General features: G+C 37.1%; 2 protein-coding genes and 1 long non-coding RNA gene across 4 annotated transcripts in view; 1 reads left to right on the top strand and 2 right to left on the bottom strand.

The window, feature by feature from the left end:
* Positions 1–22216, top strand: part of calml4b (calmodulin-like 4b) — a 31014-nt gene extending 8798 nt beyond the window's left edge. The window contains exons 4-5 of one of the 2 annotated variants that reach the window (XM_030136682.1): positions 8192–8377; positions 21983–22216. In XM_030136682.1, coding sequence (XP_029992542.1) covers positions 8192–8377; positions 21983–22080 — 284 coding nt within the window. In that variant the 3' untranslated portion in view covers positions 22081–22216. Of the gene's footprint in view, positions 1–8185; positions 8378–21982 lie in introns of both variants that reach the window. The other variant, XM_030136683.1, reaches the window with a different exon arrangement.
* Positions 22217–34830: 12614 nt separating this feature from the next.
* Positions 34831–56513, bottom strand: LOC115421239 (uncharacterized). The gene is made up of 3 exons (XR_003935652.1): positions 56501–56513; positions 44028–44029; positions 34831–34934 (listed from the first exon to the last, which is right to left on the bottom strand). It is a non-coding gene; the product is annotated as an uncharacterized LOC115421239 (long non-coding RNA).
* Positions 56514–67570: 11057 nt separating this feature from the next.
* On the bottom strand, positions 67571–69693 carry rxfp3.3b (relaxin family peptide receptor 3.3b). Its single transcript, XM_030137665.1, has one exon. It carries the CDS (start codon positions 69449–69451, stop codon positions 68300–68302), a length of 1152 nt encoding a protein of 383 aa, XP_029993525.1. The 5' UTR covers positions 69452–69693; the 3' UTR covers positions 67571–68299.
* Positions 69694–72089: the final 2396 nt, after the last annotated feature.

The following is a 72089-nucleotide window of genomic DNA, read 5'->3' as shown; positions in this document are numbered from 1 at the left end:
TTGTCCGACATCGTTGTGGGGCTAAACCCACTACCTGCCTGGCATCTGGCTCATCCTGGGCCCCGCCCCTCTCCAATGACAGGCAGCAAATCAGCGCTAAAGTTTGATTGACAGCTAGTTGACCGTTTCATCTCGGGAGGGGGACACTTGTAATTTTGATTGGGTGGAAATTTAGACCTGTTCTACAAAATGACGAATCAACTTTGTTTTCTTATATTAGTGACCCTTGGCGAACCACTGGTAGATCCCGAGCAACGTGTTGGAGAACCCTGAACTAGTTCTATTTTTAGAACAGACCTGTGGGCGACTCACGTGGTCCCTGCGGGCGACCTGGTACCCGCGGGCACCGTGTTGGTGAGCCCTGCTCTAGTGGTTTCATAATGCCTGAATTGTAATTTCCTTTGGTTTATGACCAATTTCCAACAAAATTAATGGCATTCTGACAAGACCTGTGTGTTCTCTGAGTGAAGACCTGATGTCAGCAGCACGCTAATTCATTTCAGTAGGTAAGGTCAATCTTTCAACTGCTGTACATCAAGAGCATTAATGTCAAGCATTGTTATTCAGTCCCAACCAGAGGAAGAACAAAGCATCCATCCATCCATCCATCCATTCATCCATCCAATAACATAAATAATAATAAAATAGTAACGTAATAAACAATAAATAATAACTTCATGCAATTTTTTCACTTTGTTTTAGTGTGAAATTAAAATTACATTATGAAATTGTAAATAACATGAACAACCTGAAATGTGCTCAGAAAACTAAGTGCAATTTCAACAATATTCTGTCTCAGTTTATCAGTTACACTTGCACATTTCAACGTACAGATCACAGTGGATCTACAAATACACAAAACATTTAGTAACAGGCAGAATATTGTTAAAATCACACTTATTAATTATTCCAAGTATTGTATCCTTAAGGCATTTCAGGTTGTTCATATTTGTTCAAGTTATTCACATTTTATTGTGAAAGGATAGTTTTTTGTTTTTTTTTTATGTATTATGCAATTTTACTTTTTTCATATTAAACTAAGAAGAAAATTTGTTGTTGTCATTATTTATGTTATCATGTTATTATTTTACTTTACATCATGTTGGTCTGTATGTGGACCCTGAACTAAAATGATTTTGACACCCTTGACTGTTAATATTTTCAGTGTAATATTCGCACTTTGCAAATTAATCCCACGGGCCGGGTTGGAACCTTTAGTGGGCTGGTTTTGGCCCATGTTGACACCCCTGATCTAGAGCTTCTGGTTGACTTTGTTCGTTCCTAGAGGGAAAGTCACATGTATAAAATCTGAAAGGGGTCATATTTTGCTAAACCCACTTTTATTAGTCTGTGGTACATTTATTTGTGTATTTGGACCCTAATAGTTCATAAAGTTTGAATTTGAACCCTCCAGGTGCTGCAAAGCTATCTTTATCGAGTGGATTTCTGCAACCCATTTTAATTCCTGCTTTATTTGTTACGTCTATAATTAGTTACGTCACGACATTTGCACATATAAGGTCAAGACTTCTGACAAACATATCTCAGAGTACGCCATAGCAGCAGCAGCAGTTGTAGTCCATACTGAAAATATGTCCAAACTTTGAGCCGATTACCTAAAATGTTCAGCTGTAGGTTGAACAGTACAGAGCAGCACAGCCAACAACCTGGAGGGGGTGGGGCATGAAGTGGTTCATTTGCATTTAAAAGAGCCAGCGCTAAAAACAACCTTTCTAGTGTCATTACTCAGAAATAGTATTGAAGATGGACCTGTGGAGTTGAATTAATGAAGAATTCAGACCCAAGCATAGCTTTTACAGTTTATGTAGACCACAGGGAAATGTTTGAAAATGTATAATTCCATTTAAAAAACCAAAATATCACTCCTTTAAAAAAAACAGTAAAAAAAAACAAAACAAAACACCCTTTATTGTTTGTTCCCTTGTCTATCAGATAACTCATCTTTTCAGTTCAAATATGGACACTTAAACACTCACCACTGTTCTCCATGGTTCTCCAGACGTTCAGTGAAAGCATTAAAATGCCGTCTATGTGTTCATTACAGTACATTTCATCACCTTGCATGACATTAAATCTGCTGAAACAAATGATCCCTGTGGGTTCCTGCATGGCTGCACTACAAATGAGAATTATAAATAAAACGGACAGGAAATGAGATATAACTCGATTTGACATTTGGAAGTGACCGTGGAAGAGCAAACACACAGTAAACACAGGGGCCTGACACTGACTGTGGCTGTTGTCATGTTTTCACCCTCCAAAGTCTGATCACAGCTTTGCTCTGATCTCATGTCAGCTCCTTTCTGTCACCATCATCATCACTGTCTTCCTACACAACATGTTGACATCCATCCTTATTGTAGGATCAGAGGAATATTTTGCAGGAGCTTAAATAAAAGGAAAGAAACCATAACTGCATTGGATCTACACTAAAATATACAGCAGTCAACAACTGACACTGATGGGTGCTAAATGATAGCATAAATAGGATTGGTCGATGATGGCTGGATGTGATGATTTAATTGTTTTTAACCCATAAAAACCCAAACATCCACAGCCTACCAAACACATCTGCTGATCTAAACTGTTTAATACCTGTTGATCCACTAATCCTATCAGTACATATAGATAATTGGTGTAAAATATAGTTACCTCCGCCAAGGAGGTTATGTTTTTGCCAGGGTTTGTTTGTTTGTTTGTTTGTTTGTCTGTCTGTTTGTCTGTCCGTTAGTGTGCAACATAACTCAAAAAGTTATGGACAGATTTTGATGAAATTTTCAGGGTTTGTTGGAAATGGGATAAGGAAGAAATGATTAAATTTTGGTGGTGATCGGGGCTGGGGGGGCCCACGGGGGGGCCCATTTCCAACAAACCCTGAAAATTTCATCAAAATCTGTCCTTAACTTTTTGAGTTATGTTGCACACTAATGGACAGACAGACAGACAGACAAACAAACCCTGGCAAAAACATAACCTCCTTGGTGTGGGGGGGCCCATGGGGGGGGGGCACTGATCAGCCTTGGCGGAGGTCTGCGCTCTCCAAGTGCTTCTAGTTTGTCATCTTTTCATGGTCATCAGATCAGAGGCTCTGTAGTTACCGTGGAAACACCGTCATCTTCTACAACATTGATTTACCAGTAAAACCCATGGAGTTGGATCAATGACAGTGGATGGAGATGCTTGTTTTATGTTCAAATAATGATATATTTTCACTTTTTCTTCAGTTTTCTGTGTTTCTAACATTATAAAACACAAGTTTAATCTGAGCTTTTATGAACATCTACATCACAGGTGTCAAACATGCAGCCCGGGGGCCAAAACCAAAGGGTCCAATCTGGCCCGCGGGATGAATTTGCAGAGTGCAAATTAGGGCATCAAACTCAAAAATAATATCATAATAACCAATAAATAATGACAACACCAATTTTTTGTCTTTGATTTAGTGCAAAAAATATTAAATTATGAAAATGTTTGCATTAACTAACTATCCTTTAACACTAAAATGTGAATAACCTGAACAAATATGAACAACCTGAAAGGTCTAAAGAAAATTAAGTGCAATTTTAACAATGTTCTGCCTGTTACTAAAAAAAATTGTGCCTTTGTAGATCTGATCTGTAATACATGTGTATAAATGATAAGATGAGGCATAATATTGATAAAATTGTACTTATTTTTCTTAACAAATTTCATTATTTTCAGGTTATTCACATCCTTTTTGTTTGGATAGTTTGTAAACATAAATTTTGGCATAATTGAATGTCATTTTTTTGCACTAAAACAATTTGGAGTTTTCATTATTTATTGGCTGTTAAGCTATTATTTTACTGGTCCGGCCCACTTCAGATTAAATTGGGCTGAATGTGGCCCCTGGAAGAAAATGAGTTTGACACCCCTGATCTACATGATCAGTAAATTAAATGTAGGAAAATACATGATTTACACTGAAAAAGCACAAAATACAGAGGATAATATTATAATAAATGATGATACATTAATTAAGAATGATTAAACAGACTATGTGAACCTCAAGTAACTACATCTAATTCCAGAAATTGGAAAATATTTTGTTGGAAAAACATAATGAGATTTTTTTTACCCTAACCCTAACACCAAAGATCATAAAGGCTTCACAATCAATTCCTCAGCCCTGTTGGAGGTTGGGCGGTAAGCAGGATGTGGGTCATTTGTGCACATTTTTTGGCAGTGCACAAAATTATCCCCATATTGGAGTAATATCAGCGAAGAATGTGGAAAAATATTGGGATACGAACTACCAAGGACATGTTCTGTGCTATATTTGGATCATTTAACAGGAAAAGACATACAAAGTAAGGATAAATATTTGGTTAAAATCCTCTTGGTAGTGTCTAAAAAAGCCATCACGCGAAAATTGTGTAAAGAGGACCCCCCTTCCTTTACCCTTTCATGCGCGAATTATGAGAACCTTAACCAAGATTTTTCCCTGTGTGTTTTCGTTTCTCTTTAATCATGAAAAAAAAAAACTATGTGACTGAAAAATTTCTTATGAAAAATAAATATATATATTTTTTAAAAGTGTCAAAAAAATATATTTAAAAACAAAAAAGTAATAATAATAAAAAAAAAAAAAATTCTCATGAACCTTTTTTTCATGAAGTTGCAAAAATGTCCACTCAGCTGGACACCATACATTTCATTTTTGAAGCAAAGAAACATATATTTACTGATAAACTGCGTGAAAACTATAACTATTACGCTCAGGGGAGATCTACACAACGTTACCAATTCATGTTAGAAAAGACATGTAATGTGTTAAAACTTTAATAAATATATGTGCAAAAAAACAAAACAACAAAATCCATGAACATACAAGAGAACAGCTGTAGAATAGGTGTCCACTGTAGTGACCAGTATGTATGAAAGGGTTAAATAATTGGAAAGACATTGTGGAAGAAATTCACAACATGAAGAGATTTACTTATAAGACTACAGCAAGCAACATGTGAAAATGGATGTGAAAAGTGGACAATATAAAGGAGGACAACTGACACTATGTTCTAAATGTGTTGTAAAATTTCAAAAATGAAACAATAAAATATAAGTTAAAAAAAAAAAAAAAGAATGATTAAATAGGTAGGAAAATTAATTTGGGAGCTGCCACAGAAGAAGCAGTGGGTCTTTATGGGATAATAACCCTCAACTTTAATCTGAGCTTTTATGAACATCTGCATGATCAGTAAATTGAATATGGGAAAATACCTGATTTTCATTGAAAAATACAAAATACAGAAGATAATATTACAAGAAATGGTGAGAAATCAATTGAGAAAGGTTAAAAATGGAGAAAAATTCATTTAGGAACTGACACAAAAGTAGTACAATGTCTTTATGGGTTAATCATTATTGATACCCTTATCACTTCACATGAAAATACCCTAAACCAACTGGTTTTGTTGTTCTCATTTGGTCTTTGACTATCAGCTTCAAAGCTGAATAAAACAGCTCATTAATCATTTTATTGTTGAAAAAGACACAGTGCTTTTTTTTGAAGCTGCTGGCACCCAGCCCAGATATAAACACAAACTGGAGGAAAAATTGCATTTTCCTGGGACTGTTTTTAGCAGGGGATTAACACACATTTGGTGCTGTATTGACTTTTTGAAGCATAGAATGATGCATATAGGACAGAGCCAAACTACAATAATATAACTGTTTGTCGACTGTTCTGCTGCCCCAGATGGCCAACACAAAGACAAGCCCTGTTCATTTGAGAAAGATGTTTTCAAATAAAGATGTTTAACACAGTAAAAATACAAAAACCAAGGCACTCTGTTATACTTTTAAAATGCCTTTATTAATTATGACATGTCTCATTGGACCTCACTGAGCCCCAACATGTTTCAGCCTGCTGGCCTTCATTGTCGCCCTGATTAAGGCCAGCAGGCTGAAACGTACTGGGGCTCACTGAGGTCCAATGAGACATGTCATAATTAATAAAGGCATTTTAACAGTATAACAGAGGGCTTTGTTTTTTTTCTTTTTTTAATCAATTTTTTAATTTATTTTCATTATGCATCTCCGAAAGCACAATACAAAAAAGGAAAAAAAAAAAAAGAAAGAAGTTCACATTTTATGATACAAGGTTTTGTGACGCAAAGAGTATAATCCCTAGGGAAGGGAATCGTTAAGAATTTAACAATGCAGTGAAAACGAAACTTCAGACGCTTTACTAATTCCTCTATTGCCGCATTTCTACTACGTGGAACCGGTTCGACTCGGCTCGGCTTGTCTCCCATTGTTGTGCACCTCATTTCCTTTCCCCCACCTTCAGAAACTTGTATTTGGATACGACGTTTGTTGCCCGCGCTGGAATCAGAACTGGGCCCAACGTTCACTCTGCCACTACATTCACAAGCGCTGCTAAGTAGTGTACCAAATATGTGACATTCCTGTAAATGATTCACATGTGGACAAATGTTTGAACATATTGGAGGGATTCCACCCTTTTGAAGACATGGAAGCTTTGGCAGTGTTCCTGTGGACCTGGTGTCGTCTTTTTAGACCGTTTCTGCTTCAACACCATGACGGATACTTTCTGACCAAAACAATGAAGCGTATGCGTGACGTCATCGCACATGCGCAACGAAGGTGGAATCGATAAGCAGAATCGTTAAGCAGGAAGGCAAACGATTCCAAGGAATCGAGCTACTGGGAACCGGTTCTCAACAAGAACCGGTTCTCGATTCCCATCCCTAATAAAAACCCCCGCAGGAGCTGATGGTGACCCCCATGCCAACCCAACCTGGATCTCAATGATGGATGGATGGATGGATGTGAAAGTCACTAATAAAAACAAATATAATTTTAAGACAAACAGACTCAAGCACAGTTTTTACCCACAAGCGGTTAAATGTGCCCCCCCCCCCCCACACACACACACACACAACACATGCACCTTATTTCTACCTGTATAAATCCTATTTGTTGTACTCATCTGTCATCTGTAGTGTAGAGTTAGCTTTTGTATATTTGTATGTTTTGTATATTTTGTTCATCTCAGGAGTTCTAGCATTACTTTAGTAGCACATGTGTATTCATATTTTATTCTGAAGCCCTTGCACAGTTCACTTTTCCTAACACTGTGACATTTGTATTTTATTTTATTTTATTTTATTTTATTTTACTCATACAGTCCCTTTTGCACTAAGTGTTTTGTTGCTAAATTGAACTGAGCTGCTAAACTGATTTTCATTGTTCCTATGACAGTGACAATAAAGATCTATTCTATTCTATTCTATTCTATTCTATTCTATTCTATTCTATTCTATTCTAAATACATGTAGATAAGTTTTTGTATTTTTGGTGCATTGACGGTCTCTTCACCAAAGAGCATCTCTTTTACCATTTTTCATCACTGTTTTTCATTACTGCCTGGAGGTCTATGAAGCGTTCCTCTTTACAGTTTAAACTTTAATATGAGCATTTATGAAGATCTACAAGATCAGTGAATTAAATATAGGAAAATATATGATTTGCACAGAAACAATGCAAAACACAGAGGGTAATATAATAAATGGGGAAAAAAAATTCAGAAAAGTTAAATTTAGAGGAAAAATCATGGGAATTGTCACAAATGTCGCGCTGGGTCTTTATGGGTTAATGTGCCTACAGATTTTAATCTGCTAGACTATTTAAAATGCATTCTAGATCTTTAATCAACTTTTAATTAATATTTCACTTTGTCGGGCTTAACATAGTTTTTATGCTTCTATTTGAATTTAAAAACTTTGTCTTCAGGGAAACACTGGAGTTTCCACAACGCTGATGATACTTTTATTTGACAGCAGCAGTGTTCATCTTAGTTTCATTATGGTTTTAATAACTTCTGCAGACATAAACGCTCGTAATATTTGACTTTCTCTTGTCATCGTTATATAATGTATATTTAAGTGCGTACAAGGGACTTTTTATGAACTGTCTATAATTACCTGCTCACAGTTTCCACCCATTCAGTTTATTTAACATGGTTACATTGTCACCAGCTTATCTAACAGTATGGCTTTGCTGTTTGAACAACTTATTTCATATTCACTACATGATATTATGGTTGTATCACTCTTCTGGCTTTTCCTTCTGACCTCATTTCTCCTGGAGAAACCATTAACATGAAGTAAATATTTTCCTCCAGGTGGTGGAGAGCTGGACTTCTCCACTTTTCTGAGCATCATGCACCGGCAGCTCCAGCAGGAGGCACCAGAAGAGGAGATCCTGGAGGCAATGAGGATGGCCGATAAGGAGCAAAAGGGCTTCATCCTGGCCTCCGAGCTACGAGCTAAACTCACCGGGCTGGGAGAGAAGCTGACCGACAAAGAGGGTGAGAACTAGTCAAAACATATTTAGTTTCAAAGGTTACAATCAGCAAGAGTATGAGTACACAAGAGTCCATTCACAAGGTAGAAGACAAAAAGAAAAGTCAGTAACACTTTATTTGAAGCTCTAGTTTATAATGCATTAAGCACACATTCATAAGACATTATAATGCATTCTAAAAGTTATTACAACAGTTTATGATCATGTACAACAGCTTATACCAAGGTTCATAAAGTATTATAAGTATAGGCATAATATATTATAAATTCAGCTTTCATAATGTTTTATGCATCCATTCATCCAATCTCAGCTATTACAGTTGAGATTAACCCTTTCATGCATACTGGTCACTACAGTGGACAGCTATTCTACAGCTGTTCTCTTGTATATTCATGAATTTTGTTGTTTTGTTTTTTTGCACATATAAAGTTTTAACACATTCCATATCTTTTCTGACATGAATTGGTAACGTTGTGTAGATCTCCCCTGAGCGTAATAGTTATAGTTTTCATGCAATTTATCAGTAAATACATGTTTCTTTGCTTCAAAAATTAAACGCATGGTGTCCAGCTGAGTGGACATTTTTGCAACTTCATGTGAAATAGGTTCATGGGAATTTTTCTTTTATTATTATTACTTTTTTGTTTTTAAATGTATTTTTTAACACTTAAAAAAAAAAAAAAAAAAAAAAAAAAAAAATATATATATATATATATATATATATATATATATATTTATTTATTTATTTTTCATAAGAAATTTTTCAGTCACATTGTTTTTTTCATGATTAAAGAGAAATAAAAACACTCAGGGAAAAATCTTGGTTAAGGTTCTCATAATTTGCGCATGAAAGGGTTAAAGAGCGCATAAGTGAAATGAAAGAGAATGGTACTTTACGGCCCATTGCACATTAAATGTAAATTAAGCTTATGGTTTGTTCTTGAAAGTGCATTGTTTAGTTCCTCAGATGTTTGGTTTTAAGTTTAAAGTTATCAGATAAAAATTAGGAGATTTGGATTTTGGCACAGAATCAGTGGGAAGGAATTTAGTTTTTTAGGTGGGGAACTTTTATTAGGTTTTGTCATTGGTCCCTATGCCCATCTATTTTAGGGATTTCATATTTATTAAAAAAAAAAAAGTATGTGTTTGAATTAAAGATTTAGAGCTGCCACATTATTTTTTATTTATGTACAAAGCAACATGTAACACTTCTATTTACTGTCTCCGTTCTTTTAATAATGTTTTGTTTTTGCAAAATAAAGAGTTATTAAGGACACTTTGATGTATAATTTTTACACTTCACTTAGAGCCAGCAGATACTGTTCATAAGTCATCATGCTTGTGTTGTAATATCACACAATTGCTAATAACCTTATACAGTGCTGTCACTTTACTAAAAGCTCTTAAAGTCATTCTGTAACTTATTATTGATGTTTATAAGGCATTAGTCAGTTTCAGAAACTACATGTCAGAGCAGTTCTCTGTGTCTTTATAACTGGCTACAGTTATGATGGTTATAATGTGTTACGTAACCCAGGACTTGAGATTCTTCCTACAAACACTGTTGTCACTTTGGTATGGATGTATAAAACATTATGAAAGCTGAATTTATAATATATTATGCCTACACTTATAATACTTTATTAACCTTGGTATAAGTTGTTGTACATAATAATAATAACAATAGCTTTATTTATATAGCACCTTTTAAAAACAAAGTTTACAAAGTGCTTTTGACAAACAAATAAAGGGCACAACAGCAGGATACAAGATGTAAGTAAAAACACTAAAACAGAAGCAACATAATAGGAGAGATGTGTACAACAATGCAGAAACATGACACTTTGAATAAATTAAATGAATCAGAATAAAGAGGGCAGGGATAACGTAACATGATGCTGTTAAATCGATGCAAAAATAAAGGCGTGAGATAAAACATCATGTATGAGAATATAAACCAACAATCAAACAGGATAAGATTCAAATTTTAAAAATTAAAATTTAAAATTAAAATTAAAAGGGACAAACATCACATAAAAGCAAGTCTATAAAAGTGTGTTTTAAGAAGTGATTTAAAAGATGCCACTGATTCTGCAAGCCTTATCTCCTCGGGCAGGCCATTCCAAAGTTGAGGGGCCCTGATGGAGAAGGCCCGGTCACCCTTAGATTTAAGATTGATTTACATGATCATAAACTGTTGTAATGACTTTTATAATACATTATAAATGCATTATAATGTCTTAGGAATGTGTGCTTAATGCATTATAAACTAGATCTTCAAATAAAGTGTTACCGAACAGGCCATGTATGTAAAATAGATACGTGGATATGCAGAAGGTGGAGCTATTTCTCTCCAGGTTCATTCATCAGGTATGATAAATCATTGTTCTCAAGATATTATAGAAAGCCTCCCCATACTTTATGAAACAAGTGATGTTTACCTTTAAGTATGAAAGTAATTCTTTTCAGATGTAGACATTTTCATTGGTTATCCAACATATGACAAAAGAAAACACAGAGCAATTTAGTCTGAACAGAACAGCGTCACTGCTCCTTAACCCATAAAGACCCAAATGTCCAACGCCGACCAAAACCATCTACAGATCTAAACTCTTTAATACCTGTTGATCCACTAGTTCTATCAGAATACATGAGCACACACAGAGGCTATTTGGCTTTTATAATATAGAATATATTTATATATATTATCACAGTATTAAGCATGCCCTTATAGTCAGTGCCATACTATATGTCTGTTTGTTCCACACAGAGGAACAAATGAATATTCATTAATGGGTCAATACCACTGTAAGGTGTCTTTGGTGTCCCCCAGCAGAATGGAACTGTCACTGTGAACACATTACACAATAATGAAATTCTTGGGTTTTATTATAAATGAGCAAATACTTACACATATATCAGAACAATTTTAAACCTCTTGAAATATAATTTTATTATTTTATACAATTTTCTTTGAGGGAACGTACATGATTTGTGCATGTCTCTCATAGTGCCCTTCTAACTTTAGTGAGTTTGATAAATGTTTAAATAAATAAGGAAAAAAATGTAGAAGTTGTCATTATGCTCAACATGTTTTTTTTGATAAAACAAGTCGTTTTTATAATGTATATTCTATTCTCATAACAACATTTAAGATTTTACACATGTCTTTGAAATTGCTGTCCACTCAGTCACTTTGGGGGACTCACCCCTTTAACTAGAAAAGCACTCGGAGAGAGCAGACCTCCGCCAAGGGAGATCAGTCCCCCCCCATCACCACCAAAATTGTATTATTTGTTTCTTTTATCATTTCTTATAGTTTTGTACATCTGTCTGTTTTACACCACACTTGTGTAAATTTTTGTGTATGTTTAGTTTAGAGAAGAAGGAAGAAAGACAAGAGGAAAGGAAAGGAAAGGAAGACTGAACAGGAAAGAACACATCCAACATGTAATGGAGAATGGGAAAAGAGTTACAGTTCTAACATTTTTGATAACGTCAGATTAAACTAGAAAAGCACTCGGAGAGCGCAGACCTCCGCCAAGGCAGATCAGTCCCCCCCCATCACCACCAAAATTTTATCATTTGTTTCTTTTATCATTTCTTATAGTTTTGTACATCTGTCTGTTTTACACCTCACTTGTGTAAATTTTTGTGTATGTTTAGTTTAGAGAAGAAGGAAGAAAGACAAGAGGAAAGGAAAGGAAAGGAAAGGAAAGGAAAGGAAAGGAAAGGAAAGGAAAGGAAAGGAAAGGAAAGGAAAGGAAAGGAAAGGAAGACTGAACAGGAAAGAACACATCCAACATGTAATGGAGAATGGGAAAAGAGTTACAATTCTAACATTTTTGATAACGTCAGATTAAACTAGAAAAGCACTCGGAGAGCGCAGACCTCCGCCAAGGCAGATCAGTCCCCCCCATCAAGGTTATAATAGTTTTGGATTTTTAATTATAGTTTAGTTTTATTTAGTTTTGACTTTTTTTTCTCTAATTCAGTTAGTTTTAATTCGTTTTTAGAGCATGTTTGCTAGTTTTTATTAGTTATCGTTTTTTTCTGAATGCTTAGTTTTAGTTTAGTTTAGTTTTAGTATTAGTTTTAGTTATTTCATATATTTCATCTTCCTCACCATCCTATTCAAAGAAATTAGTGAGGTGCGAATCAGCGGGTTACTCTGGACACTTTATTTGGGGGTCAGGTTAGGGCGGCTCATGGACTGAGCAGAGACACAAACACATGTTCATTATGATGTCTAAATTCCCTATAGCAGGTTGGAGGTGTGTGTGTGTGATCCATACACAACGTAACTTACGTGAAAACAATGCAAAGATGTGCAAAGTGTGAGAGGAGATGCACAAAGCAGCCAGCAGTTTAACCAGATAGAAACATACATAAACCAGCTAACCAGCAGTTAAACCAGAAAGAAACATATATAAACCAGCTAACCAGCAGTTAAACCAGAAAGAAACATATATAAACCAGCTAACCAGCAGTTAAACCGCATAGAAACATATATATACATGTATAACCCAGTCCATCATCAGTAAACCACACCTTAGCAGATCTCTCATCTCTTAATCATCTCCAGTTCCATTATTAGCCAACTTTGCTTCAGTTCAGTTCAGCTAGCTGTAGCTAGTAACATCAAACGTTTTTTTTTTTGTTTTTTTTTTAAACATTCTAACAGGTTCCATACCTCTGTAACTGGATTACTTTTCCTCCTCCTCTTTTCTCCTCTTCTAAACTGTGCACTTCAGGCCTTGGAAGGCCTTTTCATGGTGATAAACTCTCCAGTCTTTACCTGGATGCTAGCTCAACAGTGACGGTGTCACTTAGCTCTGCTCTGTTTCTGTCACTTACACACACACGGTGCGCAAAAAAAAAAAAAAAAACAACGACCCCACTCATCACTAAAGTCACTCCCAGACAGGACTGTGCTGCTTTGTCCCAGCTTTAGTCTGTATGTTCCAGGTAGAGTGGGGACCAGAAGACGACTGGAAACCACCAGTGACCACACATGACAGACTGTGTAGTGTTGTATGGTGCTGCTAGCTAAAACTGCTGGAGCCAAATAAATCAATGCGATATCAATGCGACATTGACAAAGACGAAAACTAAGGGAATTTTATCCATAATTTTTATACGTTTTAGTTAGTTTTGTAAACTCACAATACAGTTTCAGTTAGTTATCGTTTTGTTCTTTTAATTAGAGTTTTTATTTATTTCAGTTAACGAAAATGTTTTTTTCAATTTTAGTTTTCGTCATTTCGTTCGTTTTCGTTAACGATTATAACCTTGCCCCCCATCACCATCAAAATTTAATCATTTGTTCCTTGTGCCAGTATCAACATTTCCTGAAATTTTCATCCAAATTCGTGCATAACTTTTGGAGTTATCTCGCACACGGACAGACAGACAGACAAGCAAACCAACGCCTCCTTGGCAGAGGTAATAATCTGGTTGATGATGTCACTGATGACATCATCGTTTTGAGCGTCTTCATTGAAGGTGGAAACATAGTATATGAGAGCATTTAGTGTTTAAATGTACATTTCAACATTTTCATCATTTTGTGTTTTTATTTAGATGTGGTCAAGCTTAGCATGTCCACCCTGACACCACAAAATATTGTTGAATATAAAACTTTTCAGAAATTCTAAATATATTTTTCGAACATTTCTTCTTCAAAGATTACCAACCAACTCAAGGTCCAACATGTGGTCATTAAATGTTACATTTAGCCAAAACTGTCCACTTTTCCATTTTTCCATATATTTGTTGGTGACAGGGTGGACATATTAGTTTATATTTTGTGGTCTGCCTGTACTCTGTCTGCTTGCAAAAATTCATTTAAAATGTAGGAACTTGACCAACATGCATTGACTTAACACATTAAACATAAAATTAAGTGAAAAATCACAATTATTTTCTTTTTTTTGGGGGGGAGGGGGGCATTTTTAAATCTGAATGGTACCTTATAGCAGGGGTGTTAAACTCATTTTAGTTCAGGGGCCACATTCGGCTAAATTTGATCTGAAGTGGGCCAAACCCGTAAAATAATAACATATAAATAATGTTAACTCCAAACTTTTCTCTATGTTTTAGAGCAAAAAAAGTAAATTTACATTATCAAAATGTTTACATCTACAAACTATACTTTCAAACAATGTGAATAACATGAACAAACTGAAAAAAAAAAATTAATTTGAACACAATTATGCTTTACTTTATCATTTCTCACATGCACATTATAACTTACGGATCACAGTGGATCTACAAATACACAAAACATTTAGTAACAGATGGAATATTATTAAAATATCACCTCTCTTAAAACAGGTTGTTCATATTTGTTCAGGTCATTCAAATTTTTTGCAAAATTCTACTTTGTTTCGGTGTAAATACATGAAAATATTTACATTTACAGAGAGAAAAAAATTGGAGTAGTGAGTATTTATAGGTTATTATGAGATTGAATTGGTCTGAATGTGGAATCTGAACTAAAATAGTTGTTAATATCTTAGTGTAATTTTTGCATTTCACAAATTCATCCCAGGGGCTGGACTGGACCCTTTGGCAGGCCGGATTTGGCCCCCGGGCTGCATGTTTGACACCTGTGCCTTATAGTGATAATGACCCTTATAATGAAGCCCAGACACTATAAATTCCCATTTTTTTTTGGAATTTAAAGTCTTACATCCAGGGTCCTCATGAACCCTCATGCCCTGAAGAAGACCACTCCCATCAGGACTGACATTATGGGGTTGTTCAGAACTCTCACTGCATCCTTTCACTAGAGGAATAGAAGCCCCGCATACATTTGCTCACTTGTTGAGAAAATGGAAAATCGATGACTCATGGGCCCGTATCACTTTTTTCTCCTCTGTAGACTGAACTGATGATAATGGAACACTGGGCACATGGCTTTATTATGATACGATTTTATGCAGTGCGGCCCATCTGTATAATATCCCACTCTCTGTAAATATTGTGGATGGTCAGAGATGGCAATACTAGACACATTCTTTACTCAGATGGAAGAAAAGCAAGTACAAGCTCTGAAATGTACTCAGAAAATCAAAGGTTTTACTACATTTCTATGAGCTGTTTCAAAAAATAAATAAACCCCATGTCTCCTACGTCAGGACTCCTGGGGTTGGACATCCCATTACATAGAAGGTTTTCCTACATCTTTAATGTCTCTGCATCTGTCATGTGTGAAATGCACTGCTCTAAACACCAAAGCAGTCTTAACTCTGTGTTTTATATAGAATAGAGCCGATCACTTGCTCTTTCCATTTGTGCACCGTGTTTTTTTTTGTTTTTTTTTGAAGAGAAATGATGACACAAGTCGTGTTTTTTATCCTCTTTGAATTATGCATCATTACATATATGATAGTTGTCAATTTAAAAGATTTAGCATGTCAAGAAAGTCAGTTTGTTGTAAAAGCATTGGACTGTTAGACTGTGAAAATATAGAAATAGAAAGACGACACATCTGCTCATTCATACAGGTTACATCATCGGAACTGTCTGCACAGTTTGTTCAGAGTTACTGAAGATGTCTCTGCAGCTTCAACATGAGTCAACTGCAGTGATTTTAATCTCTTTTACTTATACTTTTCACCTCCACTTTTTCACAACATCTGAGGTAAAATTTTCTAAGATAACAGCTGTTTGGTATTGGGAACATGCATTATGTGCAATGACATATGTAGTCCACTGACGTATTGACACAAAAATAGATGTTTCCTCATGACCATCCTCTCAAACTGTAACTTTCAGCTTGAAAAAGTAGTTAAACTGACAAAGATTATTTGTCTGTCACCATTGACCACTGTTCATATTTCATATATTTCATACATAGTTCATATTTCATATGTATGTATGTAAATATGCATGTATGTATGTATGTACGTACGTACGTATGTACGTATGCATGTATGTATATATGTAAGCATGTATGTACGTACGTACGTATGTATCTATGTAAGTATGTATGTATGTATGTGTGTATCTATCTGTCTGTCTGTCTGTCTGTCTGTCTATGGTGCGATTTGTCAAAAAAGCAGATTGAGGGATGTTTTTTTTTTTTTTCTAAGTTAACGGTTGGCCCTATTACATGTCGAATAGTTGAACATTCATCTTTAATACAACCAAAATATACATGAAACTTTAAATTTTTGGCGATGGCCACACCTGCGATGATGGCCTAATTAAGTTTCAGGACCATGGATAAGGGCCGATCACATGAACATGGTAGAGGATTTATGGCGAACGGGTAACTCAGACTGAAAAAAGGAACATTAAACCTAAAGATCCAGTTGAACATGTTGCATTGGTGCCCGCAAGTATACCTCCTGTACAGTTGTGTGCACCAGAGAGAGAGAGAGAGAGAGAGAGAGAGAGAGAGAGAGAGAGAGAGAGAGAGAGAGAGAGAGAGAGAGAGAGAGAGAGAGAGAGAGAGAGAGAGAGAGAGAGAGAGAGAGAGAGAGAGAGAGAGAGAGAGAGAGAGAGAGAGAGAGAGAGAGGAGAGAGAGAGAGAGAGAGAGAGAGAGAGAGAGAGAGAGAGAGAGAGAGAGAGAGAGAGAGAGAGAGAGAAGTCATCCTATAGGAAAACAATGATGCAAAACAAAAATAACTGAAAATTCACCTGTGACTGTACTTATTCATCTGAATTTTATTTGACAGCCAAAATACATTTAGGCATTGTTACATTTTACATTATGCAACTGATGCAATGTGTGTAGGAGCTGGAGCCATATCATCTCATTTGCAGACCTTGTCCCTGCATTAAAAACAAATAAACACACCTGTTGGGAATACATAAGGAGTGGAAGGTACTCTAATGGTGTATTTGTACTTCTGTAATACCCACCTCTGCCTCAGCATTGAGGTCATTTTTTTCCTCTATCAAATCACAACAATACACAACCATTACAGTCACCAAATGTATGTAATCAATCATTCTTTCTGACCTTTTTCACTGATGTCTTTCCCATATACGTGAATGCAGCTGTCACTTTAGTTCCTGTTCTTAAAAACCTGCCAGTTGAGTGTTTTTTCTCTATTATTATTGAAGCTGCTGCCATCTGTGATCAATGTGCAACCATTCCCCTTCTTTCACCATCGCCTTCATCTTTTCACCTTGACATCTTGATCTAGTGTCAGGGTCGACTGAGCTTTTGTAATGTGTTTATACATGCCATCAAACATGAGGAGATGTATGTAGCTCGGTTGTATTCAGGGTTGGTTCTCTCTCTCTCTCTCTCTCACTTATGGGATATAAGATACTCTCAAGATATTTCTTTTTCTTTTTTTTCAACTTCTGGATGGTTTTCTGAAGGGGAAAGAAGATGGGTAAAATAAGAAAGGACAGAGTGCATGAAATAAAAGATGAGAAAATATTTTCCAGGCTTACGTTTGGATAAAAATATGAGCCTGTCACGTATGAAGATTGTTATGGAAAGACGTGGGCATTTTGTTTCTTTATTAAGCGAGCAAAGGAAATAAAAGACAAACAAAAAAATCAAGATTTGAAAACAAAAAAGATGTTTGCAAAATTTTCCAGCTTAACAAAATCGATTGTGTTCTCATTTTCTTTCATTTCAAATCTGAAACTTCTGCTTGCAGGCCAAAATGTTTTGGCATTTTAACGGTTTTGTTTGCAAGTCCAAATGTTTTGCACCTGTAAATCTTTTGCAAATCAAAACGTTTTGCTTGCAAGTTCAAGTGGTACCTACTTTTGGGTCAAAATTGTTTGCGAGTAGAAAAGTTTTTCATGTCAGAATCTTTTTGCGATGCAAAAACTTTTGCTTGTAAGTTCAACTGAACTGGATGGGCGGGATCTACATGAGCAGAAGGGGTGGATTTCTATTGGTAGCTTGCTTCGGTTTGACAATGTGCCTGGTGCCTGGTCCCCCAGCCCACCTGAACATAGTGGGAGTGCTGGCCTGCAAGCAGAAGGTTCAGATTTGAAATGAAAGAAAATGAGAACACAATTGATTTTGTTAACCCTATAACACCATGTAATAGCTTGAGCAGTCAAGGCACGTTCAAAAAGGAGCTTGGACATAGGTGCTGTAACAAAAAAACACTTCTTTTTATTTATTTTCTCAGGAGACTCCAAAAACACATCCTTCACCATCAACCTACAGACACTAATGCCGTGTTTCCACTACGTGGAACCAGCTCGACTCGACTTGGCTCGACTCGGTATTCCTGGAGACCGTTTCCATTACAAGATACTACCGACTTTACAGTACCTGGTCGTCATAGCGATGCGGCGCACTACTTCCGTGTCATCTGTTCAGAGAGTTGCTGATAAACTGGCTCGTTGCGTGTTGTCTTTTCTGAATTTTTACGTCGGCCACCAAAGACTGAACCTCCTCAACCGACCATAGTGTAGTTTTGGGCTGTTATCATGTGAATTAATGTACCGCTATATTTACTGTCCACTTCCGTATCTGTTTTTTGTAAAACGGTTGGTCACAGAGAAAACTCTCTGACCAATCAGTGGTCTGCAGTGTTTACACGTCACGTTTTAGTATCTGGTCCCCAGTCCTGGAACCTCGGCGGAGGTGATACCAAAGAAGTAGTACTGGGTACCAGATTCCACGTCCTTTTTCATAATGGAAACGCAAAAAGGCCGAGCTAAGTCGAGTCAAGTCGAGCTGATACCACATAGTGGAAACGGGGCATAAATGGACCAAATATATACATAAGTGCACTGTGCATGTGACTGGGTATAAACCATTACCACAGGGGAAACAAACAATATACACACTTACTATACAGTTTCTTTTTACCTTTAAAAAACACCACAAAGTCACAAAATACACTATTTACGAATATTAACACAAACCAAATACCCAAAAACAACACTATACAAACACATATATACATATTTACATTTTACCCGACACCAAATACCCTTCCTTCAACCTTCCATGTGTCCTCACCCTCCCGGAACCTTTAAATAGTGCCCAAGCCCCCTGGGGATTCTTTTGCCTGGACACCATGCTGGAAACGGAAGCCCACATACAGTAAGTTAGCGTCGACAAACCCATTTCCTACAATATTCTAAAAGTAACACTGATTTGTTGAACCTTATGCTATATCACAACCACTATACATTTGACAATTAATATGCCGTCTTTGTGATTCGTGCAGGAACGGTGAAGAGAACAGCAGCGTAAACGGCTCACCATCCCCTTGCTGGACCCACTCCACCACAGCACTACAATACAAATGATATTCAATAAAAATCCGTTTAAAACACACTGTGTGTATATTTCTGTGAATTAACCTTTACTGCCACAGTCATTCAGTACACCGACAATAATTAATAACAGATGTAACGGCGACCCATCGTTACACACCAAATATAAATGAGTTACATGAGTTTTGAAGCCTTCTACATGATGAGGGTGATTTTTTTTCCTTGAAAAACCTGATGTATACAATTAGATACATGCCATACAAGGATAATCCACCAGGGGGAGGAATTCATTCACCAGAGGCCTTTCCAGTGACACTATAAGATTGTCATTGAGGACGGAGGTCGAACTTTGCCAATTTTGAAAAGGAATTACCAATTTGTTAGACATGTTTGTGTTATATTATGTTTTGTTTGTTCAAAAATAATAACGTGAGCATTGAGACCCAGCATATTAAATATGATACAAAATTGAAACTCATACATGGAAATTTATATTTGAAAAAAAAACTGGGTTCAGAAGGACCAATAAAAGCTCCAGTTTCAAACAACTGGAATTTTCTGTCAATGATTCAATGGTTCAGGCTTTACAGAGTTAGGCTGGAACATTTTGAGACCTTCATTTTTGTTTTCAAATCTTGATTTTTTATTAGCCTTCTATTCCCTTTGCTTGATCAGTAAAGACACAAAATTATCTTCATAGTCACGCTTGTCTCGATTTAACTCTGTTATGGTTTGTATGTGAAAATATACTTCATAAATGTATTCTGTTGTTTTCTAAAGGTCTATGTATGCCTATGTATTTGATTATACAGCAACAGTCTGGAGGATTTATGTGACCACTAGAGGGAGTAATGAGTCACTCTGTCAGTCATGTTGAAGAAAATTAACACCTTTTGAGCAAAATGTCAGAAAGTGACCAGATGAGATGAGAACCACTAAGGAACAACTTTTAGAGTCAAAGATAGTCACAAACTGATAAAAGCTATAAGTACTGTTGTTGTTTTCACCACTGGACACAGCTCTGAATGAAAAAAAAGGAGTTTAATGCTGAAATGGCAGTGTTTCTTCTACGTGGGTGAATTTCATTATGAGGCTTATGAAGGTATTATATGATGTTATGATTCCAAACAGATCTTTATTGCAGCTATTGAAAACACAAACTGTCCAGGGCATCAGGACATGTATGTGATTTGTGGTTTTACTGTGTCTGTTTTCAGTCTAGAAACAGGGCTAAGCTAACAGAGCTATAATGTAAACCAGGGGTGTCAAACTCATTTTGGTTCAGGGGCCATATTTAGCCCAATCTGATCTCAAGCGGGCCAGACCAGTAAAATAATGACTTAATAACCTAGAAATAATGACAAATCCCAGTTGTTTTTTTTAGTACAAAAAAAACCCAATTAAATTATGAAAATATTTACATTTTACAAAAAAAAAGTGAATAACCTGAAAAAACAGAAATTTCTTTTGAAAAATTAGCACAATTTTAACAATATTATGCCTCGACTTATTATTTATACATGTAAATCACACACAATGCTTCATAAACATTTGGTAACAGGCAGAATATTGTTAAAATTTTGGAGTTTGGAAGTAAAATTTGAACAATATCTACAATATTACATCTTTTATTATTAACACAACTAAAGATCACAGAGGATCTATAAATGCACAAAACATTTAGTAACAGGCAGAATATTGTTAAAATAGCACATTTTGGGTTGTTCATCTTTGTTTATATTTATGTATTTATTTGCATTTTATTGTGAAAGAATAGTTTTGTAAATGTTAATATTTTCACAGTGTAATGTTTTTTGTTTTTTTTTACTGAAATTTTTTCACATAATTTTTCACAAAGAAAATTTCTAGTTGTCATTATTTATGGGTTATTGTGTTGTTATTTTTACTGTAGATCACATTGGTCTGTATGTGAAACCTGAACCAAAACGATTTTGACAACCTTGACTGTTCAGGTTCATTTTTGCACTTTCATTCTGTGGGGCCGGAATGGAACCTTTGGGGGGGGGCAGATTTGGCCCCCGGGCCGCATGTTTGACACCTGTGATTTAAACTATCAGCTGACGCAACACATGAAGATTAGAAGACACAGTTTTATTTTTACTGGCTGTCAAAATAGCTGGGTATGAGTTTTAGTTTCAGAAGAAAACTGTGCAAACAATGAGCTTTACACTTTATTCAATGAGCGATACAGTCTGTGGATCCGTAGCATTGATCTGTTTGTGGTTTTGATCATCCTAAGTGTGTTTTGGTTCATGATTTCCCCCTGCTGTTGAGAGTCTGGAATATTCATACTAAATATAACCCCTTTAAACATATAAAAGCATAAGGTTGACATCCAGATTATTTCCATACTGCTGTGTCTGTTTTCAGTGGATGAGCTGCTGAAGGAGGCGGGTGTTGGAGCTGATGGGCGGGTCCACTGTGAGCAGTTTGCTAAAGCGGTGACGCGTTCCTCCACAAAGCGCTGACACAACCAACGCTCAGGATTTTATTTTTTATTATATAAACTGGAAAAACTACATCATTATTTGTGCTCTTTGTGCTTTTTATACTAATACCTGTAAACTGACAATATTAACCCTTTTAAGTCTGCCATTATAACAGGCTGCCTAGGTGTCTTCATGATTTCTTTGCAATAAAAGTGTAAAAAAATGTCTTTTTTGCCAATTCTTTTGCACGCTTATTTTCAGGAAGAACCTAACTTTCAATATCTGACCACAAATTATCATCATTATAAATAATAAATGACAGTGTGTTTTAGTAAAAAGAGAAAAAAACAAACTTGAAGTTTCACATCCATCAGCTGCTGCTGCCATGGTGGTGGAGTTCCAGACCACTGTTACTGCCTACACAGAGACCACAGCGGTTCTTTCTCTGTGAAGCAAGAAGAAATGTATGATGATTTCATAGTTGTGTTTGTGTGTGAGTACATTTTTGTCCATGAAGGTCACCAGAGTATAGAAACTTTGGGGAGGGCATAAGGGTTAAATGAAGGCTGTTGTACAGATACAATCATGTGAATCAACATAACACTACAAAAAATAATGACATTTCTGCGTTTGTGTTGTAGCTGCAGCACATTGATAGGCACTTGTGTCCTAGTAAGACAGCACAGCTTGAGCATATTGTCTGCTTTTTTTTTTTCTAACATCTAAACCAGAACATTGTGTTAAAACTGGCCTGTAGCTGACATGACTTGGTTAACCCATAAAGACCCAAACAGCTGCTGGAAACCAAAGCATCTACTGTTCTACAATGTTTAAGAACTTCTGAACCACTAAACCTATCAATACCTTGAAATAATTGGTGCAAAATACAGTTTGACATCTTTTCATGGTCATGGCGCTGTTGGATCTTAACCCATAAAGACCCAAACAGCCACTGGTGACCAAAACCAACTACTGTAAAATGTTTAATACCTGTTGGTCCACTAATCCTATCAATACATGTAAATAATTGATGTAAAATACAGTTTATCATCTTTTCATGGTCATCAGATATGACCCATTTGGACGTGCAGAGGCTCCATAGTGAACATGGAAACACTGTCATCTTCTACAACATTGATTCACCAGTAAAACTCATGGAGATGGATCAATGACAGTGTATGGACACACTGGGTTTATGTTCAGTTAATGACAGATTTTACTGAAAAAGTTAAAAAGTTTTCCATGTAAATGTTGTGCAGCAGTGTATCATGCAGGGAAGAAAATCGCTCTGCACTCTACATTTTATTCTGAACATCTGTTTAAAAAAAAAAAATCCTCATGACATCAAACATGAGGCTTTGACTTGCAACTGAATTTCAGCCGACTCTGTAGAAAGTAACAAAATACATCATACAACATCAAGTATTGATCTCTATTTTTTAATGAAACTGATCATAATATTGTAAATATACAGTTAAACCATTTCAAAAACTTAACCCATACAGACCCAAACAGCTACCGACGACCAAAACCAACTACTGATGTAAAATGTTTAAAACCTGTTGAACCATGAATCCTATCAGTACATATAAGTAATTGGTGTAAAATGCAGTTTGTCATCTTTTCATGGTCATCAAATATGACCCATTTGGACGTTCAGAGGCTCCATAGTGAACGTGGAAACACTGTCATCTTCTACAACATTGATTCACCAGTAAAACTCATAGAGAAACACTGGGTTTATGTTCAGTTAATGACAGATTTTACAGAAAAAGTCACCTTTTCTTCAGTTTTCTCTGTTTCTGATATAATAACCTTTGAATGTACTCTGAGCTTTAATGAACATCTACAAGATCTGTGAATTAAATATAAGAAAATACCTGATTTACTCTGAAAAATGCTAGATACATTTTAACATTTTAACTCATTTGCTTGTTCCATGGGCTGTCAGTAAAGGTCCGAAACAGCTTGAACCAGATTGTTAAAGTTTTTTCAAAGATTATTGGAGTTCAGCTGACGGACCTGAGCTCTCTCTGGGAGAAACGTGTGGTCCAGAAAGCCCGGGGAAAAATAGATCAACCTGGACACATTTTTTCCTCGACTTTTCTGTCATACCCTCTGGGTGGCGCTACTGTGCACCCCCCAGGAAAACAAACAGATATTCCAACTCATTTATTCCCTCAGCTATCAGGCTGCTTAACGCTGGGAAGTGGCTGGAGCTGATTTGATTTTCTATTTATTGTTTTTTTGTTTTTTTGTTTTTTTGTTTTTTTTAGCATCTTAGTCATTTCATTTCATTTCACTGCTGAATTTATTGCCCAGTTGTGGTTCTGTGGGTACTGACAGGTGAATGTGTATTTATGTGGCTGTCATATGCTGCTATGAACGTTTTGCATTTTTTTTGGTTGTCCCTAATTGTTTGGACATCCAATAAGGCAGGGTAACTGTGAACTGAATTGTCCTTTGGGGATTAATAAAGTAGTCTGAATCTGAATCTGAGATACAGACGATAATATTATAATAAATAATGATAAATCACTTAAGAAAGGTTAAATATAAAGAAATATATATTTGGAACTGCTGCAAAAGTAGCACTGAGTCTTTATGGGTTAAAAGGTTAACACACTTCCCAGATAGCAAATATTTTGGCAGTATTGGCATACATTTGGCATTTTTGGCTGTCTTTTGGCATTATGAAAACCTTTAGGCTTAACTGTGGTATGATTCAGGTTATCCATAACAGATATGGAGGCACCAGCAATATATGTCTGAGTTCTGGCATATGTGTGGTTAACCAAAAGACTGGGCAAAGAGCGGGATCAAGTATAGGGATGGCATGGCATGTTTATGACAAGCCAGAAGATTGACTAAAGAGTGCCAACATCTTATTCCATATATGGATGTTTTTTGGTTGTGTTTTGGCATATTTCTGTAAAGCCAAAACACCACGCAAAGAGTGGGAATTTCAACTCAGAAGAAAACCCCACTTCATTTTAAAAGCATGATCAACACAAATTTTGGGTGAATTTTTCCCTCCTTTTGGCCTCTCTTTGGGTCAGTTTTGGCAACTTTTTGGTTGGATTATGGTGATTTGGGGCTTTTCTGGGACAATTATGGTTATAGTTTGGAAGTCCACAATTAGTTTTGGGTGAATTTTGGCTTCCTTCTGGTTTGATTTTGGCTTGCCTATTTTGGGCCATTTAGGGCCCATACATCCGCCCAGAACTTTGTCAAATGGCATGCCAGTTTTGGGCCAGATTTAAGCCATAATGATTTTGCTATCTGGGTTTATTCTTTATTCCGTCTTGCATTTTACCCTAATACACACACAGTACCTGGAATTAGCATTAGCATGTAGCATGTTAGGAGTGGTGAGCTGCCATTGAAGGCACTTGGGGACCATCTCCAGATCTTCATCAACACTGTGGTCAGGGGCATCGGCAAGAAATGAACCTATATTTATCTGTTTTTAATGGTGAGCGCTCAGAGAAAACCCATTCAATGTGGAGAGAACAGATAAAATCGGATAGGTAATGTGCAGAGACAGAATTTCCCTATGAGGATAGTAACCAATTTGTTTCCGTCACAGACCAGTTATGTTTCCTTATCACCATATAATAAAAAAAGTCAGCGATAATGCTCAAGCATCTGTCGTCTTCCTAGAGCCAAGTTACAATCATCTATCAATCTGCTACAGCTACAACACAAACCTAAAAATCTCATTAAGTTTTGTAATTTAATATTGATTCACATGATTGTATCTGCGCAACAGCCTTCATTTAAGTTTTAGCCAAGATACACAAGATGATATTATATTATGCAAAATGATCATTTGTGATATGACTGCACATGTTAAACAGCAGTGTAACTATGAGGATCATTTGATGTATGTTACTGAAATGATCGAAGCAGATGTTTTCATGACGACCATAAAAAAAAAAACATCCTTGCAAAGTTTCTGAAAACTGATGAGCTGCAGCCAGTCTTTCCCTTCTATGTGATGATATATTTGCTCTGCACACACAATTTGGAACATTTTATGAAGGGGAAGATTATTTCACTGTAAACCGTCCTGTCATTTCCTGTTAAAGGAGCTTCATGCATGGAAAACCCATCAGCAGGGCTTGGACCAGGTCTGGTAAATATACAAAACACAGAAACCTTCCTCCAGTAAATCACACTGACACTTCTTATGGCCTTATGTAATCACACAAGAACATGAATGTATGAATATATATGAACTTTCTATCATTTTTGTAACCTCTTTTTCTGGTGACTTTATTGTTTTGAGTGAAAGGTCTTTTTTTTCTCTCTCTCTCTCTCTCTCTCTCTCTGAGCCATCATGAAGGAGTCGGGTCGGCAGCCAGCTGTGAAATGTGTACTCTGTTTCTTCCATTAATATTCAAGGACTCGTTGACTTTTCAGGAGTAGGTTGAATAACTTTCGCTTCTAACATTTACCTCAGGGCCTCACCAGTCTGTTGCCTTTGGCCTCATAAATGCTGATTTTCAGGCACCTTGAAGGAGCTCCACGTTAAAGATACGTTAAATACATTACGTTTGTATTTCTGTCTGTTCCCTGGAAACTTATGAATGTGAACCCTAACGGAGAATATGGAGCAACACCACTGGTAACCATAGAGACAGTGTTGAGATTCCAAGAAAATACAGTTGTGCTCATAAGTTTACATACCCTAGTAGAATTTATGATTCTTCTGCCATTTTTCAGAGAAAATGAATAATACCAAAACTTTTCTTTCACTTGTGGTCAGTGGTTGGGTGAAGCCATTTATTACACTGGTCAACAACAAATTTATTGTTTAAGTTTTTTGAGCTGATTTAGGATAATTTTGGTGTGCTGAATCCAAAAATCACATTAATTTTGCTCAATCAGGTCAACTTTCTGAACTATGCTACATATTGGCTTTTTAACATTTTTGCTTACATTTATGGGCATTTTCACACCATATGATACAAAATTATTTCATATTTCTTGCAATAAACGAGTTCTGAAGATTTTACTTTTGCCAATTTATGATTAATGTTTTTTTTAACATTACAGGTGAATGAAATGGCTTCGACTAGAAGATCTTGCAAAAATAAGCCTGACGTATTCTGCTACATCTGCGGTGAATACACCATTGCACCTAACAGGAATCAAGTCACAAGCTTCATAAAGTGTGCTTACCAATCTTATTTTGGTATTAATTATTATATTTTGTGAGAAGATCAAATTTTTAAAAATCAAATTAGCAAAAAAACCTGACCTGATTGAGAAAAACAGATGTCATTTTTGGATTTAGCGGTGCAAAATGGTCCTAATTCAGTCGAAAAAACCTAAACAACTTGCAAAAAACATTTTTTTGTAACCCAGTGTTATCAAACAAATGTGTTTGCTGTTTTTTAATCATACTGACAACAGAAACTACCCAAATGACCCTGATCTAAAGTTTCCATACTCTAGTTTTTAATCCTCAGTACTGGCCCCTTTAACTCTTTCATGCATAAGTAAGTAAGTAAAGTAAGTAAATTTTATTTATAGAGCACCTTTCACAGACAGAGTCACAAAGTGCTTTATCAATTCAAATCAGAATCAAATCAAGTTTACAGAAATCCAACAGAATCCTTCAGGAGCAAACACTTGTGATTGGTGACAGTGGGGAGGAAAAGCTTCCCTTTAACAGCAGAAACCTGGAGCAGACCCAGACTCCTGAAGGATGGCTGTCTGCCTTGACCAGTTGGAGTTAAACAGAGAGAGTAAAGGAGGAGAAAAGAGAGAGCGATAGAGATATAGAGAGACTGGGGGTGGGGGGGAACGACACATGGAGTACTTTATGATGAATACATAGAGTGTAATCAGTTTGTGGTGACCCTGGGTCAGGTGGGAGACTTAAAAGCCTTTTTGAACAGCAGGGTTTTGAGGTGTTTTTTTAAAGCTCTCTACAGAGTCCATGGACCGTAGGTGTGGGGGCAGGTCATTCCATAGGCGTGGTGCCACAGCTTTAAAAGACCTGTCACCGCGTGTGCTAAAACATAGCATAGTGGTCACTACAGTGGACAGTTATTCTACAGCTGTTCTCTTGTATATTCATGGATTTAGTTGTTTTAGTTCCATATCAGCCAACACATTGGGCACTCATGCATCATCCCATTCACTGCAATTGATACCATTACTGTCACTTTGCTGTTCTTGATAAAACTGATCTGCAATAACATGTTTGAGTGTAAAGTAATTGCTTATTATTTTTATTAGACTGTAATTAACACCAAAGTGTTTTTTTTCCCTATATTATCTCCATGAAGTGAGTAATTACTGGTATTAGGGTATGTTAAATGTGACAAAACAAAAGGATTAGCAGCATGAAAAATGTTTTTATTTCATAGTTTTCACACAGCATATTAGTAAATACATTTTCTTTGCTTCAAAAATTAAATGCATGGTGTCCAGCTGAGTGGAAATTTTTGCAACTCCATGAAAAATAGATTCATAAAAAAAATTTCAAATGCATTGTTTTTTTAAAATCCAATCCAACTTTATTTGTAAAGCACAGTGGATTAAAGTAATGTACAGAAAAAGAATAACAGAGTAAAATACAAGAATAGATGAAAAGACATAGAACAACTGTAAAAAAAAAAAAAAAAAGAAAAAGAAAAAAAAAGAAAATAATTAAATTAAATAGATAGATAGATAGATAGATAGATAGATAGATAGATAGATAGATAGATAGATAGATAGATAGATAGATAGATAAAAATACAGAAGAATAGATAAAAACCTAAATAAAAGAATAAAATACAAGAATAGATTAAAAACATTAAAAAAAAGCTGTACAATTAATGCCAAATTTAAGAGGAATAAAAACACTCAGTAAAAAAATCTTGATTCATGCACGAAAGGGTTAACATCAATGACAGCTGAAGTCTTTTGTGCTAGTTGTGGAAGTGGTACTTTATTTTCTCAGATGGTAAAGCTGCCCATTCGTCTTGGCAAAACACCTTCAGTTCCTTTAAGATTTGGGGTTTTCTTGCATGAACTGCATGTTTGAGACCTCACCAGAGTGGTTCAATGATACTGAGGTCAGCAGACTGGGATGGACACTCCTTCACCTTCACTTTTTTCTGCTGTAGCCAATGACAGGTGGATTTGTCCTTGGTGTTTTGGATCATTGTCATGTTGGAACATCCAAGACCATCCCATGCACATTCAGTTACGGTATGTAAACTCATGAGCATGACTATAATTTCCAGAAAAGGCAGAATTTTTCAAAGAGTGACTGTGGGAGTTGGTGAAAAACTACCAACATATTTACAACTACCTTTATCAGTCAATCCGTTCACATGCAGACCAATACTCTGATCATTATCCAATTTCTGGAGTTGTCAGAATATTCAAGTGACCATGTAAACGGGATAATCTGAAATGTTTTATCAGATAACAGCAGAAATCAGATTAACACACCTGGATTTCTCATCAATACTCTAATGTCTTCCTGCATGTATACAGGTTAATCGGATTTATTTCATTCTTTTACGTCAGCACATGTGTAAACAGAATTAAAACAGTAGAGAAAGGAAGTTACGTGGTCAAACATAAGCAGAAGACAACAGGAAGTTTGAGTCGACCACCATTATGGACATATGTACTCCGAAAGAAATCCGATAATGTACTGGAGCATCTAAACCAGGATTTATTCATTATCTCATTTCATAAGTGCATGTAAATGCATTAGTTCTGATTATTACAATTATCCGATTACTCCCAGTTATGGGACTTTTATGGTCATGTAAACAGACTCATTAGTAATATCTCTACTGTCATCGCCATATTTGTTATCATTGACTTTCTTCTTCTTCTTCTCAAAAAACTTTACTCTTCTTGATGGTATTTGGCCAGTATGTTAATTAAGAACGGCACCCTCTGGTGGATTAATCGACAAACGTTCATTCCAGTGCCATGGACTCATCTGAGTATGGAGGTAATGACGCTTGAAACAGACGTACCTGTTTATGTTCATAAAGCGAGCATGAATGGGCTTTAACAAGAACCAGAGCTCAGCAGGTGGGACTATGTAAATACAGTTCACCTAGAAGTCAGTGAAAAGCAATCTTTTATATGGATTTAATTACAGGAATTTCTTTGCACAACAGACTGGAAATTAAATACACATTAGAAATAGCTCTTATTTATACTTTATATATTGTGTCAAGGTTCAAGGTCATATGAAAGCAGCTGCAGTAACACACTCAATGAATCTGAATCATTTCCATATGATTTAGTCATGTTAACTAGTTATAAGTACCACATGTAGAGTTTAAAGCTGTGTGTTTGGCTTGAGTTCAAGTTAAGTTCATGAGCTGTAGGTACAGCTTGTGTATGAACAGCAAGAGATCTGAAACCCATTAAATTTATCACATTATACATGGTTGCACATAAAGTTGGAATAATTTGGTTTTCAGACACATTCCTCTTTTTTTTATTCCTTTTTCTACATATCAGTAATGTGCAATGATTACATACTGAGTCCTGGTTACACTTTGTCTACCAAGAATAAATCACATTGTCACAATAATTTGATGAGAAACGGTAAAAATACTTGTTTCCAACTTTATGTGCAATAGTGTATTTCACAAGAACTCTCTTTTTATTGACACACATGGTTAACATTAACATATAAAACAATATGACAATGTTCATTTACATATTTAATTTGTACCCAAATCAAATAGGTACCTGGAGAAACTAAAGCTATTACTTTATTTTTACCCGTAAAAGGGGACGCATGTATCCCTTTAATGTAATTTAATGTCAGTGTCACATGTCACTCCTGAACGTGTCTGTTTCTGCTTAAAAACTTGAATTTCCCTCAGGATTAATAGTGTCTCTCTCTCTCTCTCTCTCTCTGTCTCTCTGTCTCTCTGTCTCTCTGTCTCTCTGTCTCTCTGTCTCTCTCTCTCTCTCTCTCTCTCTCTCTCTCTCTCTCTCTCTCTCTCTCTCTCTCTCTCTCTCTCTCTCTCTCTCTCTCTCTCTCTCTCTCTCTCTCTCTCTCTCTCTCTCTCTCTCTCTCTCTCTCTCTCTCTCTCTCTCCTCTCTCTCTCTCTCTCTCTCTCTCTCTCTCTCTCTCTCTCTCTCTCTCTCTCTCTCTCTCTCTCTCTCTCTCTCTCTCTCTCTCTCTCTCTCTCTCTCTCTCTCTTAAAATTCCTCTCAGATACTTCACTACATGTCCTGGTTTTCATCTCTGGTTCAAACTGATTGTTTACTTGCCTGACATTGCCAGCCAGGTATTGGAGAATTAGTCTGGGACCTCACAGTGTTAATAATTAATAATTTAATCAATAATTTCCCTGTAAGATTAAAATAGTATTCTGACTCTGATTCAGTCCATTTTTCGTTTCCATGATGTTTCATCAATGAGCACAGACCCATGTGGCTCTGGAGCTCCAGATGTAATTGGATACAAGTGATCAGAGCAAGGATTTATGGACTACTGATTCAATTTTAAAATGAAACCAACAATTCACTTCATATGTTGGAGATAAGGAAAGATCCATTTCTTGGTGATTAATGCTTCAACTTCGGTTATTTAATCCTCTTTTTATTGGAAATGCTAGACTACGCCAGCCTGAGAACGCTCTACTAAATCGATTTATTTAAATAATTGTACTGAGTTTTAGTGTTAATTTCAATATCATTTAATAGATCAGAATCATATGAACATGGTGAATCATTTCATAAGCTATGGGATGCATCCACCCACTGGAGTTGGATGACACAGTGATGGCAAAAACAGCATGTGTGAACTGATATATACAGGGTGTATAAAAAAAAAATACATACATTTTGAAAAATAACCCCAGTTCCACATTTGATAATTTTTGGAATTTTCTTTTATGGTAGGTAGAGGATTGGTGGATATTTGTCCAAATTTACAGACCCAGGTTGTCATGCATGAGTGAGCAGGGGCAAATTGCGCAATCCAAGTTAAAACTGGTTTGCTCGAAGTAGCGGTGGGATTTAAATCTAATCAAAGGTCATGGGAGGGGACAATGGGCATCCATCTTGTTTTCCACAAAATTGCCAGGTTACAGCATTAACACTTGGCCCACCATGTCAGCTTCATTTCTTTACTCATAGCAGTTGTTCCTGCCTTTCAAAGTTAATTCAACTTATTTAGGACTGAAAATGTCACTGAGGACAGGCCAAGTTAGGGTTGGGGTTAACCCTAAAAACATCTTTTAACGACTGTGGTTTTAAAATTTGCTGACCTTGTGAACTGCCTATTTCAGTTTAATTGTTGTTTTCAATGAATTGCTTACTAAATTTTTTTTGTCTCACTCTCATTTCTTCTTTTTGCATTTTAAAAGTCTACTTCAAACCTTCTTAACCCATAAAGACCCAGTGCTACTTTTGTGTCAGTTCCCAAATGCAATTTTCTCTATATTTAACTGTTTTTAAGTGATTTATCACCATTTATTGTAATATTATCCTCTTTAGTTTGAGTTTTTTCAGTGCAAATCAGTGGTGTAGTGGTCCCTGGAGAAGTGGGTATTCCCTCAATTTGTGTGGGTTTTTTTGTTTGTTTGTTTGTTTTTTAAGACAGCCCAGAAAAATGCCCCGTTTTAGAAACAGTGACATGTCAGACTACTCTATTTAGTTTACCCAAAAATCCATCAGTAGCATTTGCTCACGATTATAAAATTATCATGACTTGATCAGGAGCAGTTTGTAGGTTTTACTGGTCACACAAGCAGTTGCATGAATGTAAATGTATTCAACATGACATCTTTTCTCCTCTAAATGTGCAGTCATATGATCAGTAGTTTAACAGTGACTCATTTGGAAAGCACCTTAAAACTTACCTCAGAATTATGTATTCCATTAAAATAGGTTCTCTCAATACGTGTCAGTCACTTGAAACATGTTTCTTCAGCCTTTCTCATTCACATTCCTAATAATCATGCATCTCTCAATGAGATGTGCGGTGACCTGTCAATCAGCTGGGGTGGCACTGGCACCTGAGGTGTCCGATCAGGTTCCAGAGGTGGCCAGTGCTCGTTAGCAATATTTTCCTTGGTATGACTCGCCCTACTCTGCCTCTGATTGGCTCATCAGTCCTCATGCCTAAAGTTAACCAATCTAATCAGTGAAGGCAGCGAGTACTAGCCAATTAGAGGCAGAGTAGGGCGGGTCATGGCTTCACTATCCTAGGGAAAAAAATGAGCAATTTGACTCAGATACTACTGAATGGTGCGCATCAGGAGGATTTAGAAGTGGGTATACAATGCTGACTGAAAAATAAAAGGGTATACCCCATATACCAACATATACCCTGGACTACACCACTGGTCATGTATTTTTCTATATCTAATTCTTTGATCATGTAGATGTTCATAAAAGCTCAGAGTAAATTCAAAGACTATTACATCAAAATGGAAAAAAATGAAGTATAAGTGACTTTCTCAGTAAAATATATCATTAACTGAACATACACTAAGTGTCTCCATCCACTGTCAGTGATCCAGCTCCATGAGTTTTACTGGTGAATTTATGTTGTAGAAGATGATGGTGTTTCCACCTTCTGTCATACCTGCAGCCAGACGTTAGTCTGGTTTTGTCTGTCTTTTATGTTTTGTTTGTCACTTCCTGTTTTATTTTGTTAAGTTTACCCTCATGTGTCTTGTCTGTTGACTTTACTTCCCTTCCTTGATCGTGTTCACCTTTCCCCTGATTACCTGTCTCCGCCCTGATTTGTGCCACCTGTATCTAGTTGTCTTCCCTCCCTTTTGTGTATTTAAACCCTGTCTCTTCCCTCTGTCAGTTGCCAGTTTGTTACTCTAGCAGTACTTACCAGTGTTCTGATCTTGTCTGTCTGTTTTGGATTCCTGTTTTTGACCCGTTTTGCTTACCCGGTTTTTGCCTACTGCCTGCTCCCTGTTGTTTTTTCTGCCTCATCTGATTCCCGGTTCTGATCACCTTGCCTGACTTTTGGTACGTGAGTTTTTTGCCTAACCCTTATGTCCTGTCGCCTGATTAATAGCTTACCTGTGTATGACCTGTTTCCATCCCTGACCTCCCTTTGCTTTTCCCTAGTTGGGAAAAAGACCCCGCTAACCACACGGGGAGACGGGTTGCCGTTCCCGGTCCGGAGGACTGATTCGAAGAGGAAATTACCACCCATTATCCTCAAGATTTTGTCATTCATATTTTTCTTACACCTGTGTGTGACTAATAAACCTTTTGAATTTTACATTTTGACTCTGAGTTCTGCATTTGGATTCTGTGCCTGTACTAACGCCATTACACCTTCACTATGGAGCCTCTGAACGTCCAAACGGGTCATATCTGATGACCATGAAAAGATGACAAACTGCATTTTACACCAATTATTTACATCTATTGGCAGGATTAATGGATCAAGAGGTTTTAAACATTTTACATCAGTAGTTGGTTTTGGTCACCAGTGGCTGCTTGGGTCTTTATGGGTTCAGATCCAACAGTACAAAATGTGAATTCTTGCAGTTTTTCAACTAGTCTTAAAATTTTGCTCAGGAGTGTATATTTGGTGTATGTATGTCACACACATCAGGGGTTTATAGATGGTTTTATTATTGCTGCTCTTCTAGAAGGACCAAAATAGCCCATACTGGGGCAGGTTCCCCTGATAAGGAGCGAGTGTTTGTGCTGTGATCAGGGGTTCCACTGAGCATTTTTTCCACAGACAAAGACAAATGCAAATCTAACAATCAGCTGACAACCCACCACCATATGAAAGCTGTCTCATGACAGTCTAAACCCAGCTCACATTCCCTGTTATTGGGTGAACAATCCAACGCTTGGTGAATTCTGCTTCACAATGATAGGAAGAGCTGACATCAAAGGATCAAAAAGCAACGTCGCTATGAATGCTTGGAATGTATGAGATTGGAGAGCTCCTCCTTTTTCAGTGCAAACAGGTGATTATATATAAAATATAAGATTCAAAATATGCACAGATAGAGTCCTACAAAGAAGTGCAGTTAGTTTTACAATATGAGGATAATAGGGTAGAATTGGGAAAATAAAAAATGTAAGAATGTATTGGATAGGATGGTTGAATATATACTAATTAATTATAGTGTACATGGTGATTAATATTCACAGATGGATATATATTACATGCGGGAATGACTATATTGCACAAGATGAATGAATATTGAGGTAGTTATGTATATATCTTGCACATTGTTCACTATAATGATGGCTGTGGTTGATACATGTGAGAGTTCAGGGTGGTGATGGCTCTTAGAAAGAAACTATTTTTAGTCTGTTTTGTTGTAGCCTTGATGCACCTGTTCTGGATTTCTGCAGGCATCAGCAAATCTAATTTAATACTTTTTAATGCCCTTTTTAATGCCACTTTAAACAAATTTAATGCCCATGTCCAACTGCAGATAAAGTTTTACATATAGTTTTAAAACAGTTTACTGTCGACAGGCTTTAACCGGGTTCTGAATAGTTACTCCTCCAATCAATTCTGCTGAAACATGCATTTTCGCATTTTTTCAACATTTGCTAATATTCCCTCCGCTCTTTTGCCACGGCATGAGCACGCTCACAGCACGTGCATTCCAAGCATCTGGTGTCGTAACTTCATGCAATAGTCAATTAAAGGGTTCCGCTTGTCTCATCATTACACTATACTTCTGATCAAAATGATTAAATGTTTATAAAGTCAAAATAAATCGTGAATAACAATGCTTTTTTTCCTATCAAGTGTATTTATTTTTTTAATGCCTCCAGACATGGAATTTAATGCTTTTTAATAGGCCTGCAACAGTACACAAAATTTTCGGTTCGGGACGTTTTTGGTTTTGAAAGCCATGGTTCGTTTTTTTCGGTTCAGTACAGGAAGAACGAAAACCCCTCGAAATGTCTTTAATGCACTTATTATGAATTTTTGTACATTTTTCCCCCAATTTTTGGAGACAATAGAATATAGAAAAACAGGAGTAATATAATTCTGCTGCTATAAATCAAATAGAAAATAAAATAAATACAATATTACTAAAATGTGTTTTAAACATTAGTATTGCACTTTTCACAGAAAGGTAGTTTTGAACAAACTTATTATAGTGCATTATAGCTTTAATATAGTGGGGGTGTGGTCCATAACTAACGCTGGTGTGAAATTAAAGTGAAACTTTACATACTTTCAACGTCCAACTCCAGGGTTCTATTCCTCTGTTATACAGCATGTGTGAGTGAGAGAGAGAGAGAGAGAGAGTATATGTAAGTGTTTGAGAACTACTGGACATAAGCGGTTATCTTTCACCTGAACCCAAAGTGATCCCAAATGGGACCGTAATGATGGTGGAAGGTCTTCTGTCTCTTCCCTTCAGGTTGACATCATATTTGTTGTTTGTTTTGTTTTTTTAACCTTATATCAGCTGCTATTTCGTATTTCTGGTCAATGTGCGTTCCTTCAATATGTCCGTGTGGAACTTGCGTGGATTTAAAGTTCCGCATCGACCGACATCTTTTGTTACTTTTTCTTTTTCTCAACATACTGTGCCGTTTCGGTACAGCTGTGTACTGAACTGAACAGGTGTGTACCGAAAAGGTTCAGTTCGGTACGTGTACAGTGGTCCCTCGTTTATCGTGGGGGTTACGTTCTAAAAATAACCCGCAATAGGCGAAATCCGAGAAGTAGTCAGCTTTATTTTTTACAATTATTATAGATGTTTTCAGGCTGTAAAACCCCTCACCACAAACTTTATACACTTTTCTCAGACAGGCATTAACATTTTCTCACATTTCTCTCTTGTTTAAACACTCTCAAAGTTCAAATCTTCATTTATTCCGTAATGGCGCCCTACAGCCGCGTAACTTCTACCTTCCTTCAGCATGTCCAGAAGTCCAACTTTTTGTGCGATGGTTAGCATCTTCCTCTATCTTTTGGGTGCAACCGCAGGTGCCTTTGTCGGTGCAGAACATTTCGTCAACATTGTGGGTTTTGTCGGGGGAGAAAACTTGCAAACATACAGCACTTCAGAGTCACACTGCTAGCAATCGAACATTTATGTAAATTTGGCAAGCTGAACACATTCTGTACTGTACAGGAGACATGGCACGGAGGAGATTGATTGACAATGGTCTACAGTCCCTTAGCCAATCAGGACGCAGAACACAATGTGCATTCATACACTGTAAAAAAAAAAAAAGCATGCAAAATTGCACTAAAAAAATCTGCGAAACAGCGAGGCCACGAAAGGTGAACCGCGTTATGGTGAAGGACAACTGTACCGTTACAGGCCTACTTTTTAATGCCATTTAAGGCCTTAATTTTTGCAAAATCTATTTAATGCTTTTTAACGGCCTGCAGAAACCCTGCTGTAGCGCCTGCCAGAGGACAACAGGTCAAACAGCTGGGAACCGGGATGTGAACTGTCCTTAATTTAGGTAAAGAATCTGTGGCTGTGTTTTTGTGACTCCGCTCTGAACAAACACCCCATTCCTGTCATTTATCTGGTAAAGTGATACTTGTGAAGACATAGTAGATTCGGAGCTGCTTGCTGCTGAAACCTTGTACATGTGAGAGATGAGCTCAAGTGTGGGAGGTTCATAATAGTGTTAAATGAGCAGCAAGTGTCACATGACACATTAGTGCACACACACAAGCTCTGGCATTGCAATAACAGATGGCCATGTTTCCCTGTAGCTCCACATTAAGGTCCTTACAAGATCTACGGCTGGAAAACTGCATCTGAAATCTGCTGCCGGGGGTTGGGGGGTGGGTGGGGGGTTGTATTGGTTGAGATGGTTGATGGAAAGTGTTAACAGGGTTGTTTTTGCGCTCACAGTTTTCATGTCACATTATTGCACTCGGATGAAGACTGCAGTTGGCTTGCCCACTATCTGGGTAATAATAACACGCACTAAGTGTGACACATGAAGTCATTCTTTCTGATGTATGAATTTTGTTAACCATGTGATGATGCCCCAGAGGCCTGACCTGACGCTGGCTGTATGTTTCACTTCCACTTCGAGTTCATGACCTGATATGTTGTTACAGAGATGCACAAACACCAGGGGGCGTCTGTCTGTCTGTCTGATCCCTGCAGCGGAAATTCCCACTGACTATGTTCATAATTTTCTGAAAATAAATGTCCTGCTTCCACCGCCTGGAACAAATTACAGAAGGACATAAAACTGAAGGGACATTCAAAGTCATTTTAAATCAATGGGGAACAGTTAAATCAGGATGTAGATGTTTTTCTAATTGATTGAATCAGGTTCTGCTTTGAGATGCTTTTAAGGAACATTTTTATTATTTTTAGTACCTTTTATATTACTGATGGTGTTTTATATGTATGTTCTTAATTTAGTGATTTACGTATGGTTTAAAAACGGACTTTTATTGTGTTTTATGTATATTGTTAGTGTGGTTGTATGATGCATGTAAGATTTAGGCCCAATCCCAATTCACCCCTTGACCCTTACCCCTCAGTTTTGCACGTACACCTGGAGGGGTAGTGTTGTCCCGATTCTCAATTAGACGGAGGGGAAGGGCTAAGGGGGAGGGCTGTATATCCCTTGAAACAGAGATATTTCAGGACCACACTACGAACGGAGAGGGAGGAGAAATTTCCCATAATTCTGTTCAAATCATTGGCAAGCAGTGGCGATTTCTCATAGACTGCAAGCGAAGCTCGGCTTCCCCTAAATTACGAAAATTAAATGGTTAAATATGTACGGTTGTGTTGACATTTCATTGACTACAAATGTGTTTGAACACGTTCATCTCACAGACGAGTTCATTCAGAATCAGCTTTATCACAAATCAACAGACTCGATGTTGTTCACTTCTCATACATTCCCGTTGCGCTGTTTTCTCATACGATCTCTGCTCAGTGCATTTGTCCGTAGACGCTCAGCGTCCATGCACTTCAATGGGACTGAGTGGAACAGTTTTTTTCATTGCCTCAAAACTGGACGGTAATTGGATAAATGCCACGATGTTGTCCCGCCCCCGGACGCTCAGCATCTCTGGGGGTGAATGGAGCTGTGGGCGGAGCTTGGCTGGGCTGGATGCCAGGCTTCCACGTGCTGATTGGAGGATCAGTCAAAAGGCTGAATCCCATTTGATTGACAGCTATTTTCAGATCTACTCCTTCACTGATACAGTTCAGTTTAATACCGTCACACATTTTGCTGTGAAATCGAGAGAGAAACCACTACGAAATTACCAGTTCATTTCTTGCACTGCAAATAAAACACACTCATTGTACTTCCTTGTTTCAATTTAACATAATTTCAGCGTTTTCTTGTTTACTTGGTACGATAAGGATACTGACCATTTTCTTAAAGAGGAACGGAGGGACGAATTTATGTTTAAATAACTTGACCATTTTTTAATGTAAGCCGACAATGAGCTTCCCCTGTCTGAAAGACAAGCAGCCACCACTGTTGGCAAGATGGAGGTAAATACAGCCAAAAAGTGCAGCAGTGTGATGAAAGAAACACACAAATAAACATATTTTCTTTGAAAACAACTTAATCATTTGATCGACCGTTTAATACTGTTTCAATGTGTTACAGATCGTATTTCTACAGTTTATAGTTGATAGCCGTTAAAAGATGACCAAAGCCCATGGAACAGAGACAGTTACAGCTACTGATGGCATGGTGAATACTTTGGGAAACAAAGTTGTTGCATCTGTTGAAGGTGGGGTACGAGATCTTAGAAAAACGGTTCGAGCAAGCTACATTTTGAAAATACTCAATTCAAAAGTCCAAACCCCTTTCTTCAGACATCCCCTCAAAGCCACGCCTCCAGAGTACTGGCACACACAATGCTTGTTCTTGAGGGTTCACAAGCGTTGCACAGCAACAAATTTGCCCGGCTCTGGCGGCCCCAATCCATGCATACCTCATTCAGTCTCCTCCAACACCCCCACTCTTACAGAACAGCCCCAGTTCATACCTATCTGACTAACGTTACATTTTCTAGTGGTTTATGTTAGTGACAAAACAGTTTACCGGTGAACTTTCCATCCTAATTTAACTAATATAGCCAAGCTCTGGCTCTGCTTTAGTTTCCTGTACCAGTGCTCCAAGCCTCTGAGAACGCACGATTCATGCACAAAGAGGGGGGAGGGACAAACGGCAGTTGAGTTTGATAGACATATCACCGTTCAGTCATTTCAATTGGGTGCTTAAAACGACTGGATGGTGTTTTTTCAGTCCTGTCCGTTCCACAGGTGACTAAATTTTTTTTTATTTTTGTGTTAGAGCATTTAATTAATTGGTTGTAATCAGAGTGTGAAGGGAATTTTAATCAATATAGTAAAAAATGCTCCAGGAAAACATCTCGCACCCCACCTTTAATAGCAGCATCAATGACTGCTAATGATGTAACAGGTCTCAAAGTGTTGTCTCATTTCATAGGGGAATGTTTCAACCCCTAACCCTTGCAGCTCCATTTCAAGGGGTCGTGCCAAGTGCAAGGGCCAAGGGGTAGGGGTAAGGGGGAGGGTTAAGGGGTAAATTGGGATTGGGCCCCAATGTACGGCTGTGATTTCTATTTTGTGTCATGGTCAGGATACTCTTAAAAAAGAGATTTATTTTTTCATCTCAATGACCTTTTACCTGGTTAAGTAATAATAATAATAATAATAATAATAATAATAATAATAATAATAATAATAATAATAATGCTACAGGGGCAATAAGGCCAAAGAGGAAATCCCGTTATGCCTCCTTCATCTGGCTTTAATGAGACGTACTACACACTACCATTACTGCCACTGAAAACACTCAGAAACCACCCCTTCTGTACAAACTTTAAGCCTTTATTGCTAATATTCTGTCTCATTATGTCTTTATCACAAGGCAGTGACATTCCAATATTTAGACCGGCACCTAATTTATAACAAGTGACTTTCAAGATTTAATAGCCCAAACTGAATACAGTCTAATGAAGATCATCTTTTTCAAGATAAGAAAGATGTCATTTTCTGCAAATAACAAGCCTCTCAGTTTCTCCAAATGTGTTTCATCATATAGTCATTTCTCTGAGCGGTTAAAAAAAGAGGCATCTCAGCAGACAATGGAACAGACGCTAATGAGCACATTTAAGAAACACCTCACTGGTAACACTGTGATGTACTGAGGTAATAAAGTGATGAACGGCATCTTTCCCAGTTTCATTCACAACAACAAATCCTCAAATCAGCTTTTTAAAACTGCTATTAACAGCATAAAAAAGACATCCAGAGTGTGTTTCTATAAGAAGATGTTGATGAGTCATTATGTTCAAGTATGATCACTAGGTTTTGATGGAATGTTGAAAAACTTGGCACAAACTTCCCCTCGGAGGTAAGGGTTAACTGAAACATGAAGAGAATGTCTGAGAAGTGCCTTGAATTTCATCAAATTTGGCCCAAACATTCACTTGGCTGCAAGGATGGACTGATGGACTGATTTAAATTTTGTTAGTCAAAAGTCAGTGTGATCTGACTAAAACATCTTTAGCCATAACAGCAAGTAACTGAGATGATAACACAAGGAGATCATGATGCAAGGATAGTGGACCATGGATTTTCAGGCTCTAATGCAGGGAGTCAAACTCATTTAGGTTCAGGGGCCATATTTAGCCCAATTTGATCTCAAGCGGGCCAGACCAGTAAAATAATGACTTAATAGCCTATAAATAATGACAAATCCAAGTTTTTCTTTTTGTTTTAGTACAAAAAAAAAGCCCAATTAAATTATGAAAATATTTACATTTTATAGAAAAGATGTGAAAAACCTGAAAAAACAGAAATTTCATTTGAAAAATTAGTGCAATTTTAACAATATTGTGCCTCGACTTATTATTTATACATGTACATTACACACAATGTTACATAAACATTTGGTAACAGGCAGAATATTATTAACATTTTGGAGTTTGGAACTAAAATTTGAACAATTTCGACAATATTACGTCTCTTATTATTAACACAACTACAGATCACAGTGGATCCATAAATGCACAAAACATTTAGTAACAGGCAGAATATTGTTAAAATTGCAATTTTTGGGTTGTTCATCTTTGTTTTTATTTATATATTTATTTACATTTTATTGTGAAAGAATAGTTTTGTAAATGTAAATATTTTCACAGTGTAATGTTATTTTTTTCACTTAAATTTTTTCCACATGATTTTTCACAAAGAAAATTTGTAGTTGTCATTATTTATGGGTTATTGTGTTGTTATTTTTACTGTAGATCACATTGGTCTGTATGTGGAACCTGAACCAAAAGGACTTGGACAACCTGGACTGTTCGGGTTAATTTTTGTACTTTCATCCCACGGGCCAGAATGGACCCTTTGGTGGGGAGGTTTTGGCTCCTGGGCCACATGTTTGACACCTGTGCTCTAGTGTCTTTGGTGGAACGATTGTCAGTGGCAGATCCAGAAAAAATTGAAAGGGGTAGGTACAGGAGAATGGTGGGGTCTAAGGTTGGAACCGTTGTAGGGGTTCAAGGGGGTGAAGGGAAGCAAAATTAACATTAGAAATGGGTGCTTCTATGAAACTGTTACCTAAAAACAGAACGGGGGGACTAAACATTCAAACCAGATGTAGACTGTTATGAAGCAAATTTGGAAGCACTTTGGGTCTATTTTAAAATTAAATATTTACTGAGATAAAGAGAAACTATTTTTCAGAGAAAAGACATTTTTATATTTTTTATATATATATTTTTTATACCAAAATCCATATGTAACACGGTGAAAAGAACACGAAAATTACGTACTACTATTTTGAATATCTTTTTATTTTCTCACAGGTGCATTTTGGGAATTGAACTAATTATGCAAAGCAGAGTGTTTCACAAAAATGACAGCTGTTGCAAAATCACTCATGTGTTTAAATGGGCAGGTTTCGCATGCAACGCGAGTGGACACGATGGGTTACACACAAAACCTGGAATGAGACTGAGATTCATGAAAAACCTGCAGGTCTGGATAAGAAAAACCACTGGGATAATCAAACTTAGCACAGTGTCTTTATTTATAGTGGTATAAAAGACCATTTCAAACCATGTTTTCCAGATCAAATGACACCTAGGTAGTTTTTCACTTCCCAGTTTTGGTCTTATTTTTGACCTCAATATTTTATTAAAAAATGAATTAATTTTGGGAAGGCTCAGAGAAAGAGTATCATTTTTTTTGCATTTATCTGAGGTCATCCTTAGGTACATCCTGGGGGTAAATATATCTACATTTCTCTTTAATTATTGGGTCTAAAAAGCTGGCAAAGGACCAGGTACCAAAATTAACCCAAATGCTTCAAATCACATAAAACTTTATCTAAAATTATTATTATCATACAGTAATAAAATGAATACAATTGAACCTCACTAATGTGAGCACCTTTGGAACCAAAGCAAAGAGTTGGCTTTAATAAGGTTGGATTCAGTTATGTCATTGAATTCCAAGTAATTTAAAATTAGAAACAACAGGATAAAGTAGAGGTACTGACCTATGTTTGACAACTGTGTGATTCACTCAGTCACTGTGTTCCACAACAACTCCAAGATATTTATCATAATTTCTGGACTATTGAGCACACCTGAATGTAAGCTGCACCCACTCAATTTAAAAAGAAAAAAATTTTGTACATATATAGGCCGCACTTGTATATAAACCGCAAGTGTCCACGTTGTAGCCAAGGTTAAAATAGTTTTGGATTTTTCATTATAGTTTAATTTAATTCTGACTTTTTTTTTTCTCTTATTCAGTTAGTTTTAATTAGTTTTTAGTACAGGTTTGCTATTTTTTTTTTATTAGTTTTCGTTATTTTCTAATTGCTTAGTTTTAGTTTAATTTTAGTATTAATTTTAGTTTTGTTGTATCTTTTCTCTTCTTCTCCATCATATTCAAATAAATCCCAGACAGGACTCTGCTGCTTTTTCCCAACTTTAGTTTCCATGTTTCCAGGTAGAGTGGGGACCAGAAGACGACTGGAAACCACAAGTGACCACAAGTGATGGACCGTGAAGTACCCTATGGTGCCGCTAGCTAAAATTGCGAGAGCGAAATAAATTGCTTTCATATCAATCCAACATTGGCAAAGACGAAAACGAAGGGAATTTTATTCATAATTTTTATATATTTTAGTTAGTTTTGTAAGCACACATTACAGTTTCAGTTAGTTATTTTTTTCTTTTAATTATAGTTTTTATTTATTTCAGTTAAGGAAAATGTTTTTCAATTCTAGTTTTCGTCTTTTTGTTAGTTTTCGTTAATGATAATAACCTTGGTTGTAACCTGAGACATTTACACAGAAATATGTTACACAGAAAGATTTTTTTTTACTTTTAATTAAACAAATGCTTTTGTCCGTGTCATGGAAGTTTCTAGCACTCTGAACACAATCTTGAAGCAAGAACACAAAAACTCACTGAATTGGGGTTAAAGCAAATATATTGTTACATGTAAGAATATTGAAGCAACAGACCACAATCGTCCAAAGCCTTGCCCCCTGCTGTCCGACCAACAGAAGGATTCTCAAAGCTGATGTAAATTTAGTTTTTTCCCATGTTAGGTTCACTACAAATTGATTGGTTTGGTAAACTCCACCTATGTACACTTGGTCAGTGAAGTCAGTAGTGTTTCCTTAAAGAGAAGGTCGACAGTAAGACCCTGACTCATCAATAAGTAGACAGTGAAGGAAACAACAAGCTTGACATGTTCACAGCAGGTGGTCATATGTTATGCAATGTTTAAAATGGGAATACTGGACTCTGAAGCATTTCACTTTTCTTCGTCATCTGAACAGTGTCTGTAATACGGCAGGTTAAAAAATAAAAAATACAGTAGCCTACCAGAAAAGTCATTGATCACTATCTTCATCCTCCTCCTGCGCACCAAAACCACTAAAGTCATCTTCTTCAGTGTTGCAATTGAATAGCCTCAGAATTACTTCATCACACATTTTCTCAGTCTCTCTTCTGTTGTTGCTCTCAATGTCACTTCCGTCTCGAGGCAGATTCGCCCTTGAGCTCTTCACCACGCAGCAGTCCAGCCTTTTGAAACCCGTTGGTGATAGTGGATTTTTTGACACTGCTCCACACTGTCAGGATCCACTGGCAGGCTTGAGCAACAGTTGTTCTTCGCATGCGGGCAGTTTTAGTAAATGATTTCTCGCCGGTAGTCATCCAAGCCTCCCACTCAACTCAGAGTGCCACTTTAAATGCACGATTCACACTGATGTCAAGTGGCTGCAAACACTTTGTTGAGCCCCCAGGAATCACAGCTGGAATTGAGTTTGTCCTTTCAATGGGTGCTTTCACAGAATCTGTTATATGGGCCTTCATGCTGTCCAAAACGTCCACTGTGACCTGATTGGTAATTTCACTGGTCTGGTGTGATGAGCCTAAATGTATTAGCAGCATGAAGCTCGTCAGCTCGTAAAATATAAATTAACAGCATCATTGTTTAAGCCGCAGGGTTCAAAGCGTGTGAAAAAAGTAGCGGCTTATAGTCTGGAAATTACGGTAATATTCAGTCCATGTGGTTCTATAGTTCCCACTAGGGATGGGAATCGTTAAGAATTTAATGATTCCGATTCCATTATCGATTTTGCTTATTGATCCGATTCCTTATCGATTCTCTCATCGATTCTCATTGGGTGAGGGAATAAAAGAGTACAAATGGGTGTGTTTGCAGTAACTGTCTTTTATATTTCCATCTCTGCACAGAAAATATAACATATACAGTATGTACAAATAATAATAACAGATGACGCCGGGCCCGGTTCGGGGGGGGGTGTACAGTGAAAGTGAAACTTATGACGCTTTACTAATTCCTCTATTGCCGCATTTCCACTACGTGGAACCAGTTCGACTCGGCTCGGCTTGTCTCCCGTTGTTGTGCACCTCATTTCCTTTCCCTTCTTACCTTCGGAAACTTGTATTTGAGGAGTTATGACGCTTGTTGCCTGCACCGGAACTGGCCCGGCGTTCACTCTGCTGTTACATTCATAAGCGTCGCTAAGTAGCGTATCAAATACGTGACATTCCTGTAAATGATTCACATGCAGCAGACAAATGTTTGAGGATATTGGAAGGATTCCACCCTTTTGAAGACATGGAAGCTTTGCAAGTGTTCCAAGTAAGTGGACCTGGTGTCGTCTTTTTAGACCGTTTCTGCCTCAACGCTATGTCGGCTACATTCTGATCAAAACAATGCAACGTACGTGTGACGTCATCGTGCATGCACAACGAAGGCGGAATCGATAAGCAGAATCGTTAAGAAGGCAGGCAAACGATTCCAAGGAATCGAGCTACTGGGAACCGGTTCTCAAAAAGAACCGGTTCTTGATTCCCATTCCTAGTTCCCACTGTATAATAATATGTTCCATACCTTCTGTGGCTGCCTGTTTGTTTTTCATGCAGACTCAAATGCTGCTAGAATAGACAGTTGATCAGATTTTAGTCTAGGGTAAATTTAACTCCCCTTACCAAATAGACTCTCATATAGACTCCCTCCCAATACAAGATACAGGAGAGTCTTGAGACACATAAAATTGCACGTTGAAGTATATGAGGATGGATAGCTCAGTAAGTAACACTGTGGTCTATGATGCAGGAGATCCGGCAATTACAGTTATATTATTTTCAACCTTCGGCGTGTTCAAACAGGGTAGCGGAGTGTCAAGGGCGCCGGCCGGAAAATCCACTATTACATTTACGCTGAATGTGATTGGATAATAAGATGTTTTGTGATTCTAACTTACTTCTGATTCTGATGTGTGAACAACAGGTTGACCTTTGACTTAGTTGCTAGAATAAATCATCTGTATCTGCCAGTTTCATAGCCCTTCTATTTGTCCTTGGAGGTCACAGAACTGAAGTACTTTTATGATATTAAATGCCAGGCACATAAAACTCTACTGACAAGAACAGATAGAATTGTCTCTTGTCATGTACATTAATAGATTACTTTGTATAAGTATACCCAATACCCTTTCTTCTGGGAGTCACTCTGATCAGACTAACCTGTACGCTGTCAGACTGTTGTCCTTCTGTGCACAATACATTTACATTTACATGACAGTTTTTGTCTTAGTAACTTTATTTCTTCAATATTTTGATATACTTTTACCCCCCCTTCCCCCTTCCATTTTTTCTGGATCCGCTACTGTAGGTGTGATAGTTATATAACACTAAAGGCGAAGACACATCACCCAACTGCCGATCGCCACCGGAAAAGGTAGGATATCAGTCGGCTCTCGTTTCCCCGACACGATCAAAAAAGTGTGAGGAACACACCCAATCGACTACTGACTTCGGTGTATGTTGTGCGCTTGCATGAGGTTTAAAACTGGAAAATAGGGATAGGAATTGAGAACCGGTTCTTTTTGAGAACCGGATCCCAGCAGCTCAGTTCCTTGGAATCGTTTGCCTGCCTGCTTAACGATTCTACTTAACAATCCCACCTTTGTTGCACATGCGCGATGACGTCATGCATACGCTGCATTGTTTTGGTCAGAACGTAGCCAACATGGCGTTGAGACAGAAACGGTCCAAACAGATGACACCGGGTCCACTTGTAACACTTGCAAAACTTCCATTTCTTCAAAAGGGTGGAATCCCTCCAATATGTTCAAACATTTGTCCCCAGCATGTGATTCATTTACAGGAATGTCATGTATTTAATGCACTACTTAGCAGCGCTTGTGAATCTAGCGGCAGTGAACACCAGGCCGTCATCCGGGCCTGGTTCCGGTGCACCAAACGTAATACTCCCTCAAATACAAGTTTCCTGAAGATAGGGAAAAGGAAATGAGGTGCACAAGAACGGGAGATGGGCCGAGTCGAACCGGTTCCACGTAGTGGAAATGCGGCAAAAGAGGAATCAGTAAAGTGTCTTTAGTTTGACTTTCACTGAACGCCCCCACCCCCCAAACTGGGCCCGGCGTCATCTGTTATTATTATTTGTACATATTGCATATGTTATATTTTCTGTGCAGATGGAAATATAAAAGACAGTTAAGGAAAACACACCTGTTTGTACTCTTTTATTCCCTCACCCAATGAGAATCGATAAGAGAATTGATAAGGTAATTGATAATTTTGATCGATAAGCAAAATCGATAATGGAATCGGAATCGTTAAATTCTTATCGATTCCCATCCCTACTGGAAAATGACAAACATCTTTCTAGACAAAAACCCAAAGCTCGCTGTCGTCACTTGCTGTCAGCAGAGAGTGTTGAGTAGTCAAGAAGGGTTGTTGTTGTTGTACTTGTTGAACGGCTGGCTAGTAATAAGAAAATACTGGCGTTGTCAGCTCTCGTGCTTCTTCTTGTGGAAGAAGAAAAATGTTGCAGGTGAAAACTAAGGAGAAATCGCACTATGCTAACAATGCTAACAGTGTTCACTTCATGGAATGAATGAAGTCCATAGTCAGCACTGACTGGCACTCATTCAGAGCAGTGAATGGACTATCATAGACGACAGTAATAGTGTGACATATCTTGGCATAGCTGGATTCACATGGAAACTGCTCATTCACTGATTCACTAGTCAAGGGCTTTAACTCCACCAATCAGACTGGTCCGACTGAATGATGAGTAGTGCTGATTAACATGTTGAACTGGCCAAAAAGACTGGCGATGGCACTAATGACAGCTAATCTCTCTGAACACACCAACCAAGCTTGTGTCACTGCCCTCACCAGACTGCCTGAAGACGTCCGACCGCCGAAAATCAGGTTGGTGTGTCTTCGCCTTAAGATGAAGTACTAGCATATGGAGTGATATAAATTTTCCATTACACAAGAAAACAAAAGCCAATACAAAATCTGTGCATTTCTAAAAAGTGGTTTTGGGTAAAAGATAATGTCTGCTTAAAGGAAGAACAAAAGTTTTAATAATTAGTTCATAGGGGAAAATTTCAAGGTTAAAATACATTTAAAACCTACAACCTTATGGTGTGGAGGAAAAGTCGGTTTATGAAGGAAATAATTAGCTCTTTGGGGATAACATCTGCCTATCTAATTTCATCAAATTCTGTCAGATAGTTGTTCAGATATTTTAGTTTCTATTTATTTTTGTTATGACAGTGTGGCTAAAAACAGCACCACAAAGGGCTTCTAAATGGTCACTGCTGCCTAATTCTGTATTTCCCTTTCTAATCTTACAAATATGTATAATTTCTGTGAGATCTCCAGCCCAGATTAAAGGCCTGTTTTTCAGTCTTCCTGCCTAGCTGATAAAAGTACTTTGGTTTCTCTTTGAGCCCTGAGGAGCAGCTGGGTCAGTATCCAGCTGGGAAGAGTGTGTATTCTGCAGATTTCATCATTAATTACAGTGAGTCACATGCTCATATTTTGAGGAGGAATGTGAGTAACTTTACTAACAGTTGCCTCAGGGCTTGAGCTGCCTGTTGATTTTTGCTCTCATTAATGTTGACTGATGTCCACAAGGGCGACTCACTCCCAAATCAATCCAAGCATAAAATTATCCCAGGCTGTGCGGCACGTTTGGCTTCACGGCTGAAAAATTCAAACACTTGGGGGCACTCATTACCTTATTGAGTTCTAATGTGTTCTTAGTGAATGATAAACAATACATGCTCATAATTACCCCAACTATTTCCAACTGTGCCATAAAATGTGTACGTCTCTTACTCTTTGGTAACTCAGACTCTGAATACCGTATTATTTTTAGGTTCAATAATAATAATAATAATAATAATAATAATAATAATAATAATAATAATAACTTGGGATGAATTTGTGAAATGCAAAAATTACACGAAGATATTAACAATCCTTCTATTTCAGGTTCCATATTCAGACTTATTCAATCTCCAGTGGGTCAGACCAGTAAAATACTATCATAATAAGCTATAAATACTCACAAATCCAAATTTCTCTCTTTGTAATAATAATAATAATAATAATAATAATAATACATTTTATTTGTGTAGCGCTTTTCATAGAACTCAAAGACACTTTACATGCAGCAGATAAGAACAGAAACCAGGCATATTAAAAACAGATTAAAAGCAGGTGCAAAGGCAGGTATACAAATATAAAACAGTTAAATATTAAACATTAGGATTAAACATTAAAAGCAATCTTAAATGTAAATATTTTCATGTATTTACACTAAAACAAAGTGTAATTTCACAAAAAATGTGAATAAACTGAGCAAATATGAACAACCTGAAATGTTGAAGAAAAGTAAGTACAATTTTAACAGTATTCTGCCTGATATTAAATGTTTTGTGTATTTGTAGTGATTTGTAAGTTATAATGTACATGTGTAAATGATAAACTGAGGCAGAATATTGTTAAAATTATACTTATTTTTTTCAGTTTGTTCATGCTATTCACATTGTTTGAAAGGATAGTTTGTAGATGTAAACATTTTCATTGTTTAATTTGACTTTTTTCCCTCTAAAACATAGAGACAATTTTGGAGTTGACATTATTTATATAGCATTATGTTATTATTTTACTGGTTTGGCCCATTTCAGACCAAATTTAGCTGAATGTGGCCCCTGAACTAAAGTGAGTTTGACACCCCTGTACTAGAGCCAATCTTGGATACTCCTTCATGAACTCATTCTCCTCTTGTTGACACAGTACTGTGGTGATATATGGCGCATACTTCAGTTCATTCTTTTGTGCATTTGCTTCCACAGTACTGTGGCAACTGATGGAAGAAACGACAGATTAGTGATAGTATATAGTATAGAATAGGAATGATTGTTCTAAATGCTCTATATGTTGTTTTATGGTGTTCTTTGCTCTGTGCAGTCAGTGAGGCTGGAGAAAGTGGGCGGAGCTACATGTTAGATGCGACAGTTCTGTGTCAGTTCTGTGTTGTGATCCTGTGGACTTCGGCACTCTGTATATTGTCCCAGTGGCTGATTTATATCAATATCAGATTTACTAACTGGTGCCATGCATATGAGTGTTTGTGTGTCCTGATGGGAGTCTGTACTACAGCTCTCACGTTGCCCTGTAGCACAAACTGATTGAGCTGATTCCAATCACCTGTGCTGGAAAAGGCTAATTGGTGCAGGAGGTTCGCTGGCTGATCCACCAATCAGAAGGAGCCACCTGAGGATATAAGGAGCCAGCAGAGCAGCATTCAGGAGCAAGGTGTAACCAGCTCTGCTTGTGTTCCTCTTTGTGTCTTGGAGATTTTTGAAATTTTGTAAACTTATCGAAGCACTATTGGGATCTACAAATTATTAGACCACCTTTTGTTTTCTTCAATTTCTTGTTCATTTTAATGCCTGGTACAACTAAAGGTACATTTGTTTGGACAAATATAATGATAACAACAAAAATAGCTCATAAGAGTTTAATTTCAGAGCTGATATCGAACCATTTTTCATGTTTTCTTGATAATAACCAAAATCACTTCAGTTCTTACATCAATATCTATGGCATTGTACTGACAAAAACAGTGCTTTTAGGCATTCCATGTTTTCTTTTCTGTTTTAGTCACATGATACACACAGGAGTTAGTACTTGATTGCATAAACCTTGTTTTTGATGGTCAGTAACTTTTTCCGTGACTGTATTTAGGTTTAGAACATATTTGCACACACATTAGATTTTTCTGTCAGCCTCATTAAAGACTGAGTGCTGTTTAGTGTTGTATATCTTTTTTTTTTTTTTGTCGAGTTAGAGCAGTTACTTTTCTTTTGCATATAGTAACTTTCAAATTCTAGGTTAGAGTCTCTTTTTGTTCTTGTTTTTCTCTTTTTCATAGCACTCATTTAGTTTTAGTTGCCTCAACCTTTGTTTATTTTTAAAATTCTTACTATTGTTAATAAATAACTTTAGTTTAACCTCATACCATCTGGTTTTATGTTACTTCCCTTTACCCCAAGGTTATACTCGTTAACGAAAACGAACGAAATGACGAAAACTAAAACTGAAAAAACATTTTCGTTAACTGAAATAAATAAAAACTCTAATTAAAAGAAACAAAATTATAACTCACTGAAACTGTATTGTGTGGTTACAAAACTAACTAAAACGTATAAAAATTATGTATAAAATTCCCTTCATTTTTGTGTTTGTCAATGTCGGATTGATATGAAATTGATTTATTTGGCTCCAGCAGTTTTAGCTGCAGCACCATACGACACTCCACAGTCTGTCATGTCTGGTCACTGGTGGTTTCCAGTCGTCTTCTGGTCCTAACTCTACCTGGAACATACAGACTGAAGCTGGGACAAAGCAGCACAGTCCTGTCTGGGATTGACTTTAGTGATGAGTGGGGTCGGGTTTTTTTTTTGTTTTGTTTTTTTTTGTGCACTGTGTGTGTGCCTGAGTGACAGAGACAGAGTGGAGCTAAAGGACAGAGTCAAACAGGACTAGCATCCGGGTAAAAACTGGAGAGTTTATCACCATGAAAAGGCCTTCCAAGGCCTTCACTGCACAGTTTAGAAGAGGAGAAAAGAGGAGGATGAAAACTAATCCAATTACAGAGGAATGGAACCTGTTGTAATGTTAAAAAACGTTGGATGTTACTAGCTACAGCTAGCTGAACTGAAATGAAGCAAAGTTGGCTAATAATGGAACTGGAGATGATTAAGATATGAGAGATCTGCTAAGGTGTGGTTTACTGCTGATGGACTGGGTTATATATGTTTATATATGTTTCTATGCGGTTTAACTGCTGGTTAGCTGGTTTATATATGTTTTATAGAAAATAAAATATGGTAGAAAATAAAAATAAGGTAAATAATGTAAAGAGATACTGTTTAAAGAAGGCCCTGCATGTGTCTTTTCATGGAAGAAGGCCCTGCTGATGATTCTGCAGGCGCAAGCTTTTGTAAACAATTGTGAAAGGAGGATTCTCTGCTGGTTGTGGTATGAAGTTCCTTGACCTGGCTGCTGACCCTGCAAACCATGTTGACCATGGTAGGCCAGGTTGGTGCTGGCTTAATAACTTCTGGGCAGTATGCCCAGACCATCTAGTGACTCATTCGGCACAGCTGCGCTACTTAATTAAAAGAAGAACCAAAACAAGTGATAAGAAGAACCAAAACAACTGATAAGAAGACTAAAAATGACCTTGAGCGTGTATGCAGCAAGTAGGGTAAATGGCACAGATGTACCTGACCAAAGATGGTTTTAAAGGGGAAGCTTCTGGGGGTAATAGAAACCGAGGGATGGTTTCTGCCAGTGGAAAAACACCCCGAATCTTCTAGAATGCTGGAAAAAGGGGATTTTGGGAGGAGGGACCCGGGGTTTACGGGAAATCACGCCCCGAGCCCCGAAACAAGGTATAAATATTAGGGGATTTTCGGCTACCCTTCAGACCATTCCCAGGTGTGTCTCCGTGTGTTTTTCCTTGCTTTTGCAAATAAACACATGTATGGCTCTGAAGACAGACTGGCTCGGCTCATCATTGTCTCTGAAGAAGTTCTTTCCTGATCATCACTTAGACAGAATTCTGCAGTTTCAATTAGGCAGGGAAAAAGGCGCAGACCAACTATCAAGTCTCGTTATTTTCTATCTGGTTTAACTGCTGGTTAGCTGGTTCATATATGTTTCTATCTGGTTTACTGCTGGTTAGCTGGTTCATATATGTTTCTATCTGGTTTAACTGCTGGCTGCTTTGTGCATCTCCTCTCACGCTTTGCACATCTTCGCATTGTTTTCACGTAAGTGACGTTGTGTATGGATCACACACACACACACCCCAACCTGCTATAGGGAATTTATACATCATAATGAACATGTGTTTGTGTCTCTGCTCAGTCAATGAGCCGCCCTAACCCGACCCCCAAATAAAGTGTCCAGAGTAACCCACTGATTCACACCTCACTAATTTCTTTGAATAGGATGGTGAGGAAGATAAAATATATGAAATAACTAAAATTAATACTAAAACGAAACTAAAACTAAGCATTCAGAAAAAAACGATAACTAATAAAAACTAGCAAACATGATCTAAAAACAAATTAAAACTAACTGAATTAGAGAAAAAAAGTTAAAACTAAACTATAATTAAAAATCCAAAACTATTATAACCTTGCTTTACCCTAGTGAGCTGGTTGTAACATACATTTTAATTGTAATCATGTGTCAAGAAATTCAAGGACGCTATATACAAGTCAATATAACACTGGATGAAAACAAATAGGAAAAGGAAGCGCAGGACAAATTGTTATGGTGAAGTTTTGCTGCTTACTGAATCACTTATTTTGTGTTTTTTCCTCGGTTTTACTGCAATATCAGGGTCAGGATGAACTTTATTGTCCCGTATGGGAATTTTGTTTTGGACAACATTGCTGCATTCACATTTGGACACATACAATTACAAAACAACTCAGTCACAAAATCTTGAAGTCAGCATAATTCATCACAATTATGTATTACACCTAGTCCATATATTGCACCCTTCCAAGATACAATAAATAGAATAAATATAATTGATACAACAAGTTAATTTAAAAAGGGTGGGAGTAATTTCATTCCTTAAAGAATAAAAATTTTAAAAGCATTGAAACACATAAATAGTAAGAACATGGGTAGTTTTAAAAATATCTCAGTGTATTCCACTATTTAAAGATTGAATTAATATTTAGTGATATTTTAAGACCTAAAATCATTCAAGTATATGTCTAGAGATTTTTTTTACATTGCATTAATCATCACTAAATTCTATAAAAGACTAAAACCACTTCTAGATAGTTGTTCATGTGTCTCTACCTGTAATCCATGGTTTTCATGTGCATAGTCTGATCCTGTCCTTTTTTCTTTGCCACCAGAGAGGGGAGTTTGTATTTAGAAGTATTTAGTTTTACTGCATAAAAGAACTTTGTTGAAGGCTGAAAGATTAGTGAGTCATTTTTTAGCATAATTTGTATTATTTGTTCTGTATTAACCCATAAAGACCCAGTGCTACCTTTGTGACAGTTCCCAAATTAATTTTTCTTCATTATTTAACCTTTCTTAAGTAATTTAGTACTATTCATTGTAATATTATCTTGTGTATTTTGTATTTTTCAGTGAAAATCAGGTATTTTCCTATATATAATTTATTAATCTTGTAGATGTTCATAAAACCTCAGATTAAAGTTGAGGGTTATTTTTTCAAAAATACAGAAAACTGAAAAAAAAGAGACTTTTTCTGCAAAGATATCAAACTGAACATAAAAACAAGTATGTCCATCCACTGTCATTGATCCAACTCCATGGGTTTTACTGGTGAATCAATGTTGTAGAAGATGACAGTGTTTCCACATTCACTACGGAGCCTCTGAATGTCCAAATGGGTCATATCTGGTGACCATGAAAAGATGACAAACTGCATTTTACACCAATTATTTACATGGATTGATAGGATTAGAGCAGCGGTGTCAAACTCATTTTAGTTCAGGAGCCACATTCAACTAAATTTGATCTGAAGTGGGCCGAAACAGTGAAATAATAATATATAAATAACGTCAACACCAAATTTTTCTCTATGTTTAAGAGCAAAAAAGCACATTTACATTATGAAAAGGTTTGCATCTACTAACTATCTTTCAAACAATGTGAATAACACGAACAAACTGAAAAAATAAGTGTAATTTTAACAATATTCTGCTTCAGTTTATCATTTACACATGTACATTATAACTTACAGACCACAGTGGACCTACGAACACACAAAGCATTTAGTAACAGACAGAATATTGTTAAAATTGTACTTATTTCTCTTTAAGACATTTCAGGTTGTTCATATTTGTTCAGGTTATTCACATGTTTTGCAAAATTATACTTTGTTTTAGTGTAAACACATGAAAATATTTACATTTACAAAGAGAAAAATTCAGAGTTGCCATTATTTATGTTATTATGATAGTATTCTACCGATTTGATCCACTTGAGATTGAATTGTTCTGAATGTGGAACCTGAACTAAAAGGATTGTTAATATCTTAGTGTAATTTTTGCATTTCACACATTCATCCTAAGGGCCGGACCGGACCCTTTGGCGGGCTGGATTTGGCCCCCGGGTCACATGTTTGACACCTGTGGATTAGAGGTTTGACAGTTACAAAACATTTTAGATCAGTGGATACTTTTGTTTTCCAGTAGCTGTTTGGGTCTTCGAGGGTTAAACCACGGTGTCTTTACCTAAAACTAAGCAAATCTGGGCACAATTAAATCTATATATGAACATATATGAAAATAGTTTCTGTTTGGTTGAAAAGTCCGATCAGTTTTAACACTGATATGGAGAAATTTTCACATAAAACACACTTTTAGTAAAAAAAAAAAAAAAAAAAGACATTTATGTAAGGTGTGTACAAGGTGTTTGTGGAAATCTACAATAGCCACATTTTCTTAACTTTTTGTCTTTGTAGTAAAGCTCCACTGTAGTGTAACTGAAGTAAACACATCACTGAGCCTTGTTTTTGCATCAAGTAACGTGTTCGTTCCTTGTAGAAAGGCAGACAACACTCCAGTCAATATTTCTTACAGTCCAGATGAGTTTTGCTTGCACACTGCATCCTCCAGAGAAGGCAGACAGTTTGTTCCCTTTTATTTATAGGACATTGTTAACACGAAGGACAGAAAATCACTCCCTTAGGTTGAATGTGCACGACCCATTCTGAAGAGGTTTTTATCGCTAAACATAGATTTTTTTTTTTTTTTTTTTGCAAGACGCAGGCAGTTTATTTTAGAAGCACAAGAGTCATATGGAATTGAGCTGCACTGGAAAAAATCTATATCTTACCAATTGTATTTTTCTCATTTCTAGTCAAAATATCTCATCACACTTAAAATAAGACATAACCACCTAAAGAATAACTTTACAGTGAGATATAAGAACTTTTTTTTAGACAATAGATCTTGAAAATCTTATTTCAAGAAATCTTACCAAGATAACTTTCACTTGTTCCATTGGCAGATTTTTTTTTTTTTTTTTTGCTTAATTGAAACAAAAATTTCTTGTATTAATTTTTTAAAATTTGTTTTTAGAGGGGCATTTTTCCAGTGTGCAACTCTGTAACTAGAAGTGAACTCATTCTCTCCTTAAAACTATCCATTTGGCAAAAATCCTAATTCACTTGTAGTAAAGTTTTGGTGAGTTTCATCAACACATCTAGAAAACAACACTATGTTTGTATTTGCTCAGACAGGCAGCTCCATTTATTAGGGACCGAGCCCATGGGGAGAGGCCCTCTTCCTCACTGTTGTATTTTGTTCGTTTTTATATTATTATTCTCCCGCCACCACTTTAACCTGGAATTTGACCCCCTAAACATGCTAAAAAACTCACCAAATTTGGCACATATGTCAGGTCTGGTGAAAAATTCGATAAAATGTAAAAACTAACCCCATAAGTGCCAAAATGAGCTCTCTAGTGCCCCTAGATACACAAAAACAGCCCTAGCAGCCAGTAGGAATGTCGTAGAAACATGAAACAAATGCCAAAATTTTCGTCTCATCGAGCCCGAAAAATCATACACTCATACTCATGAGCTAACTCCAACAGGAAGTTCAGAATTTGCCTTTCAAAATAAAATGCTCAAATGACAAACTTCCAGTAGGAATGTTGTAGACACACGAAACCAATGCCAAAAGTTCTGTCGCATTGAGCCTGACAAATCATACACTGACACCTATGAGCTAACTCCAACAGGAAGTTTGCAATATGTATTTCAAAATAAAATTTCTAAAACTAACTCGTATCACACCGTTTGTTATATTGACATTTAAATAGCACCAAAAGATAGAGTGAACCCTTTTCAAAAAAGTGATCTTGCACTTTTTTTATAACTGTCTTAATTTTTTTTTTTTTTTTTTTTTTTTTTTTTATAAGCCCTGAAAGTTGCGAAGTCTGAAACTGAAAATTTAGTTTGGACTGATTTAAAGGGGTTATATCAGTGTTTTTCAACCTTGGGGTTGGGACCCCACGTTGCCTAGTATTCAAATAGGGTGGCATGACATTTCTAGTAATTGATAAAAAATAAATAAATAAACACAACAAACGTACCAATAAAAAATATATGGTGAGTTGAGAGACAATCACAATCCGTAAAAGACATGACAAACTGAGTCTGAAACTGCAGCACTGTGGTACTGTTTATCTTTCAAATGTTCATTGTGGTCAGTTTCAGATGCTGCAGCTCTTTCATAATTCATAGTTTGAGTTCTTGTTTTTTCAGTATTAATTGTCAGCCTTGTAAATCCAAGCTGGACTGACTGCACATATCCTGACCAAGGAAAATCAAATTCTCCCTTTGTGCAGTAATCTACACCTGACTTTTCTGCCTCTGTCCATAATAATATACATTATATAAACTAAATGTCGTCTAAAATTAACGTTTATTTGCAACATAGTATAGCAAACTATGATCAAAACAAATTAATTTTAGCAAAAAAAAAAAAAGTCTCCATTTTGAATGTCTGGGATCACCAGAAATTTGTGATGTTAAAAAAGGGTCATGAGCCAAAAAAGGTTGGGAACCACTGATCTAGATGATGCTACCTTGGCTTACTTTGTCTTGTCCATTCATCAATCAGCATATACAACAATTTATTAAGGATATACAACCATTAAACCATAAAAGACAAAAGAGAGCCTTATTGTAAATTTGAAAACATGTCAAAATTTATTAGTAAATTTAACTAACATTAACCCTTTCATGCATACTGGTCACTACAGTGGACAGTTCTTCTCCAGCTGTTCTCTTGTATATTCATGGGTTTTGTTGGTTTAGTTCCATATCAGCCATAGTGGACGCTCATGCACCATCCCATACACTGACATTCAGACCATTACTGTAACTTTGCTGTTCTTGATAAACCTGATCTGCAGTAACATGTTTGAGTGGAAACCACTAGTTTTTTGTAGAGACAAAGGGTTTTTTTTGCATGTTATCTCCATGAAATGAGTAATAACTAGCATTAGAATATGTTAAAATGCGAGAAAAATTCAGATTAGCAGCATTAAAAATGTTTTTATTTCATTGTTTTCATATCACTTTCTTACGCAAGAGGATTAGGGCCACTTGAAAATCAAAAAGGTGTAATTTTTAAAATTCTTATTCTGAGAAAAAAGTCAGAATTCTGACTTTAAACGCTGAATTTGGACTTTTTTTTTTTCCTTTTCCAGAATTCTGACTTTAATCTCAGAATTCTGCCTTTTTTTTCCAGAATTCTGACTTTAATCTCAGAATTTTGACTTTTTTTTTTTTTTTTTTTTTTTTCAGAATTCTGACTTTAAACTCAGAATTCTGTGGGTTTTTTTTTGTTTTTTTTTCCCCAGAATTCTGATTTTAATTTTAGAATTCTGACTTTTTTTCTCATAATAATAATGAGAAATACATATTGGTCCTTACTTTATTGTATTTTTTTTTCCAGTGGCCCTAATTCTCCTCTGTACTTTCTGATATTGAGTTTTAAACACACGTTTCTTTACTTCAAAAATTAAATGCATGGACATTTTTGTAACTCCATGAAAAAAAACAAAATCAATCACATTGTTTTTTTCATGCCTAAGGGGGAATAAAAACACTCAAGAAAAAATCTTGCCTAAGGTTGTCATAAATCATGCATGAAAGGGTTAAAATAAACAAAGACACAGCTTTAGTTTGTGTTAATCTGATATGTTGGACGTAGTGACTGCTGCCATATACAGTTGCGGGAAAAAATTACTAGACCATCAAAAGTCATCAAAAACAATGGTTATGCAATCAAGTACTAACTCCTGTGTGTGTGTGTGACTAAAACAGACAGAAAAGAAAACACGGAATGCCCAAAAACACTGTTTTTGTCAGTACAATGCCATAGATATTGATGTAAGAACTGAAGTGATTTTGGTGATTATCAAGAAAACATGGAAAATGCCTAGATATCAGCTCTGAAATTAAACTACTATGAGCTATTTTTGTTGTTATCATTATATTTGTCCAAACAAATGTACCTTTAGTTGTGCCAGGCATTAAAATGAACAGGAAACTGAAGAAAAAAAGGGGTGGTCTGATAATTTTTTCTACGACTGTACATCGTATACGTTGAAGTATATGAAACAGAGCTTTGTGGGTTTGGCTGATTGTACGTGAAGCCAAATTAAAAGCCATGTTCTTGACATTTTGCTAAAAGAATAATGAATGACTCTATCCTTGACCTTTTCTAAGTGGCAGTTTTTACCTTCAGCACCATGGCTTTTAACCTTTACAAAGTCTAGACAGCTGCTAAATCACTGTATGTTTGTTAAGGTGGTATGCTCCTGTTCAGACTCAGGGTGTATGTTCAATGTAAGCACACATTCAGTGGAACACCAGCGCCTGCAGAGGAAACACCGCTGACCTCATTAAACCCTCCATGTTTGTGTTCATCTGCTTAGACGTCCGTGATAATGGTGGGTTGTATTTTTACAGGTCACTAGTTTCCTTGTCCGTGGGTCGTTTGCAGCTTTATGTGATGAAAGATTCATGGAGCTGCCTCTCCAGAAACGTACGAGGATGAGCAAAGTCCACTCCGGTGTTTATAGGTTGGACTGTCTTTAAACAACGTGCAGTACATACGACTCCCTCTTTCCTCCTTGTTTAGTTTAAGCTATTTCTGTTTTTAATGTGTCGTATAATGTGTCGTTTAACTACTTTTTACAACAAGGACAACATTGGAATATAAATCAGCATGTGATCCTGCTGCTGTCCGACCTTTAAAGCTACAGTCTGGCCCAGATATATTTAAACCTTTTCTTCTATCTAACTGACAGGGACGGACTGGGACTGACAAAAGGCCCTGGACTTTTTCCAAAATTTAGGCCCACAGCCCATACATGATTATGCATTTAAATAACCATCTGCCAGCGTCACTATCAACAATTATTTGTGTTAATTCATTTATATATTTACAAAACACTAGTACAGTTCAAGGTTATAATAGTTTTGGATTTTTCATTATAGTTTAGTTTTATTTAGTTTTGACTTTTTTTTTTTTCTCTAATTCAGTTAGTTTTAATTAGTTTTTAGAGCAGGTTTGCTAGTTTTTATTAGTTTTCGTTGTTTTCTAAATGCTTAGTTTTAGTTTAGTTTTAATTTTTTTATATCTTCTATCTTCTTCACTGTCGTATTCAAATAAATCCCAGACAGGACTCTGCTGCTTTCTTCCAACTTTAGTCTCCATGTTTCCAGGTAGATTGAGGACCAGAAGACGACTGTAAACTACAAGTGACCACAAGTGACGGACCATTAAATATCATATGGTGCCAGCAGCTAAAATTGCTTGAGGGAAATAAATCGATTTCATATCAATCCGACATTGACAAAGATGAAAACGAAGGGAATTTTATCCATAATTTCTATATATTTTAGTTTGTTTTGTAAGCACACAACACACTTTCAGTTACTTGTCGTTTTTTTCTTTTAATTATAGCTTTTATTTATTTCAGTTAACGAAAATGTTTTACAATTCTAGTTTTCGTCAGTTTTCGTACAGTTAATATAAGATTATGAAGGCTTTCAAAATAAAACAGTGAATAACTAGAAGCACTCAGAGAGCGCAGACCTCCACCAAGGCAGATCGGTGCCCCCCCCCGATCACCACCAAAATGTAATCATTTGTTCCTTGTGCCAGTATCAGCATTTCCTGAAATTTTCATCCAAATCCGTCCATAACTTTTTGAGTTATCTTGCACACGGACAAACAGACAGACAGACAGTCAGACCAACGCTAGCAAAAACATAACCTCCTTGGCGGAGGTAATGATGGAGCTGCAACGATCTTCAACTTGAATTAACAAATGATTTTAAACAATATATATCAGGGATGTCAAACTGATTTCTTCCAGGGGCTGTATTCAGCTCAATTGGATCTGAAGTGGGCTGGACCAGTAAAGTAACAGCATCATAACCTATAAATAATGACAACTTTTTTTCTTTATTTTAGTGCAATAAAAAACATTAAATTATGAAAATATTTACATTTACAGACTATCCCTTAACAAAAAACATGTGAATAACCTGACAAAACTGAAATCTGTCAGAAACAAAAGTGCAGTTTTAACAATATTATGCCTCAACTTATCATTTATACATGTGCATTACACACTATGTTACACAAACATTTGGTAACAGGCAGGATATTGAAAAATAAGAACAATTTCTCATTCAGTTTCTCATTTGCTCAGGCCATTGTTCTTCTTGGTAGATCTTTGAGGTTCAACTGGACTAGTTTTGCTTCAAAAGAGCAAAACTAGTCCAGTTGAACCTAGAAAAATTAAGCTGTCACTGTTTATAGGTTATTAAGCTATTATTTTATTTGGTCTGTATGTGGAACCTGAACTAAAAAAAGTTTGACACCCTTGATTATTAATATCTTCAGTGTAATTTTTGCACTTTGCAAATTCATCCCACGGGCCAGATTAGACCGTTTGGAGGGCCAGTTTTGGCCCCTGGGCTGCATGTTTGAGACCCCTGATAAATATAGATATCTTTAACCACTGTGTACAGCCAGTTGACTGTATATACAGGGGTTGGACAAAATAATGGAAACACCTTCACCTCAAGATGATAATGCCCCAATCCATACAGCTAGAATTGTTAAAGAATGGCATGGGGAACATTCTAATGAAGCTCAGCATCTCGTATGGCCGGCACAGTCCCCAGACCTCAACATTATTGAGCATTTATGGTCAGTTTTAGAGATTCAAGTAAGACGTCGATTTCCACCGCCATCATCTCTAAAAGAGTTGGAGGGTATTCTAACTGAAGAATGGCTTAAAATTCCTTTGGAAACAATTCACAAGTTGTATGAATCAATACCTCGGAGAATTGAGGCTGTAATTGCCGCAAAAGGCGGACCTACACCATATTAAATTATATTTTGTTGATGTTTTAAGGTGTTTCCATTATTTTGTCCAAGCCCTGTAGTTGTGCTCATAAGTTTACATACCATAACTGAATGTGCATGGGACGGTCTTGGATGTTCCAACATGACAGTGACCCAAAACACAAGGCCAAGTCCACCTGTCATTGGCTACAGCAGAAAAAAGTGAAGGTGAAGGAGTGTCCATCTCAGTCTGCTGACCTCAGTATCATTGAACCACTGTGGGGAGGTCTCAAACATGCAGTTCATGCAAGAAAACCCCAAATCTTAAAGGAACTGAAGGTGTTTTGCCAAAAAGAATGGGCAGCTTTACCATCTGAGAAAATAAAGAGCCTCATCCACTACTAGCACAAAAGACTTCAGCTGTCATTGATGTTAAAGGGGCCAATACAGAGGAGTAAGAACTAGGGTATGGAAACTTTAGATCTGGGTCATTTGGGTAGTTTCTGTTGTCAGTATGATTTAAAAAGAGCAAACACATTTGTTTGATAATAAATGTCTTCATCCAACCACTATACACAAGTTAAAGAAAAGTTTTTGTATTATCATTCATACTCTCTGAAAAATGGCCAAAGAATCATAAATTCTACTAGGGTATGTAAACTTATGAGCACAACTGTAACATGTATTTGATTCTTTAGAACTACCTTCAAATATAACCTATTCAATATGTCTTCAATATACCATACCCTTTTAAGGGGTCATATTTTGCTAAACTCACTTTTATTAGTCGTTGGTACATTTATTTGTGTATTTGGACCCTAATAGTTCCAAAAGTTTGAATTTGAACCCTCCAGGTGCTGCAAAGCTATCTTTATCGAGTGGATTTCTACAACCCGTTTCAATTCTTTCCTAATTTGTTACGTCTATAACTAGTTACATCACGACATTTGCACATATAAGGTCAAGACTTCCGATGAACTTTTCTCCGAGAATGACATAATTGTTTGTCAGCAGCAGCGGTTGTAGTCCATACTGAAAATATGTCCAAACTTTGAGCGGATTACCTAAAATGTTCAGTTGTTGGTTGAACGGAACAGAGCAGCACAGGGTGGGGTGGGGTCATTTGCATTTAAAGGGCCAGCGCTCAAAACTATCTGTCTGGTGTCATTTCTCAGAAATACGGTTGCAGATGGACCTGTGGAGTTGAATTAATGAAGAATTCAGAACCCAACCATGGCATTTACAATTTATGTAGACCACAGGGAAATGTTTGAAAATGCATAATTCCATTTAGAAAAGCAAAATATCACTCCTTTAATGAAGTTAATCAAATATTAAAACGATGGCTGTGCTTAGGAAGGTACAGCGTGTGTGTGTGTGTGCATGTGTGTGTGCGTGTGTGTGTGTGTTCATGTGTGTGTGTGCATGTGTGCATGTGTGTGTGCGTGTGTGTTCATGTGTGTGTGTGTGCGTGTGTGTGTGTGTGAGAGAGAGAGAGAGCAAGAGAGAGACCCACAAGTAATTTTTCAGGATGTCCCCTTATCTACCATATCCAATGGTGTAGTGGTTCCTGGAGAAGTGGGAAGTGGGTATACTCTCAATTTGTGCTTTTTTAAATTTAAGACAGCCCAGAAAAATGCTCCGTTTTAGAAACAGTGACATGTCAGACTACTCTATTTAGTTTACCCAAAAATCCATCAGTAGTATTTGCTCATGATTATAAGATTATCATGACTTGATCAGGAGCAGTTTGTAGGTTTTACTGGTCACACAAACAGCTGCATGAATGTAAATGTATTCAACATGACAACATCGTTTCTCTTCTAAATGTGCAGTCATATGACCAGTAGTTTAACAGTGACTCATTCTGAAACCGCCTTAAAACTTACCTCAGAATTATGTATTCCATTAAAATAGGTTCTCTTGATATGTGTCAGTCACTTGAAACACGTTTCTTCAGCCTTTCTCGTTTGCATTTCCAATAATCACGCATCTCTCAATGAGACGTGCAGTGACCTGTCAATCAACTGGGGTGGCACTGGCACCTGAGGTGTCCAATCAGGTTCCAGAGGTGGCCAGCGCTCGTTAGAAATATTTTCCTCAGCATGACCCGCCCTACTCTACCTCTGATTGGTTCATCAATCCTCATGCCTAAAGTTAACCAATCTAATTGGTGAAGGCAGCGAGTACTAGCCAATTAGAGGCAGAGTAGGGCAGGTCATGGCTTCATCATCCTAGGGAAAAAAATGAGCAATTTGACTCAGATACTACTGAATGGTGCGCATCAATCAATCAATCTTTATTTATATAGCACTTTTCATACACTGAGGATGTAGCACAAAATGCTTTACATAGAAGTTTAAAAATCAGTACCACCCAACCACCCACCTACCCACCCACTCACACACACACACACACACACACACACACACACACACACACACACACACACACATACACTTAAAAAGACTGACTGAGCACGAGAGGACCAGAAAGTAAAAGTAAAAGAGGAGGCGCTGTCTCAGGGAGCCATCCACACCAGGAGGCAGCCGCCGACCCCGGCAGCTAGGCGCCAGCAACACAGCGCCACATCCCAACCAGCGGGAGAGGGCCAACTGCCACCCTATCACAGCGGCAGGGACCCCCACCCACCAGAAAGGAGCAGACCCCAGTGAAGGAAGGCGCCACAGCCGCCAGAGGGATTTAGAAGTGGGTATACACAATGCTGACTGAAAAATAAGTGGGTATATCAGATATCAGATATCACCATATCAGAGGTGACACCGGAAAAGAGGTAAATATTTGTGGACTACCCAGAATTGTGGCGCTTTTATTTCCATATTTGTTTGTTGTTCATGGTATTTCACACATTCATTTTGACAGCCCCAAACACGTCAGGTTGGACTGTATTAACTTTGAATGCAGTCATCATCGTCATGGTGAAAACTGGACGTTCTTTACAGAACTCTAATAAACAGGTAGCCGTAGCCTGTACTTCTGTCCTGCTGCTCCTGTAACTTACCAATGCCTCTGCCTGGTCGTCTGAGCTAGCCTGTCCCTGCGCTGCCGGGGGATGTTCTGACTCAGCCTCCTCCTGGCTGTCCTCCACAGTCTTGCTAAATAGCTCAATAATCTTTTGGATGCCTCCACCTGTAATACTTTGGCCCTCTTCTTTTTTGATTTTTCTCACCCACCTTTCTCCTTACGCTTCATATTCAACATTTTCTCACACTCTTCTTTTGGTTTTTCTGTTTCAAGTTTTGCATATTTCCCTCACATAATACCCTAAATAATCGCATTGGTGCCACCTGTTGTTTTGACATTAATATCATTGTTTTTTTCCCCCTGATTCACCACATCAGACATGGACTGCTGTTAAAACTGCTGATCAGATTTTTTTTCTGATTGACCACATCAGACAGCTGTCAGTAGGACGGCCATTCTGGACTTTGACAGAATGTCCTACTGGTCAGTCTGGTCCTGCTAATTGATGTTATTTGTTATACAGAGATAATTGGAGATCTACTCACAGGTCCAGGCCTAGAATCAGACAGTCCACATATCCAGAGTATATGAAAATGGACTTCTGCAGTCCATTATTATTAATAACACTTCTACCATTAAGCTTTAACATATGTGAAATCTGTGCTGCCTTCAATAAATAAGAGGCATAATCAGTTCCACATAGAAATTCAACTATTATGTTTTGGTTTTAGATGTACTAGAAAAGTATTGTGAATATGCTGGAGTACATTTTGTGGTATTAGCGTGTGACATAAACACAGTCTATAAATAGCTAAAAGCCTCTGATTGGAACATTTTCATTGCACACCAGCTGAGAGTTGTTCAACCAACTAATGGTTTCTGAAAACATGACCACTCTACCTGTAACGTGTCTCCATAAACCCATAAGGACCCAAATATCTACTGTCGATCAAAACCATCTACTGATCTACACTGTTTAATACCTGTGGATCCACAAATCCTCTCAACACATGTAAATAATTGGTGTAAAATACAGTTTATCATCTTTTCATGGTCATCAGATATGACCCATTTGGATGTTCAGAAGCTTCATAGTTACCGTGGAAACACCGTCATCTTCTACAACATTGATTCACCAGTAAAACCCATGGAGCTGGATAAATAAAAGTGGATGGAGACACTTGCTTTTACATGCAGTTAATGATATTTTTGATGAAAAAGTCAGTGTTCCTTCAGTTTTCATTTCAGTCTGAGTTTTCATGAGCTTCTAAATTAAGTATAGGAAATTAAGTATAGGAAAATACATGATTTTCAGTGAAATTACAAAATACAGAGGACAATACAATAAGAAATGGTGATAAATCGCTTAAATAGACAGAAACATTCATTTGGGAACTACCACAAAATAAGCACTGGGTCTTTATGGGTTAAAAATGTTTGATATTTGAAGGGACAGGAAACATTTAGTTTTCCAAAAATAGATCAGTTTAGGTAGTCTGCTGCCAATGGAGATATGTGTCATACACCTTCAAAAATAAACATTTACTTTTATCTACAAATAAAACTGCTATATTGGGAGTATTTTTTATAGCGGAAGGATTCCTGAATTCAGACTGTGCATCTCTGCTCACATAAACACTGGAGTTCATCTCCTAAATGTATGCCCATAAATCTGTGCTCCAACCTGACAGACTGAACACTTGAAAGCATTCCTCCTGCTGACCTGGTAGTGGATCTAAACACAGACCTTAAACACAACTGAGAACACAAATAGAAACATTTATTGTCAAAATATTTTAAGGTTGTTTTGGTATTTTTTTGTACATTCACAAGCTTTACATTGAACACACCATCAACAATAAATATCTAGAATACTCCACAACGTCATGTTCGAAGCAGCAGCAGGTTGATTTTCTCTCCTGCACAATCACGAGTGGACTCATTCCTCAGCTCCAATACAGCACAGAGAGCACTTTGAGCACAAAGCAGCATCAGATGTGGCGTTTAGTCAAAATGCCATTAAATATATATATATATATATATTTTTTTTAATAATGACGAAAAACGGGTGAGCTTTCCAAACGAAAGAAACGATTTGAGCGTCGCTGCGACAACAGATCCTTAGTGTGGTGATGAAAGGCAGAAATACAACTGGATGGTTTGACGCACTGCGCGTAATCGTGCGCAATTTACGCACAAGAGTTCAGTTCTTTTGTGCTTCCCACCTTTAAACAGTGATTATGGAAATAAAACCCTGTGATGCAAAGACAAAGAACATCAAATGCGCCACGTGTGTTTGTTACTTAATTTTTTGCAAAGGGCGTCTGTTTGGCACAATCTGAAGGGTGCTTTTCCAACTATGAAGGCGCACGAACACGATCTAGTAGTGTACGCCAGGATAAATCACAGAGTAATTAGAGTCATTGTTTCTGTGGATAATTAATACTAAGTTTCAGACTACCAGCAGACTTCATGGTTACTGCCAGGGTTACTTGTCGGTGTCACACTGCTCTGTTAACACAGACAGACGGCAGTTCTCCGTCTCCACGTTATTCAGCGGGATGACTATCTGTGTGTCATCCGGCTCCGCTCTCACTGTCCCGGAGAACGGCCGAAGGTGGCAGGTGTTGGCCCCGGTGGGAGAGGAAATCCTCCAGAACAGTTCTTTCATCTTCTTCCTGAACTCCCTCCGCATCAGGCAGTAGAGCACCGGGTTCAGGCAGCTGTTGGTGTGCGCCAGGCACACGGTCACCGGGTGGATGTACGTGTGCACCATGTAGTAGGTCTTATCCCAGTTCACCACGTTAAATTTCACCAGTACACCCCAGAATGTAATGGCGTGGTTGGGCATCCAGCAGATGAAGAAGGACAAGACCACAATGGTGACGGACCGGGTCACCCTGGACCTCCGCTTCACCTGGTTGTTGTTCATACTGCGCAGGCGGACGAAGCGCAACAGGAGCAGGTAGCACACAGTGACGATCAGCATGGGGAACACAAAAGCCACCAGGATCTTCTGGAGGTGGTACAGGGCGAGCCACGACTGTCCATCTGGGAAACCCAACAGACACAGCCTTTCACCCGCCACGCTCTTAACAGTGGAGAAGATGGCTGTGGGCAAAGAGGCCACGGTGGCGGAGACCCACAGCCCCGCGATCACCCAGCGCACCGGGCACACGCGTCTCCGGGTCCGGTCTTTGAGGGCAGAGGCCACCGACCAGTACCGAGTGACGCTCATGGCAGTGAGGAAAAACACGCTGGCGTACATGTTCATCACGGTCACGGAGAGGATGATCTTACACATTGCGTTTCCAAAGGGCCAGCTGAAGTCCAGAGCCGTGTCCACAGCCCAGAAGGGCAGGGTCAGCACAAACTGGAAGTCCGTCACGGCCAGGTTAAGGATGAATAAGTTGATACTGGAGCGCTTCTTCCTGCCCCGACGCACTTTCATCAGGAAAAACACCAGTAGGTTTCCGACCAGTCCAGCTGCGCACACCACCGAGTACACGATGGAGATGAGGATGCGCAGAGTGGGAGAGCCGTCCGCAGGCATGTCGATGTCATCCAGGCTGCTGAACCGGTCCTGACCCGCAGACCGGTTCCAGGGGGTAGTTGTGTTGTGGTTCCACAGCTCACCCATCCTCTGTTGAACATAAACAACCCTAGTGTCTCAGAGCGCATCACCTCCTGCGCACCCGGAGAAAAGAGCCCACCAGCGCGTGCAGGTGTGGAGCTTCCCCGCAGCTCATGTTCTCCTCCCCGTGGATTTATCTGCTCTTCTGTTTCCTCAGAACTAAGCGGAGCTACTCTCACCTCCGCCGGTTCCAGGTTTACTGCTGAGCCCCGTGTGCGCGCAGCTCACTTTATGTTCTGCTGGTGCCCGCGGAGGCGCATGACCGACAGGGGACGGAGTGTTATTGCAAGACGAGAATTCACGGGAGGACTGTGTGGACAGACCCACAGCACCCGTGACACTCCAAAACGTCAACCCCTCCATTTCCACATCTGTCTCATTTAACCCTTTCATGCATGAATTATGAGAACATTAATCCAGATTTTTTTTATTCCTCTTTGGGAATTAAAAAAAAAACAATGTTGTTATTATTATTATTATTATTATTATTATTATTATTATTTTTTTTTTTTTTTTTTTTTTTTTTTTTTTTTTTTTTTAAGGAAGCTATTTTTCATGGAGTTGCAAAAATGTCCACTCAGCTGGACACCATGTGTTTAACCCTTTCATGCATGAATTATGAGAACCTTAGTCAATATTTTTCTCTAGAGTTTTTATTCCTCTTTAGACATGAAAAAAACAATGCAAATGATTTTTTTTTTTATTTTTATGAACCTATTTTTCGGAGTTACAAAAATATCCACTCAGCTGGACATCATGCATTTAATTTTTGAAGCAAAGAAACATTTATTTAAACAATTATCATCAGAAAGTGATATACTGTGTGAAAACTATGAAATAAAAACATTTTTAATGCTAAATTGCTAAATCGCTACTGCTTTTTTACATTTTATCATACTCTAATATTAGTTATTACTCATTTCATGGAGATAATATCCTCCTGAGACCCAGGAAATTGACAGTTTTAGCTTTTTTACATTTAAAAAAAGTCTTGATTGGAAACTGCATAATGCAACAGTTTTTTCAGATACATTTTTTAAATGATTTTTATTTATTGATTGATTTTTTTAATGGAATGTCCTTTGCAATGGACAGTATTTTTAAAGTAAAACTGTCAAACTTTTGTCCCCTATAGAGGACAAAATCATTGCTGGGTCTCAGGAGGATATGCACAAAAAAAAAACAAAAAAAAAAGTTTCAGAAAACTGCTAATTACAGTCTAATAACAATTAGCAACTGATTTACACTCAAACATGTTACTGCAGATCAGATTTATCAAGAACAACAAAGTTACAGTATTGGTATGAATGTCAGTGTATGGGATGGTGGACTGTGTTGGCAGATATGGAACTAAAACAACAAAACCCATGAATAAACAATAGAACATCTGGAGAAGAACTGTCCACTGGAGTGACCACTATGCATGAAAGGGTTAAAGGCTGTAAATGTAATTGAACCTGTAAAGTCTAAGCGATTTACTATGAAAATAATAACTGTTTTGCAAATAAGGATCTCAAACGATGACCGAGTTATTTAACATCTAAAAAACATTTTGTATAATTATTATTTAGATTATTATACCAGTGAATTACACAAACTATGAACTGAAAATGATGTAACAGTCTTTGGTTGTTGCAGCCTTTGACTTCTGCTTTATCATCTAAATCAATTTGAGGAAATGTGGGTGTTCCGCCAGCTCTTTTAATCATTTAATTGCAGGACTATGAATAATTCATCAGCTCTATCGCATTTCAAGCAACTAGGTGTATTTTTTCTTTTTATTTATATCTATTTTTTTAATTCCAGACTTTTTGGATTTGCAGCAGAGCATTGCCTACAGTTATTCCATAAAGGTCACAACATAGAGCTCACAGGTAAAAGGGATTTTTCTGTGTTCACACAAGCTGTACTTATTTCTTAAACGTCTGCCAGCTTTACTTTACAGCCTTCAGCATTTAAACATAATCACGAATATGGAGAGATTGGATATATGCCAGTAATTCTAACAAATTCCTAGCACGAAGGGATTTATTGGTGCTGCAAGGGAAAATAATATACCTATATTTTATTTAACCCTTTCATGCATGAATTATGAGAACCTTAGTCAAGATTTTTTTTTACCTTATTGTTTTTATTTCTCTTTAGGCATGAAAAAAACAATGCGATTGAAATTTTTTTTAATGAACATATTTTTCGTGGAGTTACAAAAACCATAAAACAAAGAAACATGTATATCAGAAAGTGATGTACTGTGTGATAACTATAAAATAAAAACATTTTCAATGCAGCTAATCTGATGTGACTAGTTGTTACTCACTTCATGGAGATAATATGCAAAAAAAAAAAAAAAATTGTTTAAGAAAACTGTTTTTCTTATAGTCTAATTCAAGGCTGTCAAACTCATTTTCTTTCAGGAGCCACATTCACCCCAATATGATCTCCAGTGGGCCGGACCAGTAAAATAATAACATAATAACCTAGAAATAATGACAACTCCAAATTTTGTCTTTGTTTTAGTGCAAAAAACCCCCAAAAACATTAAATTATGAAAATACTTAATTTTATAAACTATCCAAACAAAAAAGATGTGAACAACCTGAAAAAAATTAAATTTCTTAAGAAAAATAAGTGTAATTTTAGTCAG

The sequence above is a fragment of the Sphaeramia orbicularis genome, chromosome 6 (genome assembly GCF_902148855.1).
Source record: "Sphaeramia orbicularis chromosome 6, fSphaOr1.1, whole genome shotgun sequence".
NCBI classification, from domain to species: Eukaryota; Metazoa; Chordata; class Actinopteri; order Kurtiformes; family Apogonidae; genus Sphaeramia; species Sphaeramia orbicularis.
Note: the sequence above shows the minus strand (reverse complement) of the source record. Positions and strands in the feature narration are given on the sequence as shown.

Coding starts and splice junctions, on each gene's coding strand:
- rxfp3.3b (XM_030137665.1), bottom strand. CDS start 69,451: ATGGGTGAGCTGTGGAACCACAACACAACTACCCCCTGGAACCGGTCT.